A 72,089-nucleotide genomic window follows, 5' to 3' on the forward strand; every position below is an offset into this window, starting at 1 on the left:
GACCAGAGATGTGGATAAAGGGGATCAGTCATTGACTATACATTGACCCTGGGACATATTGTACAGGATTATTCTTTGATTTACTCCCTAGATTGACATTATTTTCTCTCCATATATCTTTTTTTCTTAAAATGCAAAGGAAGACTCTATTTTATCAAATTCATTCAGATTTTACCATGTAAAAATGTAACATACCAGAAGCACCTGTAGCTCAAAATTATCAGTATCTTGAGTTGGGAGAAAAGGAGAGTGCAATCTCACTTTTTTTTTTTTGACTCAAAATCCCTAGCTCCTCTGGAGAAAAATCAGGTTTTTTAGACATCCTGGGAGGCTAGAATGAACCATTTCTCCATCTTCCAAGCATGCATCCTCCATATGTAATAATTAATATAATAAAATATTAATATAATAAAATATGTAACATTAATAGTAATAATGTATTTTAATGTCTATTAAATACAGATAGGATGTTATTGGAGTGTCATAACAACTCTATGAGATCATAATGAATAGAAAGAAAATTCTAATAAATCAATCAAAAGTCCTGTATTTTTAGTAGATTTTTATTGATCTTTTGTTTTTTAACATTGCCTAACTTTCCTTTTGTCTTTGCAATTGTCATTCCCCAGAACCCATCCCTTACAACCAAGAACAACAAAAAAAGAATAAGAAAAAGATTTTTTTTAATATAGCAAAACCAATTAATACATTGTTAAAAATCTGATGTTTTATTCAGCGTTCCACATTTGTTGAACCTCTCACAATTCTGCAAAAGAATGTGTTGGGAAGAGGTATCTTTGTGGGCAAAATTGTTCTTCATAATTTGCAATATCCCTTTTCAATTTTTTTGTGGCTCTTCCCATTTATATTTTTCATTGTATATATTATTTTCTTGGCTCTGCTTCCTTCACTTTGCTTCAGTTCGTGTAAATTTTTTCTTCCTTCTCTGCATTTATCATATTCTTTTCGTAAAGCATAGCAATATTCTGTTTCATTTAAACAGTGTTTTTAGTCATTCTTCAATTGATGGGAATCTACTTTGTTTCCATTTCTTTGATAACACAAAAAGTGCCACTAAAAATACCTTGGTATATTTAAAAGAATTTTAAATTTAAAATTCTTTTTATTAATTGACCTCTTTTGAATATGTATCTAGTAATGAGAGCTCGGAGTCATAGACTAAAGACACAATAGTCACTTTATTTGCATAATTCAAATGGCTTTCCAAAATGTTTGCACTAATTCACTATTCCACCAATGGATGGCTGGTCTCCACAGCCCATCTGACCCTGACTACTCCCATTTTTTTTTAATCTTTGTCAATTTACTGCATATGAAATAAAACTTGAGGATTGTTTTGATTTGCATTTCTCTTATTATTAGTGATTTCAAGCATTCTATCATACTGTTGATGAACAGTTTACAATTCTTCTTCTAAAAAATGTTTATTCATAACCTTTGTCAACTTTTTCTATTGAGGGATGACCCTTGGTCTTTCTTTTTTCTATTTCTTTTTCTATTTCTTTTAGTTATCTATATATCTTAGATACCAAACACTTATCAGAGCTATTTGTTAACAAAGATTTTTCCCCAGTTACTGTATTACTTCTTGTCTTAAATGCACTACATTTTTATGTAAAAGTTTTCAAAGTTATGTTATCTAAATTACCTATTTTATTTTTTGTTATTGCCTTTATGCTTCTTGGTTAAGAATCAGTAAGCATTTATTAATCACTGTTTCCCAAATACTGTGCAAAACAGTGGGAGTAGAAAGCAGTGCAAAAATAGTATTTGCCTTCAAGCTAACATCTTCCCTCTTAAGGTTGGAAGCCAGAAACACCACAAGCGACTTTATGTTTTAAAAACTTAAAGCTTGGAGGTAGCTAGGTGGCGCAGTGACTAGAGCACTGGCCCTGGAGTCATGAGGACCTGAGTTCAATTCCAGCCTCAGACACTTAGCACTTACTAGCTGTGTGACCTTGGTCAAGTCACTTTTCCCCAATTGCCCTGCCTTCTCCTCTCCAAAAAGAATAAGGAAAAAAAACTTAAAACTTGAAGAGTTCCCAAAGAGGACTGAAGAAGACTGGAGCTCCCCACTATGGACACCTCCACCCCAGCCATCATGCAGAGCAGGACATTTATTTCCACCAATGAGGAGAGTTACATACCAATGGGCTTTGGGACAGGGGTAGCAATTATATCAGTGTAGCTTTATTTTGTTTGAATCTCTATAATTCTATGAGGTTTATTCATTGGGGGTGGATTTAGACTATCCCTAATTAAATATGACCCTATTAATTTTTTTTTTCAAACAGCTAGGTAGCACATGGGATAGAGAACCCAACCTATAGTCAGGAAGACCTGAGTTCAAATTCACCCTGAAAAAAATCTGCTAGCTTTGTGACTCTGGGCAAGTCACTTAACCTTTGACTATCTCAGTTTAGTCATCTATTAAACAGGGATAATAATAGCAACTGCCTCCCATAGTTATCATGAGGTTCAAATGAAATAATGTTTTTAAAGCATCTTGCAAAAACATTAAAGCACTACATAAAAGCTATTATTTTAAAGGAGATTGTTTAGCACCAAAAAAGCCTTTCTAGAGTAATATGGAGTTGAATTATGTATTAGTCTCTTTTTCTTCATAATTTCTAAGTGACTTTATAATAATAGATAAGTCAAAGCCTCTGCTATTCCTAGTTTTTGTATTTAAACCCATGGCTTTTGCACTCAAATGATTTTAGAACTTTGGAGGAAAATATGCAGGGAATAATGAGTAATACAGTAATATGAGTTGTTTATTAGGCATAATAGGGATGAAAGAGTAAGGGAGAGAAACTACAAGAAAAGATTCACTTCTTGATTTGTTGCACCCAAAGACCAAGCTTCCTAAAGACAAGGGACATATTCTGAAGATCAGAAAGATAGAAATTATAGCCCAGCTTGACAAACTGAAAGTTAATTAGAAAAAGAAAAAACCCTCAATCTTTGTCTTTCCCAGTTATACTGGGTATTGACATAAATTCATTCATTCATTTGCTCATTCATTCATCCTTGATAATAGTCATCTCAATAGATGTGGATCTACATGAGACTACCATGACTCAAATTCTAGAATTTCAATCAGGAAAAGTTCAAATACTGTCTCAGGCACTTCCTCAGATGCATGCTTATTCTTGTGGCTATGGGAATCTATTTCCTTATTAGTAAATTGCAAATAATAATAGCACCTGTCTCACAGAGTTGTGAGAATCAAATCAAATAATGTGTGTACAGAAGTTTGCAAAACATAGTTTTATATAAATGTGATCTTTTATTATTTAGAATAGTATTTTACCTCAGTGAAAAAAAGTAGAGTGGGTATTTTTTTTTGCTGAAAAACATAGATTCAGACAGATATCATTTGCAAAAGTGAAAATAACCTGAAAGATTGTATTAATGAATGTCTGCACCTGCTTGTAACCAGTTAGGAAAGAATATTTTTCTCAAGCTTTTAATGTAGTGGCTCTGCCCCTTAGTAGCTGTTTCACCTTGATAAGATATTTAGCCTCAGCTTCTTTATCTGTAAAGTAGGGTGGTTGGACCTTGAGGTTCTTTCCAGATTGAAATCTATGAAAGATTTCTTATTGTAGTTACCATCTTTCAAAGCATCCTTCTGCCTCCATGTTGGCCAAAACATGAAATGGCAGAATGATCATAGAAACACAGCTTTAGATCTGAAAGGGACTCCTGAGGAGATCTAGTCCAACACCTTCATTTTCCTCCTCATAGGAGGAACTGAGGCCCAGAAAGATTAAGTGACAGCTAGTAAATGTCTAACATAGAATTTGATCCTTGGTCATACTGATTCCAAATCCAGCTCCCTATTTACTACACCATAATGCCTCTCCCTCCCCTCCCAACCCACACCCACACACATACAGAGGGGAAAGTGTTTCAGCTTTTACACTTGTTAACAAATTCTTTTCTAAGTGGATAAACTCAACTGAAAAAAAAGAACAAATATATTAAATACAGTTGCTAAAAGGTCTCTATTTCTTTCTGCCTCTCTCCTCCTCCCTTCCTCCCTTGCTTTTCTCTCTCCTTCTCTAATCCTTTCCCTCCCTCTCTCACTCTTTCTTTCACTCTCCCTACATCCATCCCTCCCTCTCTCCTGTTTCCTTCCCCCTCTCTCCCATTCTTTTTTCTCTTCCTCTCCCTTTCTTTCTCCATTTCCCTTCTTCCCTTTTCCCATTCTTCTGTCTCTCTCTCTTCCCTCCCTCTCTCCCTTCTTTCTCTTTCACTTTCTCTCTCTCCTTTTCCCTCTCTATTTCTTATCTTTTTCCACAATAGAGTTCTTATTCCTGAGTGTCTCTGATGGAACTATATAAAAGTTTCACAATGTACAAATTACTTCTTTCTTTTAAAAATAAAAAGCAAAACATTTTAAAACAAACAGCAAGGTGTATTCTGGATTGTTTACACCTCTTACTTAAATGCATGCACAAACACACACACACACTTATCTTCCTGCCCCTATTCCTATTTGACATTTTTTTTTAAGAAAAGTTGCTGCAAATACCTCTAAAATGTTGTGTGGGTCTAGATAAAAGATAAGGAATCAGTAAAGCAATTTAATGGGAAATACTTTTCTCCCTCTCCAATTGTAGGGGACACCTGAATAGACAGTAAGGTTTGCCAGTTGTAATTTAGCCTTTTCTGCTCCCTGGTGGAAATTTTGTGTTATTGCACTTGCAAAATACTGAGTGATAATGTTAGAATATTTCTTTAATGAAGTGTCTCTGCGCAGACTATTTATATACCACTAATCAGTCACCAAATCATTTAACAAAAGTCTGCCTCCCTTCCTAATTTGGTAGAAATTGTGGCCAGACTTCTTAGTTATTCATGTCCTGATGTCTCTGCATTATTTTTTTTCATTTTGCATTTTTTTTTTGGTGTGTCAATAATTTTTGTAAGATAAGCAGATTGTGATATTCCATTTGATCATCTTTAAAGGGGAAAGGGAAAGAGAGTTTTTTCAAACTAAATTTATCAGTGTTCAAAGTAGTCAGAATATTATGATAGGTTCCATAGGTGTGTCTAATAATAGAAGGTAAAATTCCAAGAGAGAACAAATACCAATTTCCAAATAAAACATACCTATTACAGAAGATACATGAAGCTCTTTCTCATATAGAACTTCTGTTAAATAGGCATCCCTGCTATAACACTCTCAGGAAAAAAAACTGGACTGTTTATGAACATGGACCATCAGAGGCTAATATAAAAATTGGCAAAGTAGGGGCGGCCAGGTAGCACAGCGAGTAAGAGCACTGGCTCCAGTGCCGGGACGACCTGGAGATCAAATCCCGGGCTCAGACACTCAGCACCACACCCAGAAACAACTGGCCATGTAACCTTGAGCAAGTTACTTAACCCCAATTGCTAAAAAAAAAAAATTGGCAAAGTAGATAATTGCATCCTAGAAAGCCAAAGTGAGGTGACACAGTTTCCAAAACCATTGGGGGGTTAGAATTATTACTTAGTAAAGTAAGTCAGCTTTTAGATCAGTAGAACTGGTCTGGAGCTCTTTTTGACCTGCACTCAGAAATTTCTAGTGACCTAGTTGCAGGAAAAGAACTCAAACATAGAATCAATACTTGTTTTTAAAAGAAATACAGAAAGCTAATGGCTTTCCCCATGGTGTTATACAAACCCCAGTCCCCTTCATCTAACTTTTTAAAAGACAGCTTCTGTTTGCAACACAATATAACTACACCCTCAAAATAAAGGATGTTTTAGATGCCATTGTAATCATTGAAATAAAGAGTATATTTATTATAGCAGCACCTGCCCTATATAAAGCACACACTATTTCTGAGTTTCAGAGCATCTGTTTAGAAATCCATTCACTGCTTTTCCTTATACCTACTAATTTGGGCTGTGCTAATTCTAAGAGGAAAAGTGAGTTAAAATAAGCATCTAGGCTTTATTTTGAAATTAGCATTTTCTTCTTTTTGCACCAAGATCTAGGTTATTTTTATGGTTACTTGCAAAATACTTGGTTTCCTTTTTTTCTCTTTTGGTGCCTACAATAAAATAACCAAACTCGGTAAGTAGCAGGCTATATCTTATCTAAAGAGATAAGCCCTACCTGTTCTTTTCTACCATCAAATTAAGAAACTGAGACCCAAAGAAGTTAAATGATTTTATAGAACTTTTAGGGATAGTATTTTTAGGGCTAGGATTTGAAAACAAGTTCTCTGACTGCAGGGCCATCAATCTTTTAGCCTTAGCATGTAGTTCAATAGATTGTTCAGTCATTTTTTTCAGTCATATTTGACTCTTCCTGACCCCTTTTTGGATTTTCATGGCAAAGATACTGGAATGGTTTGCCATTTCTTTCTCCAGCTCATTTTCCAGATGAAAAAAATTGGGGCAAAAAAGGTCATGGTCACACAGTAAGTGTATGAAATCAGATTTGTCAAAAACTGTAACCTCTTATGTTTTGGATAATGCTATTTGGGATTGTTCAATTAGTTAAGAATTTTTTAAGTGCCTACTGTATAAGACACTAAAAATGTGAAGATAATAAGCTAACTATCCCTACCTTCAAAGGAACATTCCACTGGGAGGAAACATACACACACACACACAACATGTACACACACACACACACACACACACACGAAATACAGAGTAATGACAAAGTAATTTAAAGAGAGAGAAAGTACTAATAACCAGGGAAATCATGGAAAATTTCATGTTGGAGGTATCTTCTGAATAGTGCTTCAAAGCTGACAAAGTGTTTTACAAGGTATCCCAAGGAAGAAGTATATTCCGTATGTAGAGTTAGGCATAGGCTGGGAGATTTTAATATCTAGTAGGCCAATTTGACTGAAGCAGAAAGTATTTGAAGGGAATTCTTATGAGATCAGACTGGAAAGGTACCTGGGAACCAGGTGAAGGGCTTCAAATCATTCCACTAGATTGTGACCTCCTTGGGAGGAAGGGACTATCTTTTGCCTTTTTTTTTTATTGCCAGCATTTAGTATAATGCCTGGCACACAGCAGATAATAAATGTTTATTGACTTATTGACCAGGATGAGGATTGTGTATTTTGTCCTACAAGAAATTGGTTGAGGAAGGAGACAGACACTAGCAAGAATGGGTTAAATCAGAAGGTCCTGGAAGAGGTCAATAATGCACTGAGACCATGTCAACATGGAAGTACAACCAATTCACACATGAAAAATTCAGTAAAGTAAAATTGGATTTTTTTTTGAGATGCTAAATTACTATGGAATCCATCCATGTTATTTCATATAAGCAGACTTATGCCATGAAAAACCATATCTTCTCAAACAATGTATTCTTCTACCATACCAGTTATTTTGGTATCATATAATGAGCACCAATGAGAAATTTGTGGGAGAAGGTACCTTAAGATTCTGTGTAAAATTTTTGAAGAATTTTCAAGATTAAAATATTGACAGACCAAAGGTTGTGTGTTTTGTCAACAATTATCTATCTTCTTCACCACAAACAGAAGTCTGCTCCTCAAGGGAGTTGGGGCTGGACCTGTGAGTTCATCAAAAAAACTCCTGCATGAGGAAACTCCTACTACCAAAGCAAGATGGCACCTTCTCTGAAACCTGTAATATTAGAGAAATGCCTAGAATACTAAGAGGTTAAGTGATTTGTCCATCACCACAAAGCCATTATGAGCCAGAGATTTGATACTATACCTTTCTGACCTCAAGGCTAGATCCCCATTCTCTGAGGAACACTGCCTAATACCAAACGTAGAATTTGAGCCTGTTATTGCCCAGCATAGCTGTATAAATTTAAAATTATTATTATGATCTACTTCTTTATAGCACTTAGCTAATAGAAACTCCAAGAAGAGGGAAGATATAACAGTAGTCCACAGTAGATAAGGATCAAGGAAAGAATGCTTTCATTTCATTCCTATCTCACAACTGGTAAGAAGAGGAGAAAGACTAGAAAGAAAAGATATAAACGTAATGGGTAAAAAGATGCCTTCCCCCCCAAAAAAAATTATAATTCCCATCTCTAGTTTGTAAAAAGAAAAACAAAACAAGAACAACTACAACTCAATACATGATTAAATTCTATTTTATTTTTTTCTCTATAAATGTTTTTCTATTGAATTGAGTTAAATATTTCTTTTGTGTAACACTCTAGAGACCCTGCATGAGCCATGGATCAAGTCTTAAATAAAACCATGTAACTTCAATGAGTTTTTGAAGGAATTTTAGATTAGACTAACTACATAAGATCAAGAATCTGAAGGACAGCAGGAAAAATGGAATTTATAATACTGCTAGTCTTAGCATAAAATTTAAGAACATGGAATATAAGGAACTCTGAGGAGCCAAACTTGTATAAGCAGTTTTGCCAAGGACAGAAAAAGATCATCATTTAAAAGCAAGCAGTCTCGCAGGCAATATCTATAAATTTCAAAAGTCAAATGCATAAATATTAGTAGTTAAAAATCTTTGTATCCTAAGATACAAAGATACAATTTGTATTTTTTATCATAAAGATATTTTACTTCTTTCTGTAGGGAAAAATATAGATGAGATCTCTAGTAAATAGTTAATTTGGTGAGAAAAAGCAAAACCCCCACTACTGGGAAGTCAGAAGGGGATTGGGGGAAGATATGGAAGAGAGCAGATTGGGGGAGGAGATAGTCAGTGGGATCGCTATTTTGGGGTGGTGGGTAGGGGAAAAATGGGGAGAAATTTTGTAAATCAAAATCTTGTGGAAATGAATGATGTAAACTTAAAAAAAAAAAAAGCAAGACCCCCCCACCCCCATGGCTTAAGGCAAAAGTCTACGTTCTACCCTTCCACCTGAGCAGGCTCCTGTCTCATCAGTCACTGAATCAATCAATCAGTACACATTTATTTAATGCCTACTATGTGTCAGGCACTGTGCTAATAAGCACTGTCTTAGCTAGATCTCAAGCTAACATCTATGGCAACTACCCAAAACCATCATAATATCATAGATTTAGAGCTGTAAGAGAATGCAGAATATTTCTAATCCACTCCTTTGTTTTACAGATGCAAAACTAAAGCTCAAATTGATAGATGACTTCCCACAAATAACACAGTAGCGAAATCTGAACCCAAGGCCTCTGGTCTAAACCCAAGCTTCTCTTCATCATACCAAGCTGTCTCTTTCCTAGGGAAATCCAAGGCTCAGTACAAATCATATTGGACATCCCCTATCTCCAACTACCAATCTGTTAATAGATGAGATGTTTAAAATGAATATCAATACTGCCTTTAAGAAGGAGGAAATGTTATTTAAGAAAAAGGGTACGTGGGAGTGGCTAGGTGGTGCAGTGAATAAGGCACCAGCCCTGGAATCAGGAGGAACTGAATTCATATGTGGCCTCAGACACTTGACACTTACTAGCTGTGTGACCTTGGGCAAGTCACATAACAGTAACTGCCCTGCCTTCCCCCCTCCACAAAAAAAAGAAGAGTATGTGTAAAGAACAAGGGTATGTGTAAAAGGAAGAAAAGAGTGTTCTAACAACAACTAGTCCCTGTCTCCACGTTGCCCAATTTACATATTAATTGTATGTATCTCCATGAAAGTGTACCAAACCTCCATGAGAGTCATGTCAAGTCCCAATTATGGCAACAATAAATTGTACGAGATTATTGACTTTCAATCCAGCACAAACTCAGACTAGCAAACAGTTACCAGATGGTGGGTATTACATCTCACCCTCAGGGCTTTAATGGTACCCCCGATAGGTTGGGCATAATTATTTAATACTTTACCTCACAAGCCCACACTGATGCACTTTCCCCAATAATTCTTAGCTGATATCAATTAGTCATGCATATTTAATTATTATAAAGAAAAAATTAGTCCAAAACATTTCCCCCAAATCTGTGACACACTCCCCCACCAGTACATGTACAATCCAAGGTAAAATGTGCCCTAGCTTAGAGCTCGTGTGCTGATTGGGTAACACATCTCCTAGAAGTCTTTTTTCTGGTGTCCTCATGTTTCCCTTGCCTTTCTCCAATGTCTTACTTGTTCTCAGAGCCTAATGCTTTCTTTCACTGCAGTCACTCCCTGGGGATTTTATTAAGATACAGTTGAAAAGTGCAAATCCTCTATTCCTTCAGTTGTGTGGGTCCCAAGTCCTCCTTGTTGTTCAGTCGTGTCTGACTCTCTTGAAGTCTAAGTTCATGTTTATTGTTTCCATGGTACTATCTGCCTGTCTTATCCTCTGCCATCCCCTTTTCCTTTTGCCTTCAATCTTTCCCTACATCAAATTGCTTTCCAATAACTCTTATCTTCTCATTATGTGGCCAAGTATTTAAACTTCAGTTACAGTATTTGTCTTTCCAGTGAAGAGCCTGAAATAATTTCTTTAATTGTTGACTGATTTGATCTCTTTGTTCTCCAAGGGACTCTCAAAAGTCTTCTCCAGTACCACAATCCAAAAGCATCAATTCTGCTCTGCTCAGCTTTCCTTTTAGTCCAACTCTCAGGCATATATTGCTACTGAAAAAACTATAGCTTTGACTGTGTGGATCTTTGTTGGCAAGGTGATGTCTCTGCCTTTTAGTATGCTATTCAGATTTGTCATAGTTTTCCTTCCAGAGAGCAAATATCTTTTAGTTTCATGACTGCAGTCACTGTCTGCAGTGACTTTGAGCCCAAGAATATAAAACCCAAGGGCTTCATGCCTTCTGCCTAATTATTGACCACATCATTATGTAAATCCTCCAGAAAGGATCTACCCAACAAACTGGAGACCCTTGTGTTCTGGTAATGACTATAGAATCCCACCTCTATTACTTTTTGCCTATGTGACTTTGAGTCTCCTTGCATATAAATGAGGGGTCTGGAAAGGATGACCTTTGAGGTACTTTCAGTTCCAGATCTATTTTCTTTTGTATTTCTCAGGTTATCTATAATATTTCATTCTCACTACACTCCTTTGGTCAATATTAGTGGGGAAAGTACCTACATCAATGAGATCAGAGCTCCATTAAAGTAGAAACAGATTGAAGTGGAGCTGCTGTCTTCTTATCATCAGCTTTTCTTCCAATCTGGTGTTTACTTTGACTGTTGATTCAGCTAGCCTGGCATCCAACTAAATGTACATACACACAATGGATCAAATGACTGGGATTCCTATATGCTTTTACTTTTCTGTTTATTAAGATAACATCAATTTCAAGTTTATGATGTCTTTTGATGCTTACCACATCCAACACTTTTAGGCTCTAGATTCTAGAGGTGCAGCCCTTTAATTGAATCCAAACTTCCCAGAACAAATCCCCTTAATAAAAGGATTTGTTCTGTAAAACTTGGACTTGGTCAAAAGGCCACACCCAAGGACCTAGAAAGCCACATGTGGCCTCAAGACCACAGGTTTCCCATCCCTGCTCTAGACCAAAAGATAATCTTTATGATGTCCAGCTGTGAGGCTTCTGATTCGAGTATAAGCCTTTGACTGGTTCCATATCTTTTTTTTTTCCTTTTGGAGGGCAATTGGAGTTAAGTAACTTGCCCAAGGTTACACGGCTAGGTTTTGTGTGTGTGTGGGTGTTAAGTGTCTGAGGTTGGAACCAAACTTGGGTGCTTCCTAACTCCAGTGCCAGCGCTTTACTCACTGTGCCACCTAGCCACCAACTGGTTCCATATATTGATCTCTAAAGAAAATGTTCAGTATAGTTTTGCTATTTTCCACTATACTGAAATTTGCCTTGAAGTCACTAGCCATCAAGGTAAATAACCATTTCCTTTGTAGAATTTTTTCAAAGTTTATCAAAACATTTTACTACTTTTTCGTTGCCCACAAAATATTTTGAAACATCAATTTCTAATTCTATACCTTATGCTCATGATGAGAGAGACATTTTGGAAGAAGAATAAATATCTCATGAAGCAATATTTCCTGGTGCCTTTGGGAATATGAGAATATTGGGACTGAAAGGGTCCTTTATAAGTAAGCCCTCTAGTCCAACCCCTTCCATTTAAGAAATAAAAGGAAAATAATGTCTTGACAGGCAAATCTCCTGCTGTTTTGTTCTTATATCTCTGCAGCAAAAATGGGTTGTTTTCCTATCATAGTAGTCACTTTGGAAAACTATCTACTTATTACAGTGATGTTTCCATTGCTTATTATTTGCCTTTCAAAACCTGGGAGGCATTTTTCCCATTCACTTGAACTTCCTTGTCTTTGTTGCAATTATCATGAGACAATCATATGAATGTCTTCCAAGTCCTTCAATAATTTGTCAGTTTGCAGCAATAATCGACTCACACCTGGAAGGGAACCTAGAGGTGATCAAACCCAACTTCTTCACTTTACAAATGAAGAAACTGAGGCACAAAAAGTTAAATAATTTGTCTAGGGTCACATAGTTAGTATCAGGAACAAGAATCAAACTCTCTAGCAATTTTTCTAGTAGGCCACCAAGCTGCCTTACACCTTAAGACAACCAAGGATTAAACTGATACATTTTAATAGCCTATTTGTACGATCATTTTCACATTTTGACCCCTTTTACAATAGTACACCACTATCACCATAGATGTAGAAATGGGTCCTAAAAAAATGAAGGACAATTTTGTACTTTTTTTCCCATTTAACAGTTTGCTGTGACCAAGAAAATAAGATACAATGTCATTGCCTGGGACATGGATGCTACCTTTTTGTTTATAAAGCCCATCTGAATTTTGTGACCTACTCAATTTGGAAAAGAACAACTATGGAAGTATTTTATATAATTTACATTGTAACTTTTAGCACAAGAATACAAAATGCCAATTGCAGTATTTTTTTTAATCATCTTGATAAACTAACAATTGAAGAGTTACTACTGTCCTTTCTTTTTTTTCCCCTAGGGCATTTTACAACCAAAGATACCTCTAAAGTTTAAAGGAAGCTTTTGCGTGGTTGTAATATAAATGTTGATATTTGTATCTGCATACTCTATGACTATTAATAAAAAGAAAACTTCTCTGATGAAGCCATGAGTTGTGATAGATTAGTAGAAACCCGAAACAATGCAGAAAACAATGGTCTGGAATTCTGGAGACCAGTTTTCTTGTGCCATCTCTGCCACTAAGTCATATTCTGACTTTGAGTAAGTCACTAAAACAAGGAAGCTGGATTAGACTTTTTAAGGCCCTTCATAGCTCTGATTCTATGGGATAATATTTGCAGGGATGAAAAGGAAACTTGTCTGAGATGCTAAGGTTCCTTTTAATTCTGAAATTCTATGCACATGGAAAAGATGTTGGGCTAACAGCAAAAAGCAAATTTTAACCATTATAATATTTCTTCTGGTATTTCAAAGGCAACTTTATATCGGATTTTTAAAATTACATACCTATTTTTTTTTTCTTTCTCAGGTATGGTGACATGGTACCAAAGACCATTGCTGGAAAGATCTTTGGTTCTATCTGCTCCCTGAGTGGTGTCTTAGTCATTGCCCTACCTGTTCCTGTGATTGTCTCCAACTTCAGTCGAATCTATCACCAAAATCAAAGAGCTGATAAACGGAGGGCACAAAAGGTATGCAGACACAGGTTCCCCTTCATGCATATATGAAGTGATTAAGAGTTGTGTCATATGGTTCTCGTTTGAAGGAGCTACAACAGTTTAACCTGGAAAAGAACATGTAGGGAGGGCACAATCATAGCCCTAAAATTTCAGAAGGGCTGTCACATGAAAGATGGAATCAATCCATCAATAAATAGGCATTTATTAATCACCTGCTATTTACCCTAGCACTGTGGTGGGCATGTAAAAATTAAAAAAAGAAACATTTCCTCCTCTCAAGTAACCTACATCAAAGAGAAAGCAGGAATAATTACATACAGAATACAAGATAAACTATAAGACATTCTGCTTAACTCAAGGGAGAAGAAATAGGATTAATGGATAGAAGTCACAAGGAGGCAAAATGCACTTAGGTATAAATAATAATTTCCTAAAAATTATAAATGTACCCCAAAATGGAAAAGATTGCTTGTTTTATAAGGTAGTGAATTCCCACAACTAGAGATATTAAAAGAGTAGATGACCACATATCAAGGAAGTTGTATTCTGATTCACGATCAGACAGTCAGCTGGATTGGATCAATTACAAGTTTCCTTCTTACTCCAGGGTTCTGTTATTAATATCTCCAGCTTTGTGCAAAGGTCTTAAACATACTTTATTCCTGATTTAATGTTCTAAATGTGCCATGTAGCAAATTCAAAAAACAGCTCTTGGTCATGTTCCACCATGTTGCATAAAAATGAAAAGGCTAGTGATTAGCTTTGCAACTGCAAAAAGGCAATCTCCTTGTCAAGGTCTGCCTTGGTTGCTGAATGCAGATCCTTCTTAGCTCCTGTCAACAATGGATAATTCCTGTTTGCTTTATAGCATTATTACTTGAAGTAACCCATTTTCCCCTCTTTGAACAATGTTAATAGCCTACAGGAAGGTATGGAAAGATTCCCAAGACATTGTGCCATGACTGATGCAGAGAAGAGAAAGGATACAGCTTAGAGAATCATATTTTGTATAAAGATAACAATCCTTATATATCATTTGAAAACTACACAAGGCAATAACCAAAAAGTTAACTCTACTTATGGGATAAGAATAAGATGAAACACAATTTAATTCTCTCCTGCCCCTGAATTAATGGGCTACTTCTGGAAATCTGGCATTGCTGAAGTAGTCTGGGAGAGGAAGTATGAAAGATCCACTAAAAAAAACTGTGCCAATCTTCTGGCCTGTCAGAAAGGCAATAAACAGAAATGTTATCATCACCCTAAAGTTATTGATTCAACATCAGTTTATATCATTTTTTTTCACTTTTCATGGTTTATAAATGAAATATTAAATTATCGCCCATGCTCCTTCCTTTTAAGGTTGTAAGACCTATATTTCTCTTCTCCTCACCCTGTCCTGGTATTCCTAAGACATTCTAAGCTCATTTGTAGGAACAAGCAGGGAACTAAAGGTAAACACATAGGGTATTTTGTAAAACAGAAGATGAAGTGCAATAAATATATCTCAGTGGAAAACCCCTATAGAAAACATTAAAACATATTTGTAATGTAATTATTCCCTTTTAATCATTAAAAAATTTCTTTTTAATGATTAAAAGGGAAATAATTTCTCTATGGTTCCTAGCCTTTATAGACAGTGAGCAGGGCTGCTCATTGCATTTAACATGCAGTATCAAGGTAATTATCTTCTTTGTAATGGGGTCACAGAGCATAAAAAAAATGTGTGAGCATCAGATCCTTTATAAAGAAATATACGTCAATTTACATATAAAAACAGAACCATACCTAGCAATTTTGGCAACCAGAGGAATTTTCTCAAAAAGTCACCAGGTTAAATAGCATGACGTGTGCTATGGTGGAAGGAGCACTGGCTATTGAGTCATGGGACCTGGGCCCCAATCTCACCTCCGAAGCTTCCCATTCATGTGACCTTGTTACCAACGCCCTGGGCCTCACCCGTAAAATTCGGGGATGAGACTAGATTACCTCCAAGGCTCCTTCCAGCTCTAAATCTATGATTCTGTGATCTTATCAGCCTGTCAATAACCTCAAATGAGTTTTTGTTAAGAAAAATTCAATGGAAAAAAGTGAAGAGAGACCCTGGGACACAAGCCTCTCTTAGTGAAAAGAAGACAGAAACCCTGGGACATTGTTCTCCATGAGCAAAGACCCTTAGACATCATAAAGGCATTGCTAGGGAGGCCATTCCTGGAGTGTTGGGGGGATAAGGATAAGGTGAGAATGAGGACGATGTTTCCTCTAGGAAAAGAAGTGCACCATCTGATAAATTTGTATTATGATGAATTGTTATTTGAATTATTCTTACTAACAAGGTGATATACTCAGTTATCTAGTTATCTAAGCTCATTATCTAGTTGCCAAAAGAGTGAAAATACTATCAATATATTCTAAATTTTAGTACCCTGGGGCAAATCCCCCGGTTTTTTGCTCTTATATCTCTGCAGCAAGATGGGTTGTTATTTTCCTATCACAGTAGTCACCTTGGAAAAACCCTCCTTATTACAGTAATGTTTCCATTATTCAAATCATTTTGTAGTCAGCTAAAACATATTCAGAGCCAAAGCCAGTGAATGAAATGAGGCTGACTAATGTGAATAATATCATTTGGGGTCAAAAACAGATGTAACTACAAAATAAGAAGACAGATTCTCTTGTGTGGTTCAACAGATTTGACAGTAATATTAAAGATGAGTTCCAAAGCTGTTTTGATCAATGGAGTAAGTTTAAAGCTTTCCAAAGAGACTTCTTTAATGAATGGAATGCCTTTATCCATTAAATATGTATTACTATTATTAAGATATCTAAGCTTTATTAGATTTGTTCAAAGAACATCCTTCATACTTCATCAATACTGTTTCTCATTGACAAATGAGGATGAGGAGAGGGGTCATTGCTCAGCTCTAAAAAAGAATTCTCCTTCAAGCTGATGATGAATCACATTATACAAGCCTCAATTCTTGATAAATACTCAAGACTGTGCAAATAACAAAGTTTTCCATGTGATTAAACATAGTCCATAGTCCAACTAAGCTGAATGTATAAAATTTGCTCTTTGCTTAAAGGTGCAAAAAACCTACAAAAATTATAAGTGGACTTAGCCCCCACCTACCCATTTTTCTTGGTTTTAGAAATTCTTCCTTAAATATAAATAAAAGCTGCCTAGTTGGATTCTATAAGGAAAGAAAATACTAAGAACCTGGATCTGTTTTTCAACTGGGACTATCCTTAAAATAATCTCCTCTTCTCTAAACTCTATTATCTGCAACAAATGGAAATCAATACAGAAAAGCAAGAAACATTAGCTCTTTCATTGTTAAATACACAGGACTATTTTCAATGTCCTTTTTGTTTAAAAAAAATTAGAGTATGCAAAAATAAATCAATCAAATGTCCTAGAAAACAACTACATTGAAAAAGATCTGTTCCTTACATATAGAAAAGAAGACTGGTAAATTTAAAATATCTGTCAGGTTCTGTGTTTCAACACAACAGACTCTTAATGCAATGAATTTTGCATATCATGACTGCTGGAGAAATTTAATAAATGTAATAAAACCTAATGCAATATAACTAGTAAATACTCTGTGACCAATAACCTGAATATGATAGTTGAGGAGAAGAACAATAGAGAGAGAATAGGATGTTACCAAGGGACTTGGTTGATTTCTTTTCAGCAAAGACCCTTAAGTCTAAATAGCCATCATTATAGGCTACATCTACATTACACCTTCACACCAAAGGTGTTAGTCCTCCCTAAACATCCCATATACCCTTTTCAGGGCTGTTTATCCACCTTTGGTGTCCACCTGTCACCCAACTCTCACCTGTAGCTGCAAGAAGCTGTAGCACACACAGCAGCCACCCCCTGGTAAAAACATCTTGGCAGATGAGCTAAATGAGGTTGAAGATAACTGACAGGCCTCAAACCTGTCAGTGAGTTGGTGGATGTCTACCCCAAGTATATGAAGACTTCCCCTCGGTGGATGAGAATGATTTATTCCAACGGCCATGAAGACATTGAAGCAGCCACTGTGGAGTACTTAGAGCCTGGTCAGACTTTGAAGATATCAAGGTCATTCACTGCATCCTGGGCCATCACCAACCATCTTGCCTTTCATCCTGCCACTAGACTCTGATGACTCTGGAAGAGAGAATGAGGCTAAGGACTTTGTACAACTCTGCCTCACTTAAATACAATTCACATGCAAGTCAAGACCTCACCCATCACCCACTCTTTTACCCCACCATCATGATGGCATTGCTTCTTTTTGAAAACAAAAGATGAACAATGTGATGCCAAAATAACTCATGAATGCAGGAAGACAGTCCAATTCAATAAACATTTACTATGTACCTACTATGTGTCAGGCACTGTGCTAAGTGTTCAGCACCTGGTGGATTCAGGGGGAAAAAATCAGAGCTAGTAATTTTAGGGAGGTTGTGGGATCTGATGGAAAAAGGAATCAATTTTGATAGCAGAAGATCTGGGTTTGAGTCCCAGTTGTGATACTGACACCATCTATCACCTCGGAAAGTCACTTAATCTCTTTGGTCTCAATATTTTCATTTGCAAAATCAAGAGGGTTTACATTAGTAATTTAGAATATAGGTTTACTTCCAGTAAGTAAAATTGAGAAGTTGAAATTCTTGATATCTTCACAATTCCTTTATCAATGGCCTATTTCCTCCCTCTAAAATTGCCTACCCTTGGCTACTAAATTCCCAGTAGGGTGTTAGCTGACAGATTGTTAGTTGTTAAGGGCTTAGACAAGACCCTCATCAGGGTATTTATTTGCATTTTGGTAGACTTAAGAATTGAGGTAATTGAATTTCACAATCTTTTATTAAGAACTGTATAGTGACATATAATGGCAGAAATAGAGATAACAGAGATAGAAAGATAGAAATGATAAAGAAAGCACAGTCCACATTCTCAAAGAATTTAGGATAAAATGGAGGAGGCAGATAGTGCACAAGTATCTATCACATGAGGAGAATGTCACAAGAGCACAAAAGTGGTTAAGACAAAGCTCACGAGGAATTTGAGAACAAGATATGTCACTTTCACAGAGAGTGGTTGAGAAAGGTGATGAAGGAAAGAATCTTGAAGAACACCAACAATCGAGGAGCAAAAGATTAATGAGGAGTCAGAAAAGGAAGAAAGAGAAATCACGGTCAGAAAAGTCATAGGAATACCACAGTAGCCTATGGTCATAGAAGCCAAGGCAGAAAAGAAGGCATCAACAGTTTCAAATGATGCACAGGCCAGGAAGGAAGAGGCCGAGGGTCTTGAGTCTTCCATAAAGAAAATCATTAATAACCTTGGGGTCAGGGGGAGGAGGAAGAGGAAAGAGAAATAGATTCAGCAGAAGAATAGGAACAAAAGTCACATTGCAAAGAGTTGAGTAATGAGTAGGCAATGAAGAAGCAGAGAAACAAAAGACTTTCAGAAATCAAAACAATAAAACTCTAGATGTCTGATGACAGGAGGAAGGACTGATATTTTACGTTAGGCAACCTGCTCCATGCTGACTGAAATCATACCACATATAAAACCACTTGGTTTCTCTAAAAATTAGCAAAACCATCCTACAGAAACAGCCTAATATTGAAAGACTTCTGGGAGGTCTTCTAAGACAATATTTCTATGGAATCTTGAGCCTTCGGAGTAGAGGACCTTATCCTGAGATCTATGAAATTGCCTTAAAATATTATGGTAACAATATTTCATTATAATTAGTTTCCTTTGTAATTCTACGTATTTTATTGTTTACACTTAAAAATATAATTCTGAGAATTCACTGGACTACCAAAAAGGTCCAAAACACAAAGATAACTGAAAAAACCCTTCCTACTCTAGAGATTTTCTAAGAACTTATTCTAAACATTTCTAGATGGTGAGAGTCATATCAAATACAAATCCAGAAGATACTCACCAAATATTTCCCTTTCATTCTAATTTCATAGTCTAAAGACTATGAGGTTTACACAACTTTCCAACACAATCTTTCAGTCTGAAGTTTATAGTCAAACTCCAAAGATTTAAGACTTGTAAACTGTTGGTGTTCTATTCACAATGTTTTCATTCTACTAGAGGTGAGCCTTTACTATGGGACAACTGATCAGTTCTTTTTTTCCATCTGTCTTTTGCCATTCATTAGTGAATCAAACATTGCCCAAGGCAAAGTTCTCAGATTGCTGACATGGAAGGAAAGTGTAACAAGTTTTTATTGTGTTTTTTTTTTAATAGCCCATTAATGATTATTTGAAAAGTGGAAAATGAAAAATATCTGTGGCTAATCTTCTTTTACATAATCTTTTCAAGGTTTGGTACTATAAACAATTATTAATATTAGTGGTCACTCATGACCTATGACTACTAGCTGTTGCTGAAACTTGCCTCTCTCACCCCCTGATGACCCAGCTTCCCTGGCCATGAATTCTCCTGAGCTCACTCGTCCAGTTTTGGTAGGGGAGGGGTTGGAAGCTCTTTGCTTCCTGTTGCCACTTTCAGGTTCTCTCCTCCCTCCTTCACTCAGTAACATCTCTTACTTTGAGATTTGTTTATGTTATTCATATTTACAATCCACTTAAAATACTAGTAGTTATCTACAGACCCCTAGATCATTCCCCTGTCTTCCTTGATGAGTTTGGAACCTACCTTATAATTTTTCTTTCGTCTTCAAATCCTGCCCTAAATACTAGAGAATTACATAGTGACTCTCCCTCAAACATATTCACCACTTATTTACCATACCTACTAACTTCCCATGAACCTCAACTATATACAAATATGAACTTACACTTGATCTTGCCATCACCCACAAATGTACCACCTCTATGTTCAAGAATTCTGAAATCCCCTTAACTAACCATAATCTATTGGTTTATCACCTCTGTCTTTCTTTCCTAGCAAAACCCTGCTTTTCATCCTCACCATGATTTCCACTTCCTCAGCTCCTCAATTCTCTCTCAGGTCATCTCCTCTGACCTAACCACTCTCTCCTCTTTTCCCTATCTCAACCCATTGGTGAACCAGTTCAACCCTAGAGTCCTCCTCTCTTGAATCCCTAGACCCTTATAATATCACCAGTTGTGCCCAGACTACCCTTAACCTTGGACTCCCACTACTCATTACTTTTGCTTTTACACACGTGCTGCTGAATGAAGATGGAGAAAACCATGCCACCATTCTAACTGGCTCCACTACAAATTTATATTACACAACCTCAACTGGGCCCTCACTGCTGCTAGGCAATCTTACTATATACATCCTTTACCAACTTACTATCCTGCTCTCCACAGGAACTCTTTCAAACCTTTCCATCTCTCCTCAATCAGCTGAGAACCTAACCTCATATTTTAGAGAAAAACTTAAAAGCCATTCACCCTAGCTGCTTCTTCTCCTCTCTCCCTTATCTCTTATGATTCAGATGTCTCTACTATAATCTCTTCCTTTACCCCTACCTCATATGATGAAGTGGGCTTACTCCTTGTTCAAGTGATCCCATTCTCTCCCATCATCTCCAATATATTGTCCTGTCTGTTATCCCTAATCATTCACTGACTTTCATTTTTTTTCCTGTCTACCTGCTCATTTCCTACTGTCTACAAATATGCATATGTCTCCCACATCCTAAAAAGACCTTCACTTGATTGTTCTATCCCTCCTATCATCCTATATCTCTTCTGTTGTTTGTAGCTAAAACCTTTAAAAAGACTATCTATAACAGGTGCCTCCACTTTATTTCCTCTCTCTTTAACCCCTTACAATCTGGCTTCCAACCTATCATTCCACTGAAACTGCTTTCTCATTAGTATCTAATGATACTAATGAATCTTAGCTGCCAAATCCAATGACCTTTTTCTCAATTCTCATTCTCCTTGTCTTCTTAGCAGCTTTTAACACAGCTTTCCTCCTTGATATGTTCTTCTTTCTAGGTTTTCAGGAAACAACCCTCTCCTAGTTCTTCTCCTACTTATCATATTATTTTTCCTCAAGGCACTTTTTTCCTGGCTCCTCATCTGTATCATACCCTCTAACTGGAGGTGTCCCTCAGGGTTCTGTCCTGGGCCCTCTTCTCTTCTCCCTCTATACAACTTTGATCGGTGATCTCATTAGTTCCCATGGATTTATCTACCATCTCTATGCTGATGATTCTCAAATCTACCTATCCTGCCAAACTCTGCTGACCTCCAACCTCACATCTCCAACTGCCTTTCAAACATCTTGAACTGGATGTCCAATAGATATCTTAAACTCAGCATGTCCAAAGCAAAACTAATTTTATTTCTTCCTAAACCCTCTCTCCTTCCTACCTTCCCTATAATATTAGTGGGCAACACCATCCTCTAAGTCTGTCTTAGAAGTCATCCTCGATTCCCCACTCTCACTCCCACCCCAATATCCAATCAGTTGCCAAGGCCTTTCAATTTCACCTTTGCAATATTTCTCAAATACACCTCCTTTTCTGACACTATCACCACTCTAGTACTGGCCCTCATCACCTCATGCCTGGACTAGCCAGCCAGCTTGTCTGCCTCTCTCAATTGTCTCTCTACTCTAAGCCATCCTCCAATCAGTTACTAAAGTGATTTTCCTAAAGTACAAGTCTGATCATGTCACCCTCCTACTCAGTAAATTCCCATGGCTCCCTATTGCCTCCAGTATCAAATATAAAATCCTCTCTTTGGCATTCAAAGCCCTTTATAACCTAGGTCCCTCTTACCTTTCCAGTCTTCTTACACATTATTCACCAAAATATATTATTTGATCCAGTAACACTGGCCACCTGGCAGTTCCACAAACAAGATACTTCATTACTCACCACTGGGCATTTTCTCTGGCTGTTCGACATGCTTGGAACACTGTCCCTCCTTCACCCCACCTGCTGACCTCCCTGGTTTCCTTTAAGTACCAACTAAAACCTTATCTTTTACTGGAAACCTTCCCTAACTTCTATTAATTCTATTTCCTCCCCACTATTATTTCCTATTTATTGTGTATATGACTTGCTCTGTGCATGTGTGTGTTTGCACATTGTCTCCCCCTTTAAATTGTAAATTCCTTGAAAGCAGAGACCTTTTTTGCCTCTTTTTGTATACCCCAGCTCTTACCACAATGCTGGGAATATAGTAGTCACTTAATAAATGTTTATTGGTTAGTTGAAGAAAGATTTGTTCCTCTTTAGACATACTAAAATATTTTAGAAACTTCCAAGGACAGCCTGTCATAAAATTGTTAGACAAGACAGACAGAGAGAGAGAGAGAGAGAGAGAGAGAGAGAGAGAGAGAGAGAGAGAGAGAGAGAGAATTATTCTGTGGCCTTTGGTACCTTCCTTCCTCTTCCTTCTGGTTCCCATTTTGATACTTCCAAATTTTCCCCAGAACCTAGTACATTTATGCTACTCCTTATTCCCAAGAGCCCTCCACACTATTTTACCAACCTATACTCTCAGCTTTGACCACTGTTGTCTAGACCCGTCTCTCCATTATGTTTTTTATTCATTCTTATCATTTATATAACATCCTATAGAGAATTCAACAGGGTGGGGAAAAGATGTGTTAAATTAATTAATACACAGCTAGTAGTTGGCATTGTTTAATATGTTACTACAGTGATATTTTTTAAACATTACTTAACCCAAAGCAATGGCTTTCTAATGGTAGAGTTTAAAGAGTCAGCAATGGAAGAGATTTAGGTTTAAAATTCTTCCTGGCATTTCTCCAATAACACCAGAGTATTTTCCTACTCTGCTTACTTATAACCCTGTCCCTGGACACTTTTATTGTTCAATGGCAATGAAAACATATTGGGACTTAGGCAATAAAATGGTCCAGTAATCTCCCACATTCCTCATTTAGTAGGGTGAAATACACTTGAGGGAATTACTCTTTCAGAAGCACTTGCCTTCTCAATAGCTCCTTGATTGAATTACCTCAGATAATTTCAACCTTCTCTCCATTCAACTACAGTGTTAGAACATTCAGAACTAACCCCTTCCTCTCGAAAATTTTAAAGAGAACTGTTACACCTCTCTGTCACCATCCACAAAAGATGACCTGGAGGTCAAGACCAGAACCAACCCTAATCATGTCCTTTGCATACTATGCTCATGGGCCCCCCTTCTAGATACAAACTATTACTTTCTTTAGAGCTAACATAGATTCCCTGGTATGAACAGTGCTTTGTAGGCTAACCAACTAGCAGGTTCCCTGCATCCTACCTGTTCCTTCTTGTCCATGTCCTACGCAGAACAGGAGGGATGTTAATGGAGATCTGATATAGATATCCAGGAGATGGCTTCATGTCACAAAAAAAAACATTTTCCACACATAATAATGGAAACTGAATTTATGAGGAGGTGAGATGCCAATAATTGGTCAGTCAATAGACATTTATTAGGCACAGTGCTAAGATGCCAGAGGAAAACATTGATTTCCCCTCAATGAACATTTACTACTTGTCCTACTGTGTGTGAAGCATTGTGCCAGGAGCCAGGGATGCATGGATTTTAAAATGCTACCGTGCCTACTCTTGGGGAGCCTACATTCAACTGGGGCAAACAGATTGATTTTCAATATCAGTTATTGTTCACGAACCACTTTTCCCACTTCTGTCACCTGGGTTTATAATCTTGGAGTTGTCCTTGAATCTTCTTTCTCCCTCACCCCTTCTATTCAGCCAGGTGTTGAGTCTTCTCCATTCTAGCTCCAGGTTCCTGAATCTTTCTCCTCTTCACTCCCAGGACCATTACACCTCTTCAAAGGCCTCATGAACTCTCACTTATGCTACTTCAGTAACTCCTTGGGTGTCTATGTTTTTGGTCTTTTTCTTGGCAAGGCAAGGCAAAAGGTACATACATACATACATACATACATATATATACATATACATATATACATTATGTTATATATATATAACACCTATTATGTTCTAAGCAATGGGGATAGAAAGGCAAAAAGAGACCCTGCCCTCAAGGAGCTTACCATCTCCTGGGGGGAAAGGAAGGAAGAGCCACAACATGCAAATAACTGTACAAATAAGTTATATACAGGCTACCTTGGAGATAATCTCAAAGGAAGGCAATAACATTACAGAGGACTAGGGGTGGAATTTTATCTGAACCTTGAAGGAAGCCCAGGAAACCAAGAGGCAAAGGTGAGGAGAGACTGCTTTCCAGATATGGAGGACAGTTGCTAGTGAAAGATTTTAGAGTCAGGAGACAGAGCGTCTTATGAGAAAAATAGAAAATAGGACTAGCCTTTATAGTATATGGAGGAAATAACATTTTAAGAAGATTGTAAAGGCAGTAAGAGGCCAGGTTATAAAGGACTTCAAAAGACAGAGGATTTTATATTTTATAGTAGAGGCAACAGGGAAACACTGGATGTTATTGAATAGGAGGTTGACACAGTCAGACCTATGGTTTTCAGCAAGATCACATTAATAGCAGAGTGAAGGATGGACTGGAGTGAGGAGAGACTTGAGGCAGAAAGGCCAACAAGCTGGTCATTGTTAATAGTCTAGGTGTGAAGTGATAAGGGCCTAGAGCAAGTCATTTTACCCTGTTTGCCTCAGTTTTCTCATCTATCAAATGAGCTGCAGAAAGAAATGGCAAACCACTCTAGTATCTTTGCCAAGAAAACCCCAAATAGAGTCAGAGTCAGACACGAATGAAATGACTCAACAACAATATGTGGTGGTGGAGTCCAAGGAGAGAACAGGTAGTAGACAAGAGATTTTGTGAAGGTACATTTGACAAGACTTGGTGGGTTGTGAGTGTGAGTGACTGGGAGGATGGTGGTGCCCCCAGCAGTAATAGGAAAGTCTCCCTAAGACATTTTCTTGTTCAGAACCCTTTAGTGCTTCCCAATTGCCTCCGGGATAAAAACCAAAAACTTTATTTTGCAATTTTCAGGCTTCCACAATCTAATTTCAATCAATATCTCCAATGATATTCATATTAATAATATTTATAATTGAATATAGCACTTAAGGAGGCAGCCAGGTGATACAGTGGATAGAGAGCCAGGCCTGGAGTCAGGAAGACCTGAATTCAAATCTGATCTCAGACACTTATTAACTATGTGACCCTGGGCAAGTCACTAACCATGTTTACCTCAGTTCCTCATCTGTAAAATGAGCTGGAGAAGGAAATGGCAAACCACTCCAGTATCTCTGCCAAGAAAACCCCGAATGGGGTCACAAAGAGTCAGACAGGACTGAAACAACTCAACATTAATAGTAGTAATTTAATAAAGAACTTTAAAGTTTGCAAAGCTTTTGGCCTACATTATCTCATTTGAATCTCACAGTAACTATATATACTAAAATTAGTATCCCCATTTTACAGATAGGAAACAGATTCATAGAGGTTATACCTTGCTCATGGTTTATACTGCTAATAGGTATATGAAGTAGGATTTGAACCCAGGCGTTTCTGACTCTGTGTTCAGTCTTTAACCTGTACAACGTCTCTCTTATTTCCCTTCATGCAGTCTACCATCTAGTTCCCAAAAGGGCAGTTCCCTCAGCTCAGCATTCCCTCTTCTGCCCTAGTAACTTTGCATAGCCATTGTACACTTTGTGGTTCAGAGCACCTTTGTCTCTCCCAAGGCTCTGGTTTGTTGCCTCCTAGAGGAGGAAGCCTCACCTAGTCCTCACAAGTATTAGTGTTTTCCCTCTCCTCTGATTACCTTGTATTTCCTTATCTTTGGATATGATATATTCTCCCAGTAAAATCTCATCTCCTCGAAGGCAGAGATTCTTTCATTTTTGTACACTTCTGTGTCCTATCCTCAGCAGCTGGCACAATGCCCTTTACATTTGGCAAGGACTTATGAGGCATTTCCATCCGGCAATTTCATCAGTGTGGTAATTCCTAGAGTAGAACTTATTTTCACTACTGCAGATCAGCAACTCCTCTCAAACTCAGAGTCTTAGACAGTTGCTTTCAGCAGTTAAAGGTGAAATTGCCCATGTTCACAGCAGTAGGGCTTGAAACCTGTTCTCTCTGATTTCAAGGTAAAACCTTTCTCTTACCTATATATCATTGGGGAAATGTTCTAGCCTCTCAGATCTCAGTTTCCTCATCTATAAAATTAGATAGCTGAAAAAGTGATCTCTAAAAATTTTTTCAAGCTTTAAATATACAAGCCGATCCACTACATATGCAACTACTTGCCTTGCACATAGTAGACACTTCAGAAATAGTTAAGTTTGAACATGAACCAGTGGTTGATTTTCTTTTAATCTTCACAATCCATGCTACCAAAATTAGATGCTTAAGTAGGACTGGGATTTAGTGAATTTCTTTAGTATTTTTGTGAAATAATTTCCTTCAGTTACAAGTTAGACCAAAAGGCACAAGTTTTTGCATGTAAAAGGTAGCTAGCCTTCATTAGCCATAAGGTAAGGTGTTCTCGAAAGCCTATTAAAACCTATTACCTAATACAGTACTATAGTCATATGTGGAGGAACAAGGGGGGAGTTATGGGTTTAAATTAGTGTAGTTAATTTTTTTTAAAAAAATATTATTCAGAGCTAGTTTAAATGGCTATTCTCTTATAAAAACAACTGGTACTTTTTCCTTTTGTGTCTTTAACTAGTCCTATGATAGTGATTACTTTCAAATGCATGGATGTATCTTTGTGATTAATATATTTAATTTTCCTGTATTGGGCAGTATTTCGGGTTAAGGTATTTGCCTCATTAATATAGGGCAACATTGTTTCCCAGTATTGCTACTAAGTGCTAAGAGAGTAAAAGAGAAAAAGAGACAGAAAAACAAATACAGACACAGAGTGTCAAAGAAAGAGAAAACCAAAGAATTTTAAAAGTAACCACAACATAGATTAATATAATTTCTATGGTGGCTGCAGAAAGTAATGGTACCTAGTGTGAACAGATTAACTTTAGGAATGAATTTCCAGTCCTAGTCTGTCTCTCTACCAATTAAATGTATATATAAGTAGAATATAAGCTTCTAGAGGTCATCCACTATTTTGGTTTTCACTTTGAATATCCCTAACCTACTATAGTGCCTGGAACAAAGCAGGTATTTAATTAATTAATACTATTTTTTTCTCTTTCCACCTGGGTCTCCCTATCTTTCTTTCTTTCTTTTTTTTTTTAAAGCAATTGGGGTTAAGTAACTTGCTCAAGGTTACATGGCCAGTTATTTCTAGGTGTGGTGCTGAGTATCTGAGCCCGGATTTGATCCAGGTCATCCCGACACTGGAGCCGGTGCTCTTACTCACTATGCTACCTGGCTGCCCCATCCCTATCTTTCTTTACTAGAAGTATAACAACTATGTAGAGAACTGTTCCTTACTGATATTCATGGGAATTGTGACCTGTTCTGTTTCCAGCCTGGGCTGGTTAACCTTTTCTTAGCACCACCCCCACCTCGTTAACCTTTTCTTAGCACCTCCCCACCACTCCTGGGGGCTTGCTGGATTTAGCATGGATCTCCATCCACCATCTATGGACCTTCACATGGCCAGGAGCAGGGATTGCAGGTGTGAGCTACCAAAACTGGATTTGCTCACTCATTCTTTAGTAGTTTATTTCAAAACACTAGCCCTCTTAGTTATGTAATTTATTATTTGCCTTGGCTTAATGGAGGTATGCTGAAGAATCTGAGACTTCAGCTCATCCACTAAACAAAAACATTTTGTTTTTATTATCTTTGTTGTTTTTCAGTCATTTTTCAATTATCTCTGACTCTTCATGACCCCATTTTGGGTTTTCTTAGCAAAGATACTGGAGTGGTTTGCCATTTCCTTTTCCAGTTCATTTTACAGATGAGGAAACTGAGACAAACAAGGTTAAGTGACTTGCAGAGGGTCACACAACTAGGAAGTATCTAAGGTCAGATCTAAACTCACAAAAATGAGGCTTCCTGACTTGAGGTCCAGCACTTTATCCATCACACCAACCTACCTGCCTTTTCTATCATCTAAATTTTTTTTTTCAATAATGATAGGCTTTAAAATAGTATATTTTATGCTATCCACATCCACAGAAAGAATTATGAATTCTGAGTGCAGATCAAAGCATACTATTTACTCTCTCTCTGTTTTGTTTCTTCTAGCTCATGGTTCATTCCATTGGTTCTAATTCTTTGTCACAATATGACTAATGTGAAAATATGTTTAATATGAATGTATATGTAGAGCCTATATCAGATTGCATGCCATCCTGGGGAGGGGAAGGAGGGAGAGAAAATTTAAAACTCAAAAGCTTGTGGAATTAAATGTTGTAAACTAAAAATAAATAAATTTTAATTTAAAAGAGTATATTTATTAAATACAAACCAAGAAAATTTGGACCAATGTCAACAATTTTCAGAAGGAAAAAATAGTGAGTCTTACAGATTCTAAGATCATGAAAAGAATAAATAGAAAGTAATAAAATGTCATTGCTAAAAAAAATATGCTTAATCAATAGTTCTTTTTAATCTATAGTCATATCTTTTGTAAAAGTGAGTCTTTGAAAAATAAGGAGGAAACTAGCTGTGTGACCTTGGGCAAGTCACTTAACCCCAATTGCCCTCCAAAAAGCAAAAAATAAATAAAAATAAAATAAGGAAGAAGACAAAATAAAAGCATTCCAGGACCATGGTAATGAGAGTATTGGTTAATGTGGCATTTAGTCTGAGTCTGGGGAAGAGAAAGTTAAAGGGAAAGTCTTGTCCAAAACATCTTGTCCAAAGACTTTTACTCCTCATTTGAAGTATAGAATTTCCATCACACTGACAGTATCATCACTAATACAGTACTGTCTAGGAATCTTGCTTCCATAAGCTGGCACCATGCTTTCATGGGACCATAGATTTAAAACTAAAAAAGATCTTAGAGCTGCCTTAGTCCATACCCTTTATTTTACAGGTCTGGAAACTGAGGCCCAGAAAATAATTTGTCAGCTTCCCACAGACAAACTCAGAGCCTGAATTTGAAGCCTCTGATTTCAAATCCAGAACCAATGCATCAAACTGGCTCCCTTTTAATATCTAGCACTTAATTTCTAATATCTAGCTTCTTGTTGTTGCTTTAGTTATTCCAAATGGCAGCTCTAAGTTCTCCCAGAACTAAAACATAATTTCACATTTATGTAATGCTTTTAGGTTTTTAAAGTTATTTGCATGTGTTACCTCTGTTGAGCCTCACTGTTACCTTATCTCCTTTTCTAGAGGATGAAACAAAGGCTTATACAATGAATTGTCCACATTTATATAGCTAATGAATATCAGAGTTAGAATTTAAATTGATATTTTCCTGCCTAGCACACTGTCTAATATGCTATATTCCCTCCCTCTTTCTCTGAAAAAAAGGGGTTCTCTATGCAAATCTTTCTAAATAAAACGCACAGAACTCTTTATAGGTTTATTTTGGTCTTCACACACACACACACACACACACACACACACAATTAATCCAATATAGTAGAAGAAAAATGTCTTGCTTCTTGAATTTGATCCACAGAATTAATCAATCTAGATGTGATTGACCTCCTAAATGAACATGTCCCTTCCTGTGATGAAAGATTATGAGTTATTACCCTATCATAGGGTGTCTCTATATAGCACAAAATGACTCCTGAATCTGACACTTACCAAATTATATTGGTCAACGTTCATAGCTACAGCAGGTAGATAATCCATAAAAGTAAGTGGAGAGGAAATGAAGTATACTGTTTGGTAGTCTAGTATAACCAGTTTAACTAGAGAATGGGCAGGGATACACTTCTCTTTGGCCAGGACAGAGTATAGATCAACATCTCTTTGGTACAAGAAAACACTAGTCTCTTTGTGGCCCATACTTGATAGTACATATGAGTTTAAATGGCTGGGTTTTTTAAATGATGATTGTTATTCCTGGATCACTGGTATACTCATCATTTTCAGTGAGATATTGTCATTGAAATAAGCAAAAATATATGCACTGCAATATTGATTTCTTTTTTCTCTGATATGATTGTATCTTTTGCAGATCCAGTGTTAAGATTTAAAGGGCTTCGTATAATGATTAGAAGGGGCAATTAATGCTGACATTAATGGGCCCTCCTATTTGAATATTTAAGTGAAAGCTACTCCAGTTTAACTGGAGTCGCCCAAAGGGACAGTCAGGAGGAAGATGCAACAATGGAAGGATTCTGGGGCAGCAGCTTCTCCCCCCATAAAAAAAGTGGAGAAACCTCTGATAGATTTACATATGATACTCCATCCCTTGTCTTTGTGCCTTTTTACAGGCTGCCCCCCATACTTGGAATGCACTCCATCTATATCAGGGTTTTACTGATCCTATTAGATAGATGCTAGTTTCCCCCAAAAACTTATTTTGAATCTATTTTTATAATCTATCCTTTGTCTCCCTAGATAACTCCTTGATTGTTTTATTCTTGTCCTTATTGCCAGTACCTAGCACATCTGGAATATAATAGGCACTTAAGAAAATTTGGTTTATTGATTAGTTGATTGGCAAATTATGCCTGCCTATCATTCCCCCATGCTGGGACCTGAATGACACCACCATAGTGGTTCTAGAGGTTCCACTAGAGGTATTTCTAGGGATCTTAAGGAATAAAGGTCTTCAGACCATAGCAGGAAGAGGAAGTCCATAGTGGTCTTGAGACAAGATGCATCTGGGACATGATGCTTTAGCTAGAACTCCAGGGCCCACAAGTCCTTTCATTCTTCAGGGCAGCTCCTTGATATGATCAGGCCAATTTTAGGTATTTTATAGTATGAGAAAGTATCCCACAAGAGATTCAATTAGATCTGCAATTCTGACGTGATAGGCAAGAAGGCACTAATCAACCAGGAAGCTACAAGTTTATAAGCTAGAGTCTTCCAGACAAAGAAGGTTCAATTATTAGTGGTTTCAGAGAGGAGTTGGGAAAAAAGACAGTTACCAGACAGAAAGAGGGCATAGTTCTATGGGGCATTATTGTTTGATGAAAGACAAGGCCCTCAAACCTAGAAATAGTTTGTTCATTTGTCGTTGTTGTTTTTAATGGACTACCACACATCTGTGGCAGAAACAATAAGAAAGGGAATTCAACAGAATAGAAAAAAATATAATCATTCAATTAGAGTATTAAAATAGACTTTTAAAGAGTGCCAGTTCTTAAGGGTACATTTATACTCAGGTAAATCTTCTGAAGAGAGTATTCCCTATTAAAAAGCTAAAACTTTGATACCTCAAATAATCTTGCACATTTCCCCCCATATTTTTCATGTGTTAAAGCTACATTATTGGAAGAGTTGCCTATACTGATGAGGTCATGGCTATATGAGTAGAGTAGAATCATATTTTCAAGTGTTATATAGGAAAAGCTAGAATGCTTTCAAAAAAAAAACAATACTAATTCATTTGGTTTAATTGAAATGTGTTTTAGCTGGTTTGTCAACAAGCTGGACCTAGCAAAAAGACATTTTTCTTTTCTTATCTTTTGATATAGAAAGCAAGGCTTGCAAGAATCCGGGCAGCTAAGAGTGGAAGTGCCAATGCTTATATGCAGAGCAAACGGAATGGATTACTGAGTAACCAGCTCCAGGTAATATATTGACAAGTCCCTTCCTACTTGAAAATAAATTTGTCCACAGTCATTAATATAATAGTGCTTTAAACAAGTCTACCTTACTGGTTGCTTTATTGTCATTTTATTTTTCCTTTTCCCATACTTGTGATTTCTTTGTTGTAAGGAACTCATCATGGTGAGAAAACCTCCTCTACCAATACACAAAAGCAACTGTTCAGCAATTTACAGTCTTGGAGAGCTCCCTGGGACACTGAGAGGTTAACTGCCTTACCCAGGATCGCCCTCAGAAAGCATCAAGAGTGGGACTAGATTCTAGGACTTTCCAGTTCCCAGAACAGCTGTCTATCCATTACGCCATGATGCTTCTTCTAAAGTTACATCATGTACTGAATAATTATGAATAATGAAATCCTAAAGACTCCATTACTTCCCTCCGACCCAGACATGACTGATTAGCATCAATGTTATGAGTTTAGAATCAATGGTATTTCTAGGGAACACGTTTTTTTTCTTCTCTCCCACTGACCCTCAAACATGCTTGTGCAGCATTCTCAATAGTCCCCAAAAGATATGTAGCTAGGGTGAGGCCATCAGGACTTTGAATAATATCAGCATCCTCTGTTTTGATGCCCTGCCTAGAACAAAGTTCTTCAGCAGTATAACAACAACGGAGTTCAGTATCAATTAGCAATAATAATTAGCCAATATTGCACTCCACTAGATGGCATGCTGACAGTTATGCCCCAAACAATCTTTTCCCTACCCTGTTCCTGTTCTCCCTCTCCTTTCTGAGAGACTCCCCAGTGAGATTACAGGGTGCATTTGTACTGCTTACCTCAGGTGTGTTTCATATCTCTTTCCCAGCCATAAATATTGCTCGTTTCTGGTTAACTTGGAGAATGTCATAAAATCTCCAAAAACCTCTATTATTGAATTCATTTATGTGCTTTAATTTTTAAACCTCATATCCTGAATTATTAACCTGGGATCTATGACTTTGATTTTTAAAACATGTTGGAAACTATTTTTCATTATAATTGGTTTCCTTTATAATCTTGTATTTTTAATTTCATGCCTTTAAAAACATTATTCCAGGAAGGGGTCCATAGGCTTTGCCAGACTGCCCATGACAAACAAACAAGTTAAAAACTCTTGTCCTACATGCTTCGCTATGATTTCAGTCATCTTAATGACAAGGAAGCTTTGAGATCTGCAGTTTTGTGTATAATCTTCTCTTTCTGTTCTACTAAATATTTGAAAATGCTCATTTTATTTGGCATTTGTTAAGAATAAAAATTAAAAACAAAGTAACTTTCTTATCATTAAAAAAGTAAAAGGGGTTTTTTAGAATGTGTCTATTAAGTACTTGTTTGAATGTGAGACTGACGACAGACTGATCCCAGAGTTATAACAGTTGAAGCTTCAAAACAATGGTTTAAATATTCACATGAAGAAGATACAGTAGTCGTTTTGACTGCTGATCATATAACTCAAAAGCTATTTTTTTGTCTGTTGGGTTTTGCTGACAAACACTACAATTATGGCCTATTGTAGCCCAGATTCATCTTGCAGAAGCATATGACTAGCATTCCCATTGTTTGCAAATAATATAGACAGCAACACTGTATTTTCTGTGTTAACAGTCCTCTGGAGAAGATGAACAGGCCTTTGTTAGCAAATCTGGCTCTTGCTTTGAGACCCAGCACCACCACCTGCTTCACTGTCTGGAAAAGACTACGGTAAGGAGCAGGCATCACTGCCTTCCCCTGTTCTGTGGTGACAGTCTCATTTGCTTTTGCACAATCTTGCTGCTTCTCATCACTCTTTTTCATAGAGTGACTCATCAACCTTGTGTACGACCCAGTGCTGAATTACGTTGAGTGACTATGTTGAAAGTTGAAGTTGGAAATCTTTTCAGATATGTATTTGGGAAATGTTTATGCACGTGGTATTCTGGCATTTTAAGGGGAAACCAAACAGTTAACATGGAGCTGCGTACCAATACAAAGTCACTCTGCTTTCCCAAGTCTATAAGCGGTGTAATATATAATAATGGAAGATTTTTTAATCTCTAAATGTCCTCAAATGATTTTTTGAAATGCTGACCAAGCAGAAAAAAATGATCACTTTCCTGATAACTGAGTGTAATAAAATCCATCACAATAAAAATATAATAATGATGATATTTGTATGATACTTTCATATTTGCTAAGGACTCTGCATGTTTTACTTGACTTAGAGCCTCACAACAGAGCCAGTAGGCACAAAGGAGGTATTTCTTACTGTGGGCTTATGTCAGATTCTGAAGGATGTTGATTTTTGTAAAGTTAAAATTATCTTTGGAAAACCCTTGAATCATTTAGAAAGGGCAGCATAATATCTTTAAACTTGCATAGTTGGGAAAGAACTAGGTAGGCTAGGGTCTCTTAAAAAGAAGAGAGTGTTTTAGAGATCAAACAAAAGTGATGTGGTTGCTAAGGAAACAATTGAATGTAAACTATATTTTTCACTATGCCAATGGTTTACATTGATAAGGAGACAGATTGGAACAAAGACTCCAATTCAAACAGAAAAAAACAAAAACAGATTTAAAAAAAAACATAGCTTTCAAAACCATAGCTTGATGATTGAGGATAAAATACTCATGAAAGGGCTTAACACATAAGCATGATATATATATATATATATACATATATATATATATATATTAGATATAATTGTTCCTATGCCCAGATTCCCCATGAAACAAAAGAATACACAAGGAAGTTAAAGGAAATAGTGGGATCCTTTCAGTTGACCAGGAATGTGTTAACTAGGAAGGGTAACTTAAGTTTGTCCTCAATCTCTATGAGCCTGTGATGACAATGGTATTCTAGAATCACAGGTAGGAAGGTGATGTGCTCACATTGTGAGTGGCATGTGTGAACTGAGAAGACTGAGCAAACAACAGATTCACATCTACTCAAGCTTACTCCAAATAGAATGGAGACATCATTGGAGACATTTAAATTGTACTTCACCTCCACTCTCTACTCTCCAGTGCTTATCTATGAATTTATATAGTTATATGTGCTTTTGATGTAACTCCATTGTTTGGCTGATATTATTATACCCATTTCACAGATGGGAACTTTCGTTCAATGATATACTTATTTAAACCTGACTTCATGTCCTCTAGACTTTAAGACCAGTACTCTATCCATTATGATATGTTTCCTCTCCACTGGTGTGTTAAAGCTTTGAAAAATGAATATAATATGATAAAATTAACCCAATAACTCAAACTCTTTTTGTCCTATCCCTTTTTTTAGGTAATAGAGTTTAACTAGCTTTAAGAGTGATCTAGCTTGTTTGTTTTTTGCCCCCTGGGCATTTCATTGCACACACTGCTAATGGGCTTTTGTTATATGGTGGCTACCTTCAGATAAAACTATGACTATCACATTCACTTAGATTTAGGATACATGTGAAATCAGACATTTCTTCATTTAACAATTATAAGATGCTTCCTGTACACAAAATTCTAAGATCATAGATGCAGAGCTAGAAGAAATTTTAGAGGCCATCTGTTCTATCCCCTACCATGATATCACAGATAAGGAAAATGAAGTCCAATGAAGTTAAATGATTCATCCGAGATCACATAGTAACAGAGCTAAAATTTGAACTCAGACCCTTCCACTGCACCATGCTAAAAAGTTATATAAATTTATGATTATTGAACATGTTCTGTCTGTACTAACTATACCAGATGAGTTCTCTTCATAAGGAGTAAGATATCCAAAATAAGAGGAAAAAAACTTTATCATATTCAAGTAAATGATTGAGACCCTAAATTATTGCTTCAATTAGCAGTATATTTAATGTAAAATTATTTTGATTTGGATCTAGCTATTAACAATTATGGAAACAAATTGTAATAAGGTACAGTTTTCTAAACAGGCCGTTGCAGAATTGCTCTCAGCCAAAATTCTTATTCATTCACATGTGGAAAAAAAAGAACATATAAATTTTCCCTTTAATTTTTTTTTTGCTTTTTTGGAGGGGGGAAGGCAGGGCAATTGGGGTTGTGACTTGCCCAAGGTCACAAGGCTAGTAAGTGTTAAGTGTCTGAGGGTGGATTTGAACTCAGGTCCTCCTGACTCCAGGACCAGTGCTCTATTCACTGCACCACCTAGAAGCCCCGTTTAATTTTTTTTAACTGCAAATAATACATCACTTTTTTTTTTACTTTCATGGCATTTACTTGAAATTAAAACATTCTACTTCTTATGCTAAATTTAATATTACCATCCTATAGATGTTTGTGTTATTTAATGTCTATTTCTTATACATAGGATAATTTTGTGTAAGAAAATTTATTCTATCATGTACTGTTACTATGTTTTGATCCATATGCCCTCTGAATTATATTTTTATATGCTTAATGCATTTCCTTGCTTAAAGTAGTTTTTCTTATACATAATACATTATGAAAATAAAGAGCCTGGAAAATTCAAATGCAACTTAATCAAATAAGAACTGGTACAAAAAGTACATTTCCCAAACACATTCTGCTTTTTAAAAAATGTGGGATTATTTTCCCCTGCAGGCAATGCAAGGAGTTAATGCAGGCAGTATTGGTTATTTGTGTCTGAAGGTTATGTGACTATTCAAGAGTTATTACTGTGAGACCTTCCATGGCATTCATAGGCCCTGAACAGACTTGGCTTTTCCATCAGTGGTAGAAAGGTAATTTGGTAGTTTGTTACTGGTACCCAGTTGGGGGAGAAGGAAGAGAGCAAGTAGGAGAGAGGGAGAGAAAGGGATAGAGAGGGAGAAATGTAGGGAGGCAGAAATCAGGAAGAATTCCTGCAGGAGGGTAAGTCTGAACCATTTGCTTATTAAGACATTCCATGTATTTAGCTAATAAATAATTCTACTATTCTGTGATTTTTCTATATCCCAAGATTTTAGATAAAAATCTAAAGACATGGAAAGTATAAGTTTATAATTTCCCAAAAACTGATTTATAGAATCTGTTACTATGAAAATGTTCATATGAAGCAGAAAAACTGAATAATAATGATCATAATAATAACAATAAGTAGCCTTTGTATAGAGCTTTAAAGTTTGTAAAGTGCTTTAAAAACATTTATCCTCACAAAACTGAGAGGCAGATCAGGAAACTGAGGCAGGTCAAGGTCAAATGACTTGCCCAGGGTCATACAGCTAATAAGTGTCTGAGGTCACATTAGAACTCATGTCTTCCTGATTCCAGGCTCAGTTTCTCTATCCACTGTGCAACCTAGCTGCCTCCAAAGTCCTCAGAACAGTTTCTTATGTAGTTTTTGCATGTTGGAGTTAGTTTTATTTTTAGCACTAGAACCTCCTGAAGATCTTTCAAACTTACTTCTGCTCCAAAGTTTTGCATTTTTATCTTTTAACATCCAGATTTTGTATTCAGAAGATGTTGAGTAGATACAATTTCAAAAAGGATTCGGTCATCAAATTAGGAGTATATCAATTTATGTTAAGTACAATTGAGGGGTCAATGAGATACAGGTCAGAAAAGATTTTCCCAGAAATGCAAATTAAAACATAAGTAACTTTGAGATTTTACTTGAAAGCATGAATGTTCATGGGCAGCTAGTGGCACGGTGGATAGAGCACTCAACTTGGAAATAGGAAGATTCAATTGTGAGAGTTCATCTGGCCTCAAACACTTACTAGCTGTGTGACCCTGGCCAAGTCACTTGACCCTATTTCTCAGTTCCTCATCTTTAAAATGACCTAGAGAAGGAAATAGCAAACCACTCTAGTATCTTTGCCAAGAAAACCCCAAAAGGAGTCATAAAGAGTTGGATACATCTGAAACAACTAAACAATAACAACAAAAAATGAAAGTTCATAGGATTTTAGACTTAAAGTTGGAAGGTGCTTCTTAGAATGAAGTGTCAAACATGTAACCCACTCTCAAATGCAACCCAAACTAGATTAAAATGTGATAGAGAAATATTTTTAAAAATTAATAAAAATAAAAGAAAACATAGATAATGTTAATATGTAGTTTTCTAAGTCATTATGTGCCCATAGGGATCCTTATGTATAGTTTCATGGCTTCCATTTCTTATTTAGTTTGACTGTATTCTGAAGTTTTCTTGGGGGAAAAAAAGGCTCAGACTTGTCCTTTTCACCAGAATTAAACACTGTGCATGGCCTAAATGCATAGAGCAAAACTGAGTTCTGAATAGAGTTCTATAATATATCTATCCTTTTTTTCCCATCTATGCTGTCAACCCACATTCTTAATGGTGTTGGACAGAATCATGAATTTGTGGATGAACAAGTTTATGAAGAGAGCTGCATGGAAGTTTCAACAGTCAACCGTCCTTCAAGTCACAGCCCTTCTCTGTCATCACAACAAGGCGTCACCAGCACTTGCTGCTCAAGACGACACAAAAAGACTTTCCGGATCCCAAATGCCAATGTATCAGGGAGCCGCCAAGGCAGTGTACAAGAACTCAGTACTATCCAAATCAGGTGTGTGGAGAGAACACCTTTATCTAACAGGTACTTGGAATGTTCAATTTGATCTCAACTGATGACATAAATCATCCTCACCACCATGGCAGGTGTGTGAGCTTGCATGTGAATTTATTCGTGTACACATGCCTGTAACCCAATTCATACACACTAAAAAAGATGTACAACCGAGACCAAAGCAGTCAATGTAATGGGCAGAAGGAGGTCAGGTGACCATTCACATATACACATATCCATTAAGGGGGAAAGGAATAGGAGAGTTGAAAAGGAGAGGGAAAGAGACAGTGGCATTCCACCTGGATAAGCACTCTTCCTTTTCCTGTATGGGAGCTCACACAAGTGTCTCTACACTCAGGAAGACTTTACATGCATTTTTTTAAATTTAGGAAAATAACATTTTTTCAGTGCCTTTGAAGTAGATGCTATGGAGACACAGCAAAGAAATTGAAGTTCTTCTATTCCCCTTCAAGGTTCTTAAAATGTAGATGAAAAGACAGGATTAACACAAAGAAAAACATTTAAAAGTACTTATAAAGAACTTAAAGATTAATAGTTGACTTGATAAAAACTAAAGGAACAGCTGTACAAAGTCATTGACTCAAAATTGAGATGAGAATCAAAAAACATTTTTGAGCACAACAAAAACATTATCAAGGGAAATTTTTAAGAGTTGATTCGGGCAAAATGTATTGCAGGTTGCTTTTTTTTTTTTTTCTTTTTGCACATGTATATGTGGGGAGGATGTGTGTGTGTGTGTGTGTGTGTAACAGTCTATGAAAAGACTAAGCAAATAGCTCAGTCTGTGGCTTTTTAAACATAGCAGAAGGCTTTGGAAACATAACTCAAACTTCTAAGAGCTTAAAAGGGTTCTGTCTCTGAAGTCTGTCTTATTTAAACACAATACCATGTAGAGTGGGAGAGAGTGATGTGCATTAAAGAATAATTCCATTCTCAAAACATAAACACCAGCAGCAGCTCTTGTCATGTGGTTTAAATCATCATCTAGGTTGTCGCAAGAGGATTTTTTAAAAATAATAATAGTAATAATTCCTAAGGAACTTTTAAAATACCATTGACTTCAAGGGTGTTATTCTGTAAGTGGAAAATGAATGCACTAGTGTTAGTTCTAGTAAGAATGAAGTTGTAGAAACTGAATTATCTAACCAAAGTCAACTGGGCTTGAAGCCTCTCTATTGAGGCTTTCTTATACTTTGTTATACTCGTCTTTAAAAATGTACCTGAAGTGATCACAAATAGTCTTAGATTTAAAAATTTGATTCATGGAAACTAAAACATCTTCACCTCATTTCTGTGGTAAAGACATGTAAGAAAATGTGAACAACTTACCTTTTTTTCTAAATCCATTCTTTCCCTATCAGCCGATCCAGTTTAAATGCCAAAATGGAAGAGTGTGTTAAACTAAACTGTGAGCAACCTTACGTGACTACAGCAATAATAAGCATACCGACACCTCCAGTTACGACCCCTGAAGGAGATGACAGGCCAGAATCTCCAGAATACTCAGGAGGAAACATTGTCAGAGTATCTGCTTTGTAAAACAATTGGAAGAAGGACAGAGGGCAGTTGAGTCCTGACTGTGAAAGAGCTCTAAAGAGGAAGGCGGAAGAAATATCCAGTCTTTTACAGATTAAACAGCAAAATGGAAGACTGGTTGGTAGCAAAACCAAACATTGTTTCCAAACTTAAGGATGTGCTTAAAAGGCCACCAAATGGCATTTCTGGGCATAAGGTTTGACCTATTCTCCAGCGGAAATATCTGTGATCCTTTGACTTTACAAATGAGCACAATGAAATGCCTCCCATTGATGCTTCTTAAGATAAGAACTCTTTTTTAAAAAAAATAAAATGAAATTTAAAAAACAACTTTGAACACTATGTTCCAGTTGAATGAAAAACAAATCTGGAAAACATTTTGATAACATGTTTTTTCCTGTAAAAACAAGCAAACACGAACATTGACAAGTGAAGTATACCACGTTTAAAAAAAAAACCACAAAAAACAAAACCTCATATGACAGGTTCGTACTGACTGAAAGGAATACCATCATAATGCATGCTGAAATTCTTTGGAGCAGTGATCTCAGTTTACTTATGTTGTCTTCAGATTAGGCATGATAAACTTTAACTGTAGAAAGGGGCATTTCTGGGCACTTACAACAAGCTGATTGTTCACATTCCATGGTAAGCTCTACAAATAAACTCTTAGCAGTGCGATCTTTCTGGCTGAGACGCACATCTGTGAGCCTATAGTGTCCAGCTAGCTCAGTATTGATTATCATTTTACCTTGCTTCCTAGATACTGTTACAACTGCAATAATCCATTGTACACCTGTTGTATCAGGAATCAGGACTTTCTGTTTGTTTGTTTTAATTTTCCAGATCCCCTTAACAGTTAGTGCCACAGTCAGAGAAAATAACTCTTTGATGTAGCCCAAGTTTTTCCAGTAAGTTTGAAATCCAAACTGTTGTACCATAGGTGTGTTTTTTTTGAGACTAGCCTTCTTGTCCACTGTAGTCCTGTGACACAGTGAGTTGTCAATTCCTGTATTTCTAGCTCACCTCTCTATTGACATTTTAAAGGTTTCTCATTAGCAGCTGGGTTAACCTTTTTTGTAGTACCAATGGCTTTCCTACTTTTATATTAACTGACAAGGTCTCTTACTAGTGAAATATGATAATCAAACCCCCCCCTTATCAAAAAGTAGAAGGGGGGCAAAGGAATTATTTGACAAATGAGTACTTATCTTTAAGCCTCTTTGCTGTTAACAACTAGCCCAGATATTGAATTTATCAGGAGGTGTTTTGTGCAAACAGTCCCATAGGCTGGGACAAGTGCCATAGCACCAAGTAGTCTTACAACTGTACCTACACATTTTTCTACTTATTTTACTTTGGGTCTGATTAGATTACATTTTCTCAAATATAATTTGAGAGGAACTAACATGATTCTAAATATGGAGCCCAAACTAAGAAGCCTTCTGTACCAATACTTAAAGAAAGATTGCTTTCTCCCCTATTTCAGGAAAGCAATGCAAATCTTTTCTAGAAAGAGATTCCTGTAAACAGCAGTTTCCTCCCATGAAGGAGGACAAGGTGTTTGGTGATGCAAACTTGATCTCTGTGTACATTAAGTGGAAACGTGTTTATATTTTAAAGAATATTGTATCAGCAGACATGTCTGCATGTACCAATGTGAACAGTTTTATGTCAATCAAAATGCTCTGTCCATTCCAAGATTCTACTACAAGGGATACAGTTTAACTTCTATGTATGTGGGGGGGAAAAGATTATTGTTCCCCATATTTTTTTTAAATGTTTGTCATAAGAAGAGAAAATGTCATCCCCTGTATACCAAATAATTTGTGACTTTTTTTGAAAGTAAGATTGTATTTGCTTTACATTTTTATGGTTGACCCAAGACAAGGTTGTGTACACAGTAGGCACTAGATAAATGCTTATAGAACGAAAGAAAATAAGATAAACTCAAATTTTCTTTGGGAGGAACTGGCTTTACTCCTAAACTTTCTTGAACAAATTACTAATTTGCCAGTAGTTTGAAGATTAATCATTCCTAGAGCCTGCTTCTTATCACTTTGTGCTTTGAGGTTGATTGTACAATGAAACTTCTTTGATAACATTTAATGCAATTTTTGTTGTTGCTAAATATAGACTAAGGAAACTGCAATGCAGGAATACTTAGGATTTTAATTCCCTTAATTATCAGTTTTATTTTTAATGTCTAAATGTGGAAAAAATTTTCCAATTGGTAGTTTGGCACCCTCTTCCCACTCCTCATTTATGCAAAACTCTTTCATTTTTTCTGAAATTAAAAAAAAGAAAACTTTTTTGGTGTTTTAGGTGATTTCCAAATACTGTGTTGGTAGTGAATGACTGTTGATGACTGTGTAAAGTGCATCTGTACTGTAAATGAAATGTAATTATTTCTGTGTACCATATGGAGCAACCAAGGTTGTTGTTTTTTGACAATTTTGTTTGAAATTCATATATCTTATTTTGGAGGATAGCATAATAACTGCGTTGTGCTGAACAAGAAATAGACATTTGAGGAATAATAAAATAAAACATCTGCATGCTTGAACAGGACTAACGAGTTTTGCAATAACTAACTTTCTCTTCCTAGACGGTTTTCTTTAATTCCAAATTCCACAGACAACAGGTTTAACTTCATTAGGGAACACCCTCAAAAGTCATACTGGAAAAGTAGATGGAGTCCTGGCTTTGGAACCAGTAAAACTCGGGTTATCATCCTGCCTTTGACACAGGATTGACTGTGTCACTTCAGGCAAGTCACTCAACTTTATCCATAGGCAGCTTTCTACAACCTTAACTCTGAGAAATTACTGACCTGTATTGTTGGGGGGAGTTTCCACGAGGTATACTCACAAGTTCCAACCAAAAAGAAAACCTATAAAGTTAGACAGCAATGAACTTTATTATTCCAGTCATGTGACATAGATAACCTGCGTCACCCATTAAAAACAGCAAATAGCTATCAGGAGTTTAAACTTAAGTAGAGTTGGTTGCTGGTTTAGTGGTGGTAATAGTAGTGGTAGTGGTCATGGTGATGGCAGCTAGCATATGTCACCATAGCTAGTATATGTTTTAAGGAAGACCTTTGAACCCAGATCTTCTTTGATCTGAAGACAGTCCTCTATTTTTTTCATATCACACTATCACTTGCCAAATGATTATTGGTATGTAATCTACATGTATGGATATTAGTATGTAATCTATATGTCATATGACTCCTACCCAACTGTAACACCTCAATTCCCAAGTAATTTTGCAAATATTTGAAAAAGAAGATATAAGCAGAGAGCAAGGAGAATGCCCACACCACAATATCATTGATTTTCAATGATTTTATACCCAGATGCCGAAATATAATGAAATTAGAAGGTCAGGGGGAATCATCTTTTCACCTTTATACCACATCAGATACCTGGAATTACTGGGTGATCCGGGGCTTATATCCCTAGTATTTAACTTTTTGTATAAGAAAATGAAAAGCTAATTAACAGGTTCCAAGATTCATGTCACTGATCACAGAAAGAATAATTAGGGAAAGAATGTATAGAAGAATGGGAAGTTTGGAGAAAAATGTCACATCAGAAAAAAATAGTCTGAGGGCAAAAAAAATGTATATTTTCACATCATTTAAAGGGATGTAACTTATCAAATATTTTTTTCGTTTTAGAGAAATATTACAGTAATAGAAACTTCTATAATAAGATTAAGTAAAACTACATATAGACAGGAGAGTTTATCATACTTATATAAAGCTACCTATTCAAGGTTTTAGTAGCAAGGTAATGTAGATATGGATAACATCACTTTCTTGAAGCATTATCTTTCAAGTAAATACATTCTACCCACCATATGTCCAAAGCTAAGTCTATTCCTGAGAACACTCTGTTCAATGAACTTTCATGTCAACATCTTTGTAAACAGCAGACAAATTGAAGGATTTTCCTAGAAGTGAAACACAAAGACAGGGCAGATGGTAAAAAGAGAGGAGAAAAGTGATAATTTTTTTTTCAGCACAAAAATTGAACCTGGCTAATCAACTTGTCAATCATTCATTCATTCAACAAACATTTTTAAGTGTCTACTATGTGCTACATTTCCTAAAAACTGGCAGAGAAACAAATTTTAGACAAAACACAATTCCTGCCTTCAGGAAGCTTACAATCAATTAGGTATAATATACACAGAAAAAGCAATATAAAACAAGTTACTTAGAGAAATATGAAACAAAGGTCTGTGAAGTTCAAGAGAAAGAAAGGAATTCATTAAAGATTTATGAAGGAGGTAACGTTTAAATTGGATTATAAAGAACACATGAATTCAGTGGGGTTCACAAAAGGCAGGAAAACATTCTAGGCTAAATTAATCACACACACACACACACACACACACACACACACACATCCCAGAATTGAAAGGGTCCCCTGTAGAATCCTGTAGATTTATACTTTCTTCTCTATTTTCCTTCTTGGTAATTTTTTTGAAATAATATTTTATTTTTTTCCCAATTACATGTAAAAAAATTTTAACATTCTTTTTTTTAATTTGAATTCCAAATTTTCTTCCTCCTTCCCTCCCTTCCCCTCTCCCCGAAACAGTAAATAATTTGATAAAGGTTATGCTTGTGCAATTGTGTAAAACATATTTCCATATTAGTCATGTTGTAAAAAGAAAATACAGACCAAAAAAAAAAAATCATAGAGAAGTGGGGAAAAAATGGTAAGCTTTGATCTGTTTTCAGACTCCATCACTTTTTTCTCTGGTGGTAGATAGCATTTTTCATCATGAGTTTTGGATTGTCTTGGAATTGTCTTGGATCATTGTACTGCTGTTACTGTATACAATGTTCTCCTGGTTTTGCTCACTTCACTCTTCATCAGGTCACATAAGTCCAGATTTTTCTGAAAGTATCCTGTTCATCATTTCTTATAGCACAATAGTATTCCTTCACAAACATATGCTCCAATTTGTTTAGCCAGTCCCCAAACTGATGGATACCTCCTCAATTTCAAATTCTTTGCCACCACAAAAGAATTTCTCTAAATATTTTTGCACATACAGATCCTTTTCTCTTAAAAAAAAAAACCCTTTCAGATACGATCTTATAGTGGTGTTGCTTTGCTGAGTCATAAGGTTCATACAGCTTTATAGTCATTTTGGCATAGTTCCAAATGGCTCCCCAGAATGGTTGAATCAGTTCACAGCTCTACCAAAAATGCATTCATGTCCCAATTTTCCCACATCCCCTCCAACATTTGCCATTTTCCTTTTCTGTTGCATTAGCCGATCTGATAGGTATGAGGTGATACCTCGGAGTTGTTTTGATTTGCATGTGTTGAATCAGTACTTGTTTAGGGCATTTTTTCATAAGTCTATAGATGGCTTTGATTTCTTCATCTGAAAACTACCTTTGAAATATTCTTTGACCACTTATCAATTAGGGAATAACTTATATTCTTGTAAATTTGACTTAATTCTCTATATCTTCGAGAAATGAGGACTTTATTAGAGATACTTGCTATAAAAATTGTTTCACAGATTTCTGCTTTTCTTCTAATCTTAGTTGTATTTTGTTTGTATAAAAACTTTTTAATGTAACATAATCAAAATTATCTATTTTACATCTCATAATACTCTCTTGTTTGGTTATAAATTCTTCCTTTATCCATAGATCTGATGGCAAACTATTCTATGCTTTCCTAATTTGTCCATAGTATCACCCTTTATGACTAAATCATGGACCCATTTTAAATTTATCTTGGTATATGGTGTAAGATATTGGTCTACACATAGTTTCTATCAAGCTGTTTTGCTGTTTTCTCAGCTTTGGTTCATTTTTCTGCCTTATTGGCTAATGTCTACTGGGTAACTAGGTAGCACAGTTGAATAGAGTGCTGAGCCTGGAGTCAGGAAATCTATTCCTAACTTCAAATCAGGCCTCATACATTTAATGAGCTCTGTGACCTTGGGCAAGTCACTTAATCCTGTTTGCCTCAGTATCTTCATCTGTAATATGAGCTGGAGAAGGAAATGGCAAACCATTCCAGTATCTCTGCTGAGAAAATCCCAAATGGGGTCAAAAGGAGACAGACGCAACTGAAAAATGACACAAATCTCTTTAGGTAACAAACTTTGTGTTGGACAGACTTTATCTCTTAATTTATTTAACTCAGACATGAAAAAGGCATGAAATTTTTCTCAGAAACTTACCTTTAAGATCTGGACATATCTGTCAGTCCAAACTAATCAGATCTGTGGGCCTTGAGAAAACATGTTCTTGATTTTGAGTGGATGATGCCTGAGTGTTTCCAAAGAAAGATTGCTTCCCTGGAGCATTATTAAGATGTTTGTTTTGTTATTCACAGGTGCAAGAGTGGTTATTGCCTTGTGCTGAGTACTTTATAAGAGTTGATCATCATCATTTTGTAGGTGCAGTGGAATCAACAAAGGAAAGTTGAAATTGTATTTATTTCAATTGGGTATGTTTATGTTTATCTAAACTTTCTGAAAGGGTTGAATAGAATCTGTTTTTAGCAGAAAGGAAAAAAAATAATTATTTTTCCTGAATCCTAAAGACTTACATAAAATAACTACAGCAAAGACTTTTTCATTGATATTAGTAATACTGCATTATAACTAGAGAGGCAATATGGTAGTTCAGGAAGCAAAAAAAGGATGGCTGGACTTGGAGTCAGAAGACCTGAATTTGAGTCTTGGGTCCTGAATTTTTAATATGTTACTTTGGTCAAGTCTTTTCATATCTCTGAGACTCAATTTCTTCATTGTAAAATTAGGATAATAATATTGACAGTATCTTCCTCATAGGTTGTTGGTAGGAAAGTGCTTTGTAAGTTGTAAAATATTTTATAAGTGTGAATTACTAGCATAGAGAATCTTTCCTCTTCCTCTCACCCCCGCACTCCCCCACCCCTGTCTTATTCTCCTTTTCTCCCTTTCTCCTTCTTCAAGAATAGTGTATCTCCATTTAATGACTAAATATTTCTTCGTCTTTCCTTCCTCAGGTTTCCTATTGATATTTGCTAGATCTTCAGGCAACTGTAGTTACAAAAACAAAAAGATCCAGTTTCCACAAACATTATATGTGTCTGTGGCAACAAAAGGACCTTAATTAGTAATACCTAGAAAAATTCAAATTCCATCAATTGACACAGTGTAATTTTTTTTATCCATAAGGTAAAGAAAATAGAGATGGGATAAAACTTCATTTTTTTAAACCATAATAAATTTTTTGCCTCAACTGACACATCTGGTCTTTCTAGTGCTAGCAAATAACTGCTATTACTCTTTCTCACAGAATATTAAAAGATCCAAAGAATGCATAGCTTTTTTTCACAACAGTGCTTGTTCAGGCCAACCACTCTTCTTGGGTAATTGTCAAGTGCTTTTTCTACTTCCCTTGAACATTGTGTACTGAGGTGTTGGAGTAGATATATAGTGTTTCTATTATTATCAATGATGAAAATCAATCACCATCATAATGTCTGCATACGCCTTTTGTTTCAATTTGTTGTCCTCCTTCCAGTTTCATTTTTAAATTTTCCTGGAAAGATATCTCATTGTCTCTAACTTCTTCACTATTTTATTGTACTCAGACACCTCACCTCCTTCCTTTCTCCAATCATTTCCTCTACCTGTTTTCTTAGCTAATACTACTCTGTTCCCTATCTTGTCCCTCCCTCCAGCTCTGGGCCCATATTACTATCTATCAATAGTTCCTACCCAATATATATAGATTAATGGACATAGTTGACCTTTTATACTATCAATCACCTTAATATTCTCTCCTCTCTCCTGACAGCAATAACATTCTCTCGTAGTTCTTTTCCTACCTATCCAATCACTCCTTAACCTCTTTTACTGAATCTTTATCCAGTTCATGGCTGCTGATCATGGATGTCTCACAGGGTTCTTTTTTGGGCCATCCTGTCTTCTCCATCTATACTATTTCACTCTATGATCTCATCAATTCCCATTATCATCTCTATGTTGATGATTCTCAAATTTACTTATCCAGTCTTAACTTCTCTGTTGACCTTCATTCAGTCTCACATATCTAAATATTTATTGGACATCTGAAACTATATGTACTATTGAAAAGTTAAGCTCAACACATCCAAAACTGATAATATCTTTCTTTCCAAAACCTCCCCTCTTTCTAACTTACCCATTAGTTGTTGAAGGTACCATCATCCTCCTAGCTACCCAGGATCACATCCTAAGTGCCATCCTTAGCTCCTTGCTCTACCCCGCCCTCCCTTTTATATCCAACAGGTTGCCAAGTCCTGTCAATTCTACCACTGCAACATTTTCACTGAGACAGTCACTGTTGATGTAAACCCTCATCTCTACAAGCCTGGACTAGTAAAATAACCTGATGGTTGGACTGCCTACCACTAATCTCTCCACTTCAATCCACTTATCTATTAAAGTGATTACTCTTTACCACCTTCAGGATCACATACACAATATTCTCTTAGCATTCAACATCCTTCATAACGTACCCTCCCCACCTTCCCAATCTTCTTATACATATATACACCCTACCACTATTCATCCAATGGCACTGACCTCCTTGCTGTTGCTCTTACAAAACACTCCATATCCTGACTCCAGGTATTTCCACTGACTATTCCCCATAGCCAAGAATACTCTTTCTCCTCATGTCTGTCATCTGTTTTCCCTGGCTTCCTTCAAGGTATTATTTTCCTCAGTCAGGCTGTTAACTCTCATTTCATAATTTTCTTGCATTGTTCTCATTTCTTTTCCCAATTTTTCCTCCACTTCTCTTATCTGCTTCTTAAGGTCCTCTATGGCCTGTAACCAGCTTGTATTTTCCTTTGAAGCTTTTGGTGCAAGAGTTCTGACTTTACTGTTTTCCTCCTGTTCCATGCTTTGCTTCTTTTTGTCCCCAAAATAGGAGTGTAATGTTGGAATCTTCTGTCTGCTTTGTTTCCTTTGCCTGCTCATTTTGCCACTCAATTACTTGACTTTTGGGCTTTTTGCCACAGTAGGACTCTGCCACCAGACAGGGGAGCTTTTGTCCCAAACGCTGGGGTTTTCTCAGCTGCCAGAGGTATTAGATGGGTGCCCTCTCTGAGGTCTCCACATGCTCTGGCAAGCTGGACACACACCCGAGGACCTCTATCCTAGACTGCAATCCAGATCCAAAAAGGTTAAAGCAAGAGCAATTACCCCTCAGACTGGTGCTTGGTCCCCCTACCTCTGCAGGCCAGGAGCTGAAGCTGCCATGCGGCACTGGCTGGCTGTGCCTATGTCTCAGTGGCTTCTTGCCCCAGGGGGCAAAAGCCACGCACTCCCACTTACTGGTCCCAAAGTCCAGACTGCACTGACCTCTCACTTTGTCCTTCACATCTATGTGTTGATAAATCTGGAAACGGCCACAGCTGCTGCTAATCTGGAGTCCCTCTGGCCGTGGCTGGTCAGTCCTGCCCTAGGGCTAAAGCCTTGGCATGGGGCTGGGCTTGGTTTCCAGAGTGCTGCTCTGGATTTCTGCCAGCCTGCTGGGCTGTCCTCAGCGGGAGGTTAGCTTCTCTATGTCATTTTGTGGGTTCTGCAGCTCCAAAGTTTGTTTAGAGTCCCCTTTTTACATGGATTGGGGAAGGTAGAAGCTGGAGCCGCGGGAAGGTCGTGCTTCTACTCCGCCATCTTGGCTCTGCCCCCCTCCCTGGCTTCCTTCAAGTCCAAACTAAAATCCCAACTTCTTGTAGGAGACCTTTCCCAATCACTCTTAATTCTAGTGCCCTCCCTATGTTAATTCTCTCTGATTTATCCTGTATTTAGCTTGTTTGTACAATTATCTGCATATTTTATCTCCCATTAGATTGCTTCTCGAGAGCAAGGATTGTCGTTTACCTTTCTTTGTATCCTGAGTGCTTAGCACAGTGCCTTGCACAAAATAGGCCTTTCATAAATATGTATTGACTGACTAATATAAACTATTTATATTGTTCAACCACTTGGATTTTCCTATAAGGAATAGTAGATTTTGAATGTATATGAGGAGAGATTCAGTATTATATGATCTACAGACAGCATCTGGAGAACTTTACCATCAGGAATCCCTCATTGATTTGCAGTCTGCATGGGACATCCTCCACAACAATGGTAAGTATACATCTTATTTTGGGCTTGCTCAACAATGATAATCTAAAATCATCAGACAAAGTTATCTCAGTCTTTGCATATATCAAGGAATCTTGTATGATCTTAACTCACATAAGAGATACTTTATTAGAGATTAATACTTCTTCCATAGATGGGATATAACTTTGCTTTACTAAATCAAGTGCTTTTTGTCATCAGTGAACAATGGACAAAATGAAATCTTTCTTTCATACATTTGTGGAACTATGAAGATGTGGCCTCCTGTCAAAAATCCGCTGAACCTTCATTCCATCAAAAATGATAAGAGTTGTTATGCAGCACAGGTAGATTACTAACCCGTCATACCTTTTCATCCTTTGCAAAATGTGTGCATATCTTCTCACAGATCCTCCTCGGGGGGGGGGGGGGATGGTATATTCAGTGTGTGAGTGGTCTTATTCTAAAGCTATTGATATCACATAGACACCAACAAAGCACACGAGCTGATCGACAATTAACCTTTATTCTTGCTATAAAGAAGAATTTTGCAAGAGAAGGGCCTCAAAGGCTATCATGGGTGTATGATTGAAAAAGCAGTTATACTGTTCTATGTTGCTCTGGGTTTTGATGCAATCAAAATAATTAAAGCCAATGTCATCTGAAAACAGGAGTATCTGGAGGGCCCTACCATCATCAACCAGTATTTCCACTTGGATTATCCATCAGACATCCACCATGGTAATGACCCTTTGGATCAGTACACATCTAATATTTATGCCTTGCTAGACAGTAATTATCCATATGTCATTAAACAAAGTAATTCCAATTGTTACATCTTTAAAGAACTCTTGTATTTACTCTATGCATGGGATGCACCTTTTTAACAGAGACTTCTTAAGGCAAAATTTTGCTCTCCAGAGTAAGAAAAAAAAAATTAGAGCTGACAAACAAAAACAGTGGGATTTTGCATTTTCAGTATTTTTCATTCAACCATATAAATATAAAGATGTGGTCTGCTATAGGATTTAGTTTGTAAAAAGCCTGCCTGTTCCCCTCCTGTATTCTCATGAAGAATGACTTTAATATCTTTGTAGAAATATTCTTATAATGATTTGGTAGTGATGGACAAGTAGAAAGCATATTGTTAAATTCTGACATTTTCTTGATCACCTTTTCCAGTAATGAAAAGGTCCATCATTTTCCCAAGCATCAAGTAATCTCTCCTATTTATTTTAGATGTATTGAGCATCAATATCTCAAAGACCTCAAAACTGTAATATCCAGCTCAGACCTTCTCTATGCACACTTTGTCTAGCCCAGCTGCCATCCCCGTCTTTGTTTGCTTTGGTTCTATTTCTTCCTCATGGAACACATTGAGAAATGAGTTGATAGAGCCAGAATGTGGTGGTACCACTGTTATTAATAGATAAAAAAGATGATTTTTTTCCTTTTAAATAGAATTCTCAACAGATTTGTTCTACTGTTTGTTGTACTCCTTGAAGTTTCATCCTTAAATGCTCTTGGGATGGTCTGGATTAATTGAGTCTCTTGCCAAGCTTCACTTGAATTTGTTTTTCGCTCCCTGGCTGCTCAATTTGTGTGATACTGCTTATAATTACCATCCTCCTCCAGAAGATTGTTCAAATGACTTTCTGTTCTAAAGTAGTATTTCAAATGCTTATTGAGATAACCCAGTCACCCATGAAATGATGTTTCATGTTGCCTTTGGAAACACAATAAAACCAATTCATCCAACTCCTTTATTTGCCTCTCCAAAGAGAACCTTTGAATCATGCTTCCATTTTGCTTTACCTTCCTTTTTCATAATGATTTCATGTACAATAAGAATTTTAAGATTAATATGATTTTCCCCAATAGCATGTCTGCTCATTTGCTGTTGGACAAGGAGCTCACTTTTTATAGTTTTAATAGGTAAGTTAATGTGTATGAGCAGTCTCAAAACTATAATGTTTCATAGTATCCTCTGTCTACTTTTCTTCCACTATCCCAGCATCAGTGCTGGAGTAGAAGGGAGTCATATAAGACTGGAAGCCATAACATATTTTTCCTTATTATCTGGGTTGCCAAAAATATTCCTCACCTTGCTGCTAACATACTGTTAAGACCCACTCCTTACTTAACTAGGCTGACCCTCGGAAAGCATTCCTGTTCTTTTGCCAGCATCCTCCTCAAAGTCTTTTCATCATGGTAGAAGCTACCAGCATTTAGGGGATAACATTTGAGAACCTAGAGTTATTGCTTCACCACAATGAGACATCGAAGTAGTAGTTCTTAACTCAGTAAATGAGACTGTGTTTCATAATGGGGTGGCCTAGGTTGCCACATCACCATGACTGACAAAGAAATCAAGTTTTTGGTGGTTGATTAATTTTCTGGCCCTCATATTTTAGTATTTTATGATGGTTAGATTCCTCAGAAATTGAAGTAATGAGAAACAAGAGCCTGATTTATAACTATTCCTCATTTTTCAGAATCAACAGCATTTTACAATATGTCAAGTCGGAACTGTTATTCTTGCACGGTTTCTTTTCATATTTAAGATTAGAATTAGAATCACTTAATATTATACATGAAAGAATCTTCTTATGAATATCATTTTATGAAACCAATGATGTTCATGTCACAGAGACCAAAATGGAAGCCCAGAAAGGGAAATTGACTTGACCAAAATCACAATTCATCAAGGACTCAAGTCTCCTGACTTCTCATTCAGGCCTTTAACCCTAGACCAACAGAAACTGACCTCCTAAATAAAGCTCTTAAGATTGATACTCTGAAGCCATAAACACAAATTATTCTGAAAAAGGAGAAAAGGGAAGACTATTTATAGAGAACATATGGATACATAAGGAATTCATCATCTGAATTTGATTTCAAAAAAAGACATGGCATATTGAATCACGAACAGGTAACAGGATGATGGCAAAATAGTTTTGTAGGAATAATATCAGGAATACTAGATATCAGAATGAATTGGATTTGGGAAAAAATAAGGTAAACAAAAGAAAGGCTTTTTAAAGTTGTCTGGAGTATAGAGAAAAATCAAAGAATGGATAGAATTGCTGCTTGGGTTAAGTGGAATTTTCAGTTTATTGACTTCTTTTAGGTAGTGAACTGAAGGTCTCTGTCAAAATACATACATTATATGGAAGAGTCACACAAGTCAGTCATAATCAGATTAATCCTCATAGATAGATAGCACTGAGAAATGGCAATACAAAAATGTAAGTTTTTATGGAGAAGAAGAGTTCTTGGGTTAAGAGGACAAGCCTAAGTGTCATGCTTCAGTGGGAACTAAAGAGGAGGACAGTCAAAAAGAACAGAATTTTCTTGGCATATAACTGGAGGGGAAAGAAAATACTTAAAAAAAAATAAAAGAATAGGAAGGCAGGGGGGCCAGGGAGCACAGCGAGTAAGAGCACCGGCTCCAGTGTTGAGAAGACCTGGAGATCGAATCCCGGGCTCAGACACTTAGCACCCACCCAGAAATACCTGGCCGTGTAACCTTGAGCAAGTTACTTAACCCCAATTGCTTAGGGGCAGCCAGGTGGCTCAGAGAGTAAGAGCACCAGCTCCAGTGTCGGGATGACCTGGATCAAATCCGCGCTCAGATACTCAGCACCACACCCAGAAATAACTGGCCATGTAACCTTGAGCAAGTTACTTAACCCCGATTGCTTAAAAAAAAAAAAAGAATAGGAAAGCAGCAGCAATCTTGATTTAGGTTGATTCAGTATGACACTTCAGCACTGACTAAAATCACCTCTAGAGGGGTATTCCTGTAAATTAAGGTACTTTGTCTTCCAGAGCACCTAACTGAAATACAAATTATTCTACTGGGGCATAAATATTTGCTAATTATCAGACATTAATACTTTATAGGTCTCCTGAGCAAACTTAATTTTTGTATTGGAAAGCAAGGTGAAAAAATGGAACATTGTCTATATAAACTTGAAATGTCAGGGTAAATGGAAGGATTTGGATAAGTCCAAAGTACAGGTTGTTGCCAAGTATATTAGACTTAGTTTACTTTTATTTAAAATTTTCTTTTTAAAGTAAAATCTTTCTATGCTGAAAGAATTTTCCAGATCAAAATCTCTGTATTCACGGTAAGTAATTCCTAATAAAATCATACAAGCCTAGTAGATGGATCTGTGGAGGTAACTGTTTAACAATCTGCTGTATATCCATTGATATAGATAGTGTCTTGTCTATAACTTGGAGTCTTTGAGAGTTTCCTGTTGCTCAGAGTTGCATTTTATGCCATATTGTCCTATTAGCATCTGTTAAAATATAAAATGGGGTTTGACAGCATCACCAAGGATAGCTCTTTGTCAGTTTCAAGCAAAAGACAGATTCCCTGTTGATATAAAAGTTCTCCAACTGATTCTATTCACAGATGACATTATTCTAATTTCATTTATCACTACAAAGTTTCATCAGGGAAATCTGCAACAGTATGAAAGAGATTGGTCTAGTCACCCACACTTGAAAATCAAAGTAGATGATATAAACCTCTAAAGCTTCATATCATTAGTCTTTATGTTTGCATACATATATATGTGTATATATACATATATGTGTATGTATGTACACCATATGCATATATATGTGTGTATGTATATATACAGAGAAAGGAAGAGAGAGAGAGAGAGAGAGAGAGAGAGAGAAAATTATATGGACAATGATCTGGAACCTAAACTAAGTAAAAGGGGAAAGAGTTACAAAACTGTATTTGGGAAACAAAATAAAACAGTGCTTTCATAACTCTTGTTATAGACACACATCTTTCTGGCACCATTATTTTCCCATTGTCTCACTTACAAAGAACTTCAGAAGTCATTTAATCCAACTTCTTTCTTATTTATGAATCACCACTTCAACCTCCTTGTCAGGAGGTCATCTAGCCTCTGTTGGAACATTTCCACTGATTGGAAAGCAACCTGTTCTATTGGCTGTAATTGTTGTATATTTCTTTCTTATAATGATCTGAAATCTGTCCATTCCAGTTTTACTTTCTGGAGCTATGTAGAATGCATCAAATATATTTTACATATATTAGCCCTTCTTTGAATATCATATTCTCATCATATCTTTCCTTTTCTAAATGAACTATTCCCAAATCCTTCCATTCTTGCCTAAATGGCATGGTGTCAGATCCCTTGTTCATTCCAATTGCTCTCTCCAAAGATACACCAGCTTATTAATGTCCCTCCTATCACTTGATTCTAGAAAGTGAACACATTAGTACAGATATAGTCTAATCAGTGAAGAGTAGAATGGGTCTATTAACTCCTTCGTTCTGGACACTCTACTTCTACCAATTCAGCTTTTGTTTTTTTCACATTAATTTTTTGATAATGATATTGTTCTCTACTATTGACTCATGAGTCAACTGAAATCCTTAGGACTTTCTCATAAGAACTTCCTCTAGATGGTCACAATTCCTTTATTTCATGCCTATTCAGTTGAGATAGCTTAAATTCATTACTTTTCTTCAATAATACACATGTGCAAGCATTTTGACTAGGGCTGAAGATACATATTCTCTAGAACTGGTGCATCCTGTGTTTGACACATGTAAAATAATGATCTAATTTGCAAATAGCCAAAATTATTTTAAATCATATGGTACAGTAAAACTATATCTGATTTTTTTCAATCATGACAAATAATATTAAAGTGTGCCATGGCTCATTTTTTAAATATTTAATTTCTACTGAAATAGGAGACTTCAACAAAGATATAAACACAGACACTTGATTTATATAGAACTGTAGAATAGTTAATGCACCTTTGAAAATGGTACTTTGTATGTAACTATTTTCCATAAAACCTCTTCTTTGGTTTTCATCATTTGCTTGTTTTATGTTCCAAAATAACATGAAAGTATTAGGAATATAATTTCACCTTCCTCTTCTCTTTCTTTTGTGCCACAAAAGATGCAACTGAATTATGGAAAATTATGAATTTAAGATGTTTGAAGCTATTCTTTATTATGATAATTAAGCATTCAACATGATTACCAATGGTTTTATTAGAGAGCTTAGAAAGAAATGTATGTGGTTTATCATTACTTAATGCAAAAACAAAGGTTGAAAAGCAAGAAGTTGTTAATATAATTTATGTGGATAATTAAATAATGAAGTTCTCTGTTATTTTAAATGTATCAAATGTATCTGTATAGGTAGTTCAAAAAAACACTCTCAGAGGCAGCCAGGTGGCTCATCGAGTAAGAGCACTGACCCCAGTGTTGGGATGACCTGGGGATTGAATCCCAGGCTCAGATACTTAGCACCACACCCAGAAATAACTGGCCATATATCCTTGGGCAAGTTACTTAACCCCAATTGCTTTAAAAAAAAACACTCTCCATGTTTGTTACACAAAGGAACCAATGTTAAGTAAATGCAGCTTTTAATCCTTCAAAAATCTGTAACTTTATCAGTGTAGGTTCAGAACCCCTCTAGAATTTAATGACTGGTCTTAAATAATGGTGTCATTAAAAAAGCAGAGCAGTTGTTTTCTCCATAATCCCCAACCTAAAAACCTCTATAGGAGGAATTCAGTCAAATATACTGTAACTAATGTTGAATCCGCTAGATAAAAATCTATCAATAAACACTTATTAAGCACCTACTATGGGTTCAAGGTGTTGAAGATATCTAGAAAAAAGCAAAAGTCTCAGACATCAAGGAATGTCCATTCTAATGGGGGAGACAATATACACACATTTAGGTGGAGACAAACACACACACACACACACACACACACACAACAAAACAACAGAGTTGCAAGATAAGCCTGAAAGGGATAGCTACTGGCAACTGGAGGATCAGGATAGAGTGCATTACAGAACTGAGGACAACCAGTGCAAAGTCACTGAAACCCAAGATGGAGTCACATAAGGAAGAGCAAGAACGTCAGATAACTGCACAAGGTGAAAAGTCTCATGAGAAATTGAAGAGCTTAAATACTCAACCTCTCACTTCCTCCCTTCAATACCATCAGCTCAGCCCCATGTACCAGGTAAACCAGTATCAGTTGCCTCACAAGATTGTTCCAGGGTCCAGATGTAGGGACCCCTGACTTGCTCTCCTTTGGGAGTAACTCGCTCAGAACCAAAGTACAACCCACTAGAGATGGGAAAGATTGATCCTGCTCAGACACTGAGGAAAGGAAGTGCAATGTAGGGATGGGAGTGGTATAGATAGAACACAAAGCAAAATAAATATGGCTAAAGAAAATAGGATTTTTATGCTCAAGGGAGAAAAGACTAGAAACTTCACTGGAGTCAGTCATCTCACCATAAAATTTACTCTGAACATGAACTCAGTCAGCTCCCCAAACCACTAACTCAGAAGGCTGAGGAAAATTAAATGAAAGGCTCTATACAGTAGAGAAGGTGCCCTCCATAGCACTGGAAAGGGGAGTAGCAAAACAGTAGGCAGAGAAGCTTGAGGCAAAGCATTGGGAATACAAGTAAAAGGCTAAAAGATTTTTTTGATGTCTAAGAGAGAAAGTCTGGACATAAGCCTAGCTCCCACACAGATAAATGTGGTTCATAAAAACAGGGGAAAAAATAAGTAAAAATTCCCCCAAATGGCCATAACACACTAAATAAGAATTAGACCATGAAGGGATCTGAATTTAAAGTCCCCAATGAAAAAGATAATTTAATGCATTTTTCTAAAGACTGTAGAATAAGAACCAAAAAATACCCAGAATAATTTAACAGAGAAATAAAACTTTTAAAAGAATACATAAAGATAAAATTAGGTTGGAAAGCAGAGTTTCAAAAGCAGAAATGAAGAAAAACAAGAAATAGACAATCTAGAAAATATGATGAAGTAATAGAGGTTCTGAAAAAGAGAATGACAGGTTTAGAATTTAAAAATACAGAGGGGGAAGGTAATTTGACAAGAGAAACATAGACAACAACCATGAATAACATATGTAGTCTGTACAAACCAAAGCAATTGACCATGAAGGTCATGTGCCTAGAGGTAACAAGAAGTATAGGTCTGAAGGGGTGAGGGTGGGAATTAGAATTTTAAAAAACTGCATATCACACTATGGGAAATAATAAGCTTCCCAAAACTTTTGAATATAGACAAAAATGGATTTGTCAAAACCACTAATCATTAACAGGGTGATACTTCAAATTTAAAACTCTAAATTTATTTCAGAATTTTAATGTCAAAAAATAAATCTTGCAAGCATCCAGGGGAAAAATTGTCAGGCTTGGCAGAATCTCAATTCAAATAACTGATGGATTTCTCAGTAGCCACAAAAAAATCACAGTGGGGAAAATGGAATATGATATACCCCAAAGCAAAATGCTCAAGTCCTTCAAGAAAAGAGAAATATTTGAGATATTCCAGAAAATAAAACAAAAGATTCCAGAAAATAAAACAAAAGCATAATATTCAACTTGCAAACACTCCAAATAAGAGAAACACAAGAAAAGTTTTTTTTAACAAGTATAATTATCAAGAAAAGACAAAGTAATTAAATTAATTTGTCACACTCCTAGGTTATTGTTTAAAGAAAGGTAGATTGATCAAAGGGTACAAGAAATGGGGGTATGTTCATCGGGGGGGCAAAAGGGACCTAAGGGATTAAGTATTTAGAATTTTAAACAATCATAACAAAGGAAGGAAACTTAACTCAATACATTCACCTACTAGTGAATCTTTATTTCTTGTGGGGGAGAAGAATAACACATGGCACGATCCTAGAGCAGGGAGAGGGAAATGAAGAGAACAAAGGGAGCTAGGGGTGCACACCCACTCAGTCCACAGAGGAGCAAAGAAGGGATAGTAATTTTCTCAGTCTTTCATCAAGCAGACAGATACAGGCAGTGGTGTCAAACTCAGGTTGAAAGTCCCCATGGACCACACATTGACTTAGAAAACCAGCACCAAGGGCCACACTCAGAAGTGTTACAGGAAAAAATATGGCCCTGGGCTAGGCATGAGACATCTCTGGATTAAAGAGTAAAGCAAGAATGGGAGATAGAAAAGGGAATGTGATAGGGAAGAAGAAATGGAAATCAGGTCTTGCCCTGGAAAGGGAAGGAAAGGGTGCTATTAAAAATGTTAACAGGTATAGAAGGTAATTCAAGTAATTAGAGTGGGGAAAAAAAAAAAGGTCTTTTAAATGGGTTTCATCTGGGTGGGATTGATATGGTAGGAGACAACCTTCTCTGAACAAACTCCAAGCCTTACAGGAACACATGCACTGAAGGAGAGGAGGATATATGTCCCCTAGTGGGACCAGCACCAAGGTTTTTTCTGGCAGTTCATAAATCAAAGGTAAGTTATGTTGTCATTGATGGGGTGAATGATCAGGAAAAGAACAGGGTTTAGGATTAAAACTTCTGATGGGATTCAGAGAGACTTCCACAACCACTGCTTCCTTCAGGATTTGAGGTTTCTAGAAGTTAAGTACAGTGGAAAACCTCACCAAAAACCAACCAAAAATAAAATAGAATAATACATAACACAAAATAGAAAATGAAGTAAGATCTATAAATGAACTAACATAGAAATGGGATATAAGGAATATAAAGTTGGCACTACAGAAATAATCTAGCCCATAAATAAAATATAATTCAGAATTGGCCAGAAGTTGATAGAAATAAGAGAGAAAATGGTCCACATGGCTAATAATTATAAAAATACAAATTAAAACAATTCCAAATTTTCATCTTATATCTGATTGACTGGCAAAGTTGACAAAAAAGGAAGAAGACAAATGCTGTTGGGGTTGTGGGAATACAGAGCTATTAATGTACTGTTGAAGAAGTTTTGAACATACTCTTTTGCAAATCAAGAAATCAGGGGTCAGGGAGTTTGACCCACCCAGGGTCAGACAACTAATAAATGTCAGATGAGGAATTTGAACCCAGATCTTCCCAACTCTAAGTCCAGTATTCTATGCATTGTACCACACTTATCTTTTCAGAGTCATATGGGGGGGAGAAGCTCCAATAAATCTAGAGATTTCTCTTTGTATTTTTAATTTGCACACATTTTAATGTTTATTCTAATAAATCTTATTTTCATAAGGCTTTGCAATTATATAAAATGGATGAATTATATTTGAGCCCAATATTCACAGTTACTGAAAAAGAAGAGGCCGAGGAGGCCAGGTAGCACAGCGAGTAACAGCACCGGCTCCAGTGCTGGAATAACCTGGGGATGGAATCTGGGCTCAGACACTTAGCACCCACCCAGAACACCTGGCCGTGTAACCTTGAGCAAGTTAACCCCAATTGCTTTAAAAAAAATAAATAAAAAGAAGAGGCCAAGAATGACTAGAATTTTTAGAATATTGCTTAAAACCAAAGAATATCCCAAGGATGATAGACTGGGTATTATTTTATTCTACTGCTGCTTCTTTAGCTTGACTCCAGAGGCACAGGTCTCAAGAACAACATTACCAGGATGTGTTTCTACCAAATGATCAATTCTGAATCATTTTTCTGCATATGATCTATTCATGACTCATGAGACTTCAGGGAACATGAGACTTCAGCAGTGCCAAAGTCAAATAGAAATGAGGGCCACCTATTGACTAAGTTTTAAAATGTGATATTATCTGTGTTTTACTGTATTTTTGTTTATTTGTTAAATATTTCCCAGTTTCATTTTAAGCTGGTTATGGCAGCACGCAGAGTGTTGTGGGTCTCATGCACCACCTCTGCTCTATGTTATTCTAAGGCAGAAGGCACAGTTGGCACTCCATGCAAGATATAGGAAATGCCACTCCATCTGTAGTGGAAAGGTAGGAACAGCTGGGTCATATTAGAGGTTGATTGCACTGCAAGCAACTAGTTGCCCATTAAGGGAAGATAGGGAACAGCCCTGGTAGGAGAGTAAAAAGAAACTAGGAAAGGCCAGGTAGGCTAAAGGAGTAGTTGTGTTCAGATTGTTGTGGTTACTAGGATTTTTCTCTTTTTCTGTCTCAGTGTGGTAAGTATGAGGTGTTGTCAAATGCCTTAGTCAGTCCCAGGGTATTGCTCACGCTGACCCAAGTCAAGGTATATAAGCAACAATGGAAATATATTCCAAATCTAGTCCAGAAGTGCTTGTTGGATTGTCCTCTCTGCATTTACCCCCCCCATTTTCCTACCTTAAGAGAAGCGTGCCTGAGAACAGTTATCCAGTCCAAATGGAAATAACTTGGATCCTAGATAAATGAAAATAGAACTACAGGGGCATAGATTTAGAGTTGGAATGGTCCTTAGAGCCAACCCTCTCATTTTACAGATGATGGAACTGAGGCATAGACCAGGTAAGTAATTTACCCAGGGTGACATAGCTAGCAAGTGTCTGAGGTAAAATTTGGTCCTGTATCTTCCTGACTGTAAGTCCAGAGTCCTGTTTATTATATCACTCATTCGTAGCCTACCATGAGGAAGGAGAACAGGAGTAAGCATTCAAGCATATCTAAATTTTCCAGTGCCAGGTAGGAATGTGAATCAGTGATTATATCCAAGTTAAAATGAGAATGAATTTAGAATTAACCATTAAAAAATATGTTTCATGCTACTTTTCTCCTCTGTTACTTCAGATAATTAAGAGTTGAGTATAGTCAGGGCACCGTGAATAGAGCACTGGCCCTGGAGTCAGGAGTACCCAAGTTCAAATCTGGCCTCAGACACTTAACACAAAGCTAGCAGTGTGACCTTGGGCAAGTCAGTTGACCCCAATTGCCCTGCCCTCCCCCCTCCAAAAAAACAAACAAAAAAAATTGAATTATAGTCAATGTCCCAAATTAATGGGGATTGGGGAACCAAACTCTCAAAAAGGATATTTCAAGTACCTTGCCTTTCTTTTTCCTTTCTTTCTGTCTTTCTGCCTCTTTCTTTCTGCCTTTTTTCCTTTCTGTCTTTCTTTTTTTCTTTCTGCCTGTCTTTCTTCCTTCCTTTCCTCCTTCCTTCCTTCCTTCCTCACTTGTCTTTCTTTCCTTTGCTTGTTTTTTTCTTCCCTTCCTTTGCCTTTCTTTCTCTCTTTCCTTCCCTTTCCCTCCTTTCTCTTTCCTTCCCTCTCCCTTCTTTATTTCCCTTCCTCCTTGCTCTTCTTCCTTTCTCTCCTTCCCTTTCCTTCCTTAATTTCTTTGCCCCCCTTCTTTCTTTTCCTCCCCTGCCCCCTCTCTCTCCCTCTCCCTCCCTTCCTCTCTCCCTCTCCCTCCCTTCCCCTTCTTTCCTTCATTTTCCCTTATTTCTTTCCCTCCTTTGTCCTTCTTCCTTTCTTTCCCTCCTTCCCCTTTACCCCCTTCTCTTTGGTAAAACACTGTTGCAGCACTGTCACAGCTAGTCAGCACTAAGACCAGGATTTAAGCCTGGGTTTTCTAATTTGAAGGTCAGATCTCTTTGCACTACTGCCTGATATATCTTGATACTTCAGTAGATTCATGATATCATCAAAAGGGGTACTCCTAGGCTGAATGTAACTCATCTATGTCTTTTCAATCTGTTCATTGTGGTCCAAGCCTTTCCATAAATCATCCAGAGAATATTTATCCAGCATAGTGAAGAATTTCCTCTGGGTGTTTTAATATTTTCTGGATACTAGAGCATCCCTTGGGCTGTTCATCTGCTATCTCTGAATCTCAAAACTTGAATAGCTAACCTTTTTTTTGGTAACATATGCCCTACCTAATTTCTTGAAAGTCATTGTTGGAAATATGCTGCAGTTAGTTTCTACCCATCATTCTGTTTTAATGAAAGTTGGGATCACCATAAATTTTCATTCTTTTTATATTGTGATCTTCCATAATTCCTAGCTACACAGTGTCACCAGAAAATACATAAGTTAAAATAATGGCCTCAGAAATAGGAAAGAACTTGGGGTCTTTGAATGTGCTTTACCAAAATACTTCCATTTAGTTCTGAACCCAGCCCTTGGTCTTGCTGCCATGTTTGTAAAAGATACCTCTATTGACTTCAAAGGAAACAACATAGCAGATAGAGAGCTAACTTTAGAGCTAAGAAAGTGTGGGTTCAAGTCTGCCCTCTGACATGTACTGGTTGCATATTCATGGACAAAACACCTAGCTACTCATTGCTCAAGGGCAATGGTATCAAACTGAAATAGAAATGGATCCCTGTTGGCCACAAATTGAAAACCACAAATTAACATCATCTATGTTGTATTTTTATTTATTTTGTTAAACATTTCCTAATTACATTTTAATTTGGTTCCTAGGGTTTTGTTCCTGGGCAGTGAATGTAACACATCCATGCTAAGAAATTTTCTGTGGGTCCTTAACTTGTAATTAGAACCTATGGATAGATTTCATGAATACATATGGGGGGAAATATTGCATCTCTATTGTCACTAACCTCTAAATGAAATTTAGAATTTTCTTGTATTATGATTTTTAAAGAAACAAAAATATTACTCTGAGAAGGGCTGCATAGGTTTCACCAAGCTCCCAAAGGAATCCACGATACAAAAACAGTTAAGAACTTCTGCTCAAACACTAGAATTTGCACAGGTGCTTTCCTACATTGGTAGAGGGGATTTTCTCATCTTGGAGTTTCCTATGTTAGTCGAATCACAGGTCAAGACAATATCCTAAAACTAGCCATGTAACCTTGGGCAACTTATTTAACCCCAATTGCCCTCCAAAAAGCAAAAAAAAAAGACAATATCCTGTTGATGGATTTATTTAATGTGTTGCCTATCCAATTACACATTATCATCTGGGTTCTAAACACTTTTCATGCACCTTCATTCTCCTGTATAGATTGCTAGGTTAATCTTTATTGAATTGCTGCAGAATACATTCAACAGGCCCTGAACTTGATGCAGTCAGCATTCTGCTATCTCCAAACAGGGTCATCTGGATAACTTCACCAATTTTTAGGGAACTGATCTTCTTTGGGGGCATAGGACATCCTCTATAACACTGGTTAATTCTTTGTCACATGTTTCCCTACTTTATACCTCATTTTTATCCTTGTAATCAGAAGGTCTCAAATATTCATGAGTCTGATTTCATTATAGCTGTTCTTGCTGCAGATTGCAATCATCCATGTTTCTTCTCATATCCTTCTATAAATTAACAACAGGGGTTCTGCCTGAAGTGCTGAGGCCTTCCTCAATTTTTCTTGACATTGTAATGGTATCACTGGAGTACACGGGTTTTCTAACTCTTGATTCTCACTCCTGACATGTAACAAGCCCGTCCTATTTTTCTATCTCACATTTTTATGATATTCATAGAGGGGGGTGGTTCTTCATGGTTCCTTCTTTATGTGTTACACAACTTCTAAATGCTATTTCATTAGCCTCTGATGATACTCATTTTTAAATTTTTGGAGACTGCAGTGTTCCAAGACATGAAACCATAAACTATTAATACTAGTAAAATGTTGCAGTTAAAAAGATGTCCTTTAGGGGAGGCTAGGTGGCACAGTGAGTAAAGCGCCCACCCCGGAGTTGGGAGGACCTGAGTTCGGTTCTGGCTTTGTACACTTAACACCCACACAAAAACACTAGCTGTGTAACCTTGGGCAAGTTACTTAATGACAATTGCCCTCCAAAAAGCAAAAAAAAAAAAAAAAGATGCCCTTTATTTCTGGGAGGAGTTTGTAGTCATTAAAGATTTGTAATTTGCCAAAATCAATCTAGCCTATTCTCTTCCTCCTGATCAGTTCTGGCTTCAACTCATTGTTCATTCTTGCAATTTGTCATAGATACAAGGATACTGATGAATAAGCTCTCCAAGTTGTTCAACTAACTGCATTTCATAATCCTGACAATAGACATTCATCATCTACTTGAGTGTTCATGGTTATTTTTTTATAGTTATAATTCTACATATAATTCTAAGAGGTTCTGTAATGTACCAAGTGTAAGAATGAGGGTCAACTTTGCCCCAAACACAGAACACCAGAATTTCTTCTTTCAATCAATCAGCATCACCCCAATTAAACCAACTTTACCAGGTGAGAAGGCCTCTTTGCTTCACTTATATAATCAATCATACGTATAAACAGTTCTAGCTAGTTAAAGGTATAAGTTTCTAAATCAGAAAATATTTTGTAATTGGTTGAAAGAATTGGACACACCACTGGTCCTAGGTATATAAGAGAAGATCCCAGCAGAGGAGTCCAGCTACAGCTTTAAAAATTGTTTCAAGAACACTTTAAGGAGCCTCTGTAACCAGAGTACAGTAAAGTGAAAGATGGACTCCTCCATCCATCCATTGGAAAGACTAGACTAGTAATAAATAATGTGGAAGACAAACTAGACTAGAAGAAAGAGAACTTCATGAGGACTCAAAAAAGGACTTCTGATGGGATCCTAATAAAGCTGCCCCCAGCCCCAGTATTCTAACTTCATTATAGGCCTGGCCCTACTGAACAGCAGGCCCACTGCACCTACCTAGTGCCCCAGCCCCCACCCCCAATGTCCTAACTTCTTTGTATATGCCTCACTGCTCACTGAAACAACCAGGTATGTCTCTGAATTCTTAGTTCCCACAGAAAAAGCAGGTGTGTCCATGTGATGTGAACCTAGCTACTGCCTCTACTTGGTCACTGCCCCCATACCCATTTTCCCACAGAAACAGGTGTGTTATTGTATTCAATCACAATCACATCATTCACCTAGCCTAAGATAGGACCACAATAGCTAGCCAGTTGGAGGGCAGAATGACCAGAATATTTAACTACGGAACCATAGATTGGACCCCTCCTCCATTACCAAATCCCTTAACAAACTCCTCCTGCCTTTTTAATATTAATGATATTCCTCTATTCTATGTAAATTTCTGTTGTATAATTGCATCTTTACCATATAAAAATCCATCTGGCTTTCTCTCAAGTTGCTGGTTCCTCTTGGAACTTAGCCCGCTTCATGAGAGGCGTCAATCTCAATAAATGCCTATACTTGGATTAGAGGTGGTCTGACTGAATTCTTTGAGATGGTTCCACCACAACACATCATGAAACAGCAACAGTTTTTGGGTGGGCAAAGGTCCCATCTCAACAATTTTTGGTGTCTCTGGGTTTAAACTGCAACACTTCTGTCCAATTAGAGATTGTTACCTCTTTACTACATGTGATCTCTAAGCTTGAGCCCACTTTGTCCTGGGCTCTGTAAATCCTTATGGGCTATTGTGCCCCCAACTCTGGGTGGGAAATATTATACTTTAAAAGTCTTTGCTATTCCTTCTCAGTAAATGGGGTTGTTGTTATTGTTCAGTCATTGTTCAACTCTTCATAACCCCATCTGGGGTTTTCTTGGCAAAGATACTGGAGTGGTTTGCCATCTCCTTCTACAGCTCATTCCAGATGAGGAAACTGAGGCAAAAAGGGTTAAGTGAATTTCCCAGGATCACATAGTTAGTAAATGTTTGAGACCAGATTAGAACTTATGAAGATGAGTCTTCCTGATTCCGGACCTGGCACTCTATCCACTGTGCCACCTCGCCACTCCTCAAAGTAAACTATCCTTTTGTAAAAACTAAATTGTGTTAATTGGTTAATTGATATTGGAAGATATTACCTAGTTAAGTGATGCTAGAAATCATAGCTGGTGGAAACCCATGAGGAGGAAGAGGAGGCCACACATCCCTTCTGGGTGACCCCTAGAATCCTGTGGCAAGTAGTGGCAACTCACTGGGTACTCAGACAGTCAGTGCTAGGGGGAACTGGGGTAAGGAGTCTAGAACCTGTGCTTCATAAATTTGCTGTCACCTGCAGACAGAAGCTTTGGGAAGAACTCACCATCTCTAAGGAATCCCTTGTTCAACTTGGAGTGTGCTCAGAATCTCTTCAATGACAGTGGTAAACATACAGCGCCTTGTTTTATGCCCCACCTGATACTATGATCAGAACTTGGTGATGTGACCAAACAAGGGTATCTCTGTGCATAATTTTAATCCATGGATGTGTTGAGGTTTGGGGCTTAGGAGTACTGCTATGGGAATGGGAATCTGAAGATCTTCCCTGCCCCTTGGGACCCTTTGATAGGCTTAAGTGACTCTGAGAGCCTTCCCTGATTTGAAAATATACTCTGCCCCTTAATAGACTGAATGTGGTCACATGGAGCCTGTGGAGGCTTGTTTTTCAGGAATGCCCTTGTTACTTTGTAACTTCTGCTCGTATTCTCTGAAGTTCAGGTTGCTGACTTTTTCCCCTGAACTAGGTAAATGATATATGTTTGATTAAGATTGTTAACACATTTTGAGTTGCTTTCCTTTAGAAAAGCCGACCTAAGAACCTGGGCTAGCAGCCATCCTGGGTATGCTAGGCTGCTTGCTGCTACAGGTACTAGAGACCCCAAAATACCAACTGGTATTTTGTACTGGGTTCTGCTAAATGAATTCAACTCAAGTCTTCTCTAGCCAAAGTTAAACAAAGCTTATTAAAGATTCACCATAATGAGTAGACTCTTAAGGAGCCTAAGTATTTGTGATGCCTGTATTGAAAAATGGGACCAGAACAATCTGACACAGACTGAGTCTGAGCTAGACTGAATCTGACCCCTTCATGGAGGCAAGATGAATCTTTTCTACAGAAAGACTGTGGGAGGGATCTAGAAGTGTTCTAGAGGAGGGATAAGAGGAGGGTCTTGGGGAGGAGTCTAAAGAGGATCTTGACATCAGACTCCAGGAATGGGATTAAGGGTGGGAAATAGCTGAAGGCTACCTGGAGATGACAGACTAGAGCTAGGCTTGTTTAAGGGTAACAGATTTGGGTATTTTGATAGGATCAACAGTGAGAAGTAGCTGGACAATGGAAGGCTAGGCTAGGTTAAGAGTAACAGAGAAGATTCAAGGGGGCTCCCAGACCCTAAACCCCATTAGACAGAGGAAATATTATTAAAGGAGAATCTACAGTGTGGTTTGTTCTACTGAATCAAGTACTTTGAAAGAAAAAATGACAAAAATGTAAATACAGTGGAATCTTGTATTTTTTACATCTTTTAGTCAAGTGTATGATGTTATTGTTGTGCAGAGAATAAGAGGGAGCTGAGGCCTGAGTTCAAGGTAAATTTAGGTGTGGGCTTATTGATTAAGCACACACTACCTGGAGTATACACTCAAATCAGGCAGCCCCGAACTGGGGTGCATACAGTGCTTATAATGGCTAAAACGACAATTGGGTTAGGGGTACTACATAAGCAATGATACACAGAAGCCAAGAATTGCCATTGGTCAGATCTATAGCTCAGGGCTAATTTGGGTAGATGGTGCAAGGGTACAAGGGTGCAACTTTTCCTGGAATTGGGGTCCCTCCCAGAACAGGGTGAAGGGATGAAGGGTCTTTGGATAATGGGGACAGGCTAGGGTTATGTTCTAAGTACAGGGTGTGGGGACCCTGCTTGGTCAGCAGAAACAGAACAGGATGGTCTCTTCTTAAGATAAACTTGTACGATAACTCTGGGACTGATCCTTGTACGTAGTGATAATATACACAATGCTAATTCAGGAAGTAGGAGGTTAGGGAACTATGCCTTGGGCAATACCCAAGACCATGCCTTAAGTTATTTCAAGCTATTACAGGGTATAGGATAGAGACAACAACAAATATATTAAGAGGCTTAATGGTGGGCTTCAAATCAGGAGATGGGTGATTTGGGTTTGGGCACAACATTATCTATCATGGAAAATAACATGAAATCCTGCCTTTTCATGATACTCTTCTCTACCGCCACCGCAGCCTCCCCTATACCCACCCTCCCCCCATGATGTCTTCCATGGGTGAAGTTGTTAGATATGGCAAACATTAAGTAACATCACAAAAAGTGAACTCAACTATATTTTAACTTGTGGGAAACATTATAAGATAACACAGAAATTTGTTTATTGGGAGAAAATAGGTGAGACCTAAAGAGGTTACCCATAAACAGGGTTAAGGTTGCTCTGGAGACCCCAAAATACCAACACGCTAGGTCCTGCTGAATGAATTCAACTCAAGTCTTCTCAGCCAAAGGAAAATAAAGTTTATTAAAAGTTCGTTTGTATTAGACACAGATCAAGCCTGTGCTAGGTCATTCTATGGTGCTCTCACAGACATGGAGACAAGATGGTGTCTTGTATACAGAAGGTTGTGGGAGGAATCTAGGGGTGGTCTAGAGGAAGAATTTGGAGAGGGTCTTCAGGAGGAGTTAATGAGGTCAATGAGTGATTAAGGGTGGGAAGCTGCTGGAGGCTACCTGAAGACTACAGACAATGGTGGGCTAGGCCATTTCGAGGGTGGATTGACACTGATAGGCTCAAGGGTGGGAAGTCTAGTAACAGAGGTTTGGACCCAGCCACAACGTAAGGCTTATTGCCTCATGCAAATGCCTCACCAAATGAGACAATTTAATCAGAGTTCAAGGGGGATTCCCAGAGACTGTACCTCATCAAGACCTACCTCATCAAGACCAATGAAAAGACTGAGACACAGAGTTTTGGGATAGTTAATAATCAACTTTTTAAATTAGGCTAGGTGATAATAAATTGATGGTGAGTGGTTTCTCTTGGTAACCAAAAAATAAAAAAGCCATGGAGATCACTGAATACTTAAATACCTTTGGAAAAGGGGGTGCCCCTGACAGGTGAAATTCATCTCTGGTGAACAATTAATGAGGGGATGGACTTTAAAATGAGAAGGTGAGCTGAAAGCCCTTAGACCCTCCTGCTGAGAACCTGGTTAGATCACAAGACAACCATCTCCAGTAATGTGGACAAAGGAATCCATTTCTACCCAGATTATTCTTGTTGGTTTTCTCCTCATGAACTGGGTTACTCTAAACTCCAGTGGAGATGTTCAAGGATATGGGCTTAATGCTTGGTGGCTCTAATCCACCTAGATTGGATTCTGTATATACTCCATACAAAAGTAAGGACTTATAGTTGGGTGGGGTCCTGCACAGGAAGGAGGAGCACATTCTCAGAGGATTTGGGCAATCTCATTTATCAGCAATGTCCTTCAGACATTGACTGACTTACAGGGGCTGGTCCCTGAATGAAGAAATGGAGAGAAAAAGCCTTAACCCTAATTTAATCATTGGTTATTAATATGATAGAAAATAATTTCTCTCATAGGTAAAAACAAACAAGCAGGGGAGCTGGAGATCTAGCCTCACCTAACCTGAAATTGAGTAGATAAGGAAGTCATTTTGTAAGGCTCCCAACAAGCATGAGAGATCGTGAGAGGGGAGGGTAAGAGCAGTGAAGTGAAAATATGGGATTGGTGGGGAATGAAACAGAATAAAAGCCTTCCCTGAAATAGGGGAATGAAGGGTTGACAATAAAGAATATCCCCATGGAGTTTGGGAGGTATTTGTCAGTGATGAAGCAAGAGATCAATGAACTCTCTTCTTGGTCTATGGGGGCTGTCAAAGCCTTGGGCTTCTCCTGCAGTTATTTTCGGCATCTGGATAGAGGTTGAGGGGAGAGGAGAAATCTATTCTCCCCATCCACAGATGCACTGTAGACGAGAAGTCCAGGAAAGGTGTTTTATACATTTTTAGAGACCAAGGCTAATTCTTACAGCAATAATATCTGCACTTTTAGTCAACCAGTCATTGTGAGGTGTCTGTAGTCTCTAAGAACCAATCCAAGGATTTCCCTGCATCCTCTCAACAAGGTACTTAAGTGCATATCTACCTCCATGGGATGTACCCTTCAGACAATTATCCTGCAATCTCAAATTGATTGACAAGCTGATCAAATCAATTAGGAGCTCCCCAATCCCCCATATTAGAAAAGAAAGATCTTTTAAATAATACAGCAGTCTATTTTTACCTGAATTAACTGGGATAATTTTCTTTGGTCTTTACCTCAACTGGGAGACTTAAAATTAAAATATTGATTTAGGGGGCCCTTTAGTTGGCCTCTTCTGCAAAATTTGGCATGGTTATCCCCTCCCTCCAAAATTCCAAACAATGGCATTTGTTATATTGCTATTCCATGAAGTTTGTGCTTGGGCTTCAACCTTGAACAGACCTTAAAGTTCATCCAGTGTGACAGCCTCATTTGACATGCTAATGTGTGGCTAATTCTCCCATCTGTACCTGAAAATGAGCATTCATCAGAAAGAGAATTTTTTCCCCCTATAGACAAAGAAAAACATGAAATGATGCCTCTGGGAGCCCTGTGCAGTTATCAATAGCTGAGAGGGAGGGGAAATTCTCAAATATATGCACCAGAAACATAGATGTAGCTCAGCAGAATTTTGAGGCAGGCAGTTTATTTCTTTCCTTCCCACATACTTTTTCACATTCCACTCCTACCTCTTACTATCCAGTCTTCCATATCCTAAAGGTCTAGCACTCATACACTCTGGCACAAATTCCTCCCACTGGCACTTAATGCCCTTCACAATCTGTCTCCCATTTCCCTTTAAAAAAAATTATTTAAAAATATTCCACCTAATACAACCTCACATTTCAGCCAAACTGGCCTACTTTCTCACAAGATACTACCTTTTCTCAACTTCTGGACTTTGTTCTCCATGGTAGGGTGAGGGGACACCTCATCCCCTGTGCCTGGAATACACTCCCTCCCTCCTCATCTCTGCTCTCTATAATCCTTCAAAGATCATGTCAGATGCCACCAGCTGAAAGAAGCCTTTTATCATCACAGCTGTGAGGACTGTGGCCTTTCTAAATTTAGCTTGCATTTTCTTCTCTGAAAATATGTTGTATCCCCATAGATAAATATAAACTTCTAAAGGACAGAAATTAAACTTTCTGTCTGG

The 72,089-nt window shown here is 37.2% G+C and overlaps 1 protein-coding gene across 1 annotated transcript; it reads left to right on the forward strand.

Moving 5' to 3' along the window:
• Positions 1–13,413: 13,413 nt before the first annotated feature.
• LOC138160531 (A-type voltage-gated potassium channel KCND2-like) lies at positions 13,414–42,779 on the forward strand. Its single transcript, XM_069087080.1, has 5 exons — positions 13,414–13,571; positions 32,051–32,146; positions 33,775–33,870; positions 38,436–38,683; positions 40,036–42,779. Exons 1-5 carry the CDS (start codon positions 13,419–13,421, stop codon positions 40,211–40,213), a joined length of 771 nt encoding a protein of 256 aa, XP_068943181.1. The 5' UTR covers positions 13,414–13,418; the 3' UTR covers positions 40,214–42,779.
• The last annotated feature ends 29,310 nt before the right edge of the window (positions 42,780–72,089 follow it).

This window comes from Petaurus breviceps, unplaced genomic scaffold, assembly GCF_028583685.1.
Source record: "Petaurus breviceps papuanus isolate PSGF00001 unplaced genomic scaffold, PetGlider_PUasm1.0 181, whole genome shotgun sequence".
NCBI lineage: Eukaryota > Metazoa > Chordata > Mammalia > Diprotodontia > Petauridae > Petaurus > Petaurus breviceps.

Excerpts from the sequence above, each read along its gene's own strand:
- LOC138160531 (XM_069087080.1), top strand. The coding sequence starts at position 13,419 with ATGGTACCAAAGACCATTGCTGGAAAGATCTTTGGTTCTATCTGCTCC. Across the intron at positions 33,871-38,435 it reads ACTGTCTGGAAAAGACTACG|AATCATGAATTTGTGGATGA; the intron begins GTAAGGAGCAGG and ends GGTGTTGGACAG. Across the intron at positions 38,684-40,035 it reads AGAACACCTTTATCTAACAG|CCGATCCAGTTTAAATGCCA; the intron begins GTACTTGGAATG and ends TTTCCCTATCAG.